At 36.6% G+C, this 59,068-nt stretch overlaps 3 protein-coding genes across 3 annotated transcripts; 1 reads left to right on the top strand and 2 right to left on the bottom strand.

Annotated features, from left to right (window-relative positions):
• The first annotated feature begins 7,308 nt into the window (after window positions 1-7,308).
• Window positions 7,309-20,601, top strand: LOC127498017 (cytochrome P450 26B1). Its single transcript, XM_051866858.1, has 7 exons — window positions 7,309-10,302; window positions 10,975-11,322; window positions 12,954-13,178; window positions 14,004-14,279; window positions 14,429-14,584; window positions 17,790-18,215; window positions 19,171-20,601. The coding sequence occupies exons 2-7, from the start codon at window positions 11,119-11,121 to the stop codon at window positions 19,546-19,548; spliced, it is 1,665 nt and encodes a 554-aa protein (XP_051722818.1). The 5' UTR covers window positions 7,309-10,302; window positions 10,975-11,118; the 3' UTR covers window positions 19,549-20,601.
• A 10,752-nt stretch (window positions 20,602-31,353) lies between these two features.
• On the bottom strand, window positions 31,354-46,771 carry slc22a15 (solute carrier family 22 member 15). Its single transcript, XM_051866859.1, has 12 exons — window positions 46,502-46,771; window positions 40,959-41,102; window positions 40,633-40,765; window positions 39,780-39,944; window positions 39,569-39,698; window positions 38,186-38,407; window positions 37,927-38,067; window positions 37,081-37,163; window positions 35,708-35,816; window positions 33,953-34,025; window positions 33,490-33,648; window positions 31,354-32,250 (listed from the first exon to the last, which is right to left on the bottom strand). The coding sequence occupies exons 1-12, from the start codon at window positions 46,583-46,585 to the stop codon at window positions 32,194-32,196; spliced, it is 1,500 nt and encodes a 499-aa protein (XP_051722819.1). The 5' UTR covers window positions 46,586-46,771; the 3' UTR covers window positions 31,354-32,193.
• A 2,354-nt stretch (window positions 46,772-49,125) lies between these two features.
• On the bottom strand, window positions 49,126-58,258 carry kif11 (kinesin family member 11). The gene is made up of 23 exons (XM_051868659.1): window positions 58,092-58,258; window positions 57,753-57,876; window positions 57,083-57,215; window positions 56,884-56,981; window positions 56,598-56,676; window positions 56,050-56,235; window positions 55,817-55,941; window positions 55,622-55,712; window positions 55,264-55,506; window positions 55,085-55,180; window positions 54,879-54,967; window positions 54,296-54,383; window positions 53,985-54,173; window positions 53,679-53,886; window positions 53,381-53,553; window positions 52,974-53,099; window positions 52,722-52,880; window positions 52,368-52,507; window positions 52,015-52,294; window positions 50,479-50,701; window positions 50,194-50,360; window positions 49,913-50,023; window positions 49,126-49,557 (listed from the first exon to the last, which is right to left on the bottom strand). The coding sequence occupies exons 2-23, from the start codon at window positions 57,821-57,823 to the stop codon at window positions 49,447-49,449; spliced, it is 3,186 nt and encodes a 1,061-aa protein (XP_051724619.1). The 5' UTR covers window positions 57,824-57,876; window positions 58,092-58,258; the 3' UTR covers window positions 49,126-49,446.
• Window positions 58,259-59,068: the final 810 nt, after the last annotated feature.

A 59,068-nucleotide genomic window follows, 5' to 3' on the forward strand; every position in this document is an offset into this window, starting at 1 on the left:
GCAACCTTTAAAAAAACCATTTGAGGGCCTTTTAAAGTCTTTGTCCTCTTCTTTCCTCTCCTCTATCCCTCTGTCTATCTATCCTTTTTGTACTGAGGTGCATTTGACCTCTTAATCACTGCCTGAGGTGAGCTCCACATGGCTAATGGATCTTTCCCTCTCGCTTACACACACACATATAGATTGTTGGTGTCTAAGAGTGTAAACAGGGTGCCTCTTCAAATTGCCATTGTAGAGTGTGAGAAGAGAGGGAGATCCTATCCTGAATCACAGAGGCCATGTCATTATGACCTCGGCAAAAGAGACGTGTCTTCCTGATTTTAAAACCTCTATGAACTGCTTTAAAATGGATGCAGATGTATTAAACATAGTGCTGTCAAGTCGATTAATCACGATTAATCGCATCCAAAATAAAAGTTTATAAGTTTTGTAAATTTGTATACACACACACACACTTTTATGTTAGATGTGATTAATCTTGATTAATCAATTTGACTGCACTATTATCAACCCTCTACAATGCGAGTAAATCAGACGCATATGCGATCAAATTTCACTAGAGGTGACTAAAAATGTCTTTCAATGGCAAGTAAATTGTACAATTTCAGTCACCTATAATTAGGTTAGAGGCAAAAAATAAGTTTAGCAGAAATATAATTTTATTGCCTACTGAGCTTTACATACAGTCCGCTTGGCTGAGAGCGCCCTCTGTCACATTCTTTCACACGCATGCTCAACGTGAGAGAAAGAGAGAGCACATGTAGGGCTCGTTGACAGAACTTTCGCTGTCCTGATTGAACCAGTCCTGCATCATCATTATCATTTGCATTTGTTTTAAGTCTTGCCAATTTAAACATTCAAGTGCAAGAAGACACAAAAGATAACTTGCATGCGCTTTCTGATAAGTTTTGTAAAAGCCTAATTTAATTTAGCAAACATAAACAGAAGCTCAACCAAACGTGAAAAACGCATGAGAACAAACCTCTTCCGAAATCTCAAACGTGCTGCGTAACCAATGAGGTTCATTCTCGTGTGTTACGCAGCGCATTTGAGCTTCCGGAAGAGGTTTGTTTTCGTGCATCATTCACGTTCGGTTGAGCTTCTGTTTATGTTCACTGATCGAGATTTATATGTGAGTAAAAGCCTAAAATAAATCTGTTATTCATAAAAAGTGATCGAGTTTCTTCAGAAAATTTAGACTAAACCGCTCAATCGATTCATACACTGTAAACTCAAATAAGTTGGCAAAACTCCAAAAAATTAAGGCAATCAGTTGCCTCAAAATTTTTAAGTTAAGAAATTCAAAGTTTAAGTAAGCAGAACTGGCAGATTTTTATTTTGTACTCATACATTTTAATTGTTCTTAACTTGAAATGTTTGAGTACACTAATTCATACATTTAACTTAAAATTATCATGTAACCTCAATGTGAACATTTTTATTAGTGTAAACATAGCTAGCTATAACAAGCTAATTCAGAAAAGGCTAACTTGCTAATTTGCTAACATGTTAACAATAGCATGGTATAGCACTTGCATTTAACTACTTGCTCTCAAACCAAGCCGCATGTACTTGTCACCATGATGTTAACTCTCCAAAAACCACCATTAACAAACTCTTCTAAATTAGCATAACAAAACATTAATCACTATAAAGTCTACCACTTAACATTAATCTTGCACAAAAAAACATTATATAATACTTAATTTTAGCATTTACTCTCCCTTTCGAGTGCCATAAGCAAAGCATTCTGGAAAATTTAAGTTTGTCCTATTCAAACCGATTAATTATTTTGAGTGTTAGGGTTTACAGTGTATGGATTAGTTTTCCGATCTCTTTATGAACTTTTTGAAGCGTCAAAGACCAAGTTGCAAAGGCAGTCTATGGAGGGACAGACATCTCAGATTTCATCAAAAAGAACTTCATTTGTGTTCCGAAGATTAACGAAAGTCTTACGGGTTTGGAATGACATGAGAGTGAGTAAGTGATGACAGAATTTTCATTTTTGGGTGAACTAACCCTTTAAGTGATCCATCACATCAAGTCAAGTCAAGTCACCTTTATTTATATAGCTCTTTTTACAATGTAGATTGTGTCAAAGCAGCTTTACATTGATAACTGGTACATTATTTGGCTGCACAGCAGTTCTTAAAAGAATAGTGTCAATGCAGGCAGATCAAAGCACTGTTGAATATCAAATGTCAAGTCAAATGTCAAGTGTCCCCAACTAAGCAAACCAAAGGCGACAGCGGCAAGGAACCCAAACTCCATCAGGTGGCAGACAAGTGGCAAATAGGCGTTTAAATGGAGAAAAAAACCTTGGGAGAAACCAGGCTTAGTCGGGGGGCCAGTTCTCCTCTGGCCAACAGTGCTTTGTTACGATTCAGGTAGCTATCATAAGTCTGACAGGATCGCAACATTCAAAGTATTTATTCCAGTTCCATCCAATTGAGGATCGTATTCATCACGGCGGTATGGACGGTTGTTGAGGAACTGTGTCGTGGCTGTCGTGTCGATGAGGCCCTCACAGTGGATGATCTAGTTGACTCAATCTCTGCTGATACTTCAGGGCTGCGTTGTGGTCATGTCAATGCGCAGGTCCTTGGTCTCACCTGGATACGGCTCGGATCCGGTTGACTACGGTGAACCTCGGGATAACCAGAAAGACTAATATTAGCGTAGATGCCATTCTTCTTCTAATGTAACGAGTACATCAGGCGTTATAGGAAGTGTTCCCGGTTCCGGCTGACCTAATTTATGCAGCCTAATAATCCTTTAACAGATTTGAAAATATAAATTGGTAATGTGTTATGTGTATGCCAGGTTAAAGAAATGCGTTTTTAGTCTAGATTTAAACTGACAGAGTGTGTCTGCTTCCCGAACAATGCTAGGAAGATTGTTCCAGAGTTTAGGTGCCAAATAGGAGAAGGATCTAATTCAAATATATTGCCTGTAAAATTGACCGATATCCCAAGCAACCAATGTCCTACATAACTGTGCTAGTTTTGATTCTCTGGAACTTTGCTTTCTCTTGTTTACATAATAAATTAATTTACTCAAATCCATATTTCATCTTCATTTATTTGATTCATTTGGTAACGAGCCTAATAAGCAGGATTATGTACACTCAGCTGGTCATTATCATAAAAGGAACAATTTCAGAGTATACAAGACATGATCACCAAGTCTAGGTTTATTTTACTATTTTGAATCATTTAACTTTCAACTATTCAATATTCTAGAAAACAAGATGAATCGCGGTATTGTGTTTTTGCCATGTCACTATAGCGGCGAGAGGAAGTGTAGGCCTCAGGGGTCAACTTGTGAGGTCACGGGACAACACCCAGAACAGAACCTGATACCCGCTCAGCGTTACACCCCTCTGACAGATAAGGAAGTCAGTCGGGTGGTCAGAAGTTGTTACACATCTAAAAACCTCCATCGTGGCCTCAGGGGCTCAGTGCACTTCCCTCATTTCACACTCGCACATGTACACATACAGTGTGATATATAAAATCTGGGATTTAAAATCTAATTTAAACCAGAAAAATATAAAAGTTTTAGAATTAAGAAACATTTAATACATGATAACATTAAATAAATACATTTCAGATTCTGCACTATTTCTTTCAGATGAAAATGATCATCAGGTTTTACACAAACTTATGAGTTAAAGGGATAGTTCGCCCAAAAATGAAAATTCTGTAATCATTTACTCACCCTCATGTTGTTCCAAACCTTTATGAATTTCTTTCTTCTTCTGAACACAAAAGAAGATACTTTGAAGAATATAGGTTACCAAACATTAGATGGACCACATTGACTTCCATAGTATGGGGGAAAAAATACTATGGAAGTCAATGTGGCCCGACAACTGTTTGGTTACTGACATTCTTCAAAATATCTTCTTTTGTGTTCAGCAGAAGAAAGAAATTCATACAGTTTTGGAACAACTTGAGAGTGAGTAAATGAAGATAGAATTTTCATTTTTGCGTGAACTATCCCTTTAATGTAGCTTGAGTGCTGCTGTCATTAAAGCAAAAGACGGATGAACCAAATACTAAATACTAACCTAATAATAATACAAGGACATTTGGAAATTCATGCTAATTTCTCAGTTCAGCTTTCACTTAAATTATGATGATTATTGATGTTGAATTACTGCTATTAAATTGATTATATAATTCATAAAAAAATTAAAATAAAATTATAGCAATACACTTTTTTAGACCTTTGAACCCCACAATATATCTAACCAAGTCCTCTTATTATACCTCCTCTTTCTCTCTCTCTCTCTCTCTCTCTCTCTCTCACACACACACACACACACAGTGATGACAGACAGCATCTGAGAGGAGGGAAAAACCCTTAAGAATCAAAGCAGGACATCCAGGAGACGAGTATGTATCTGTGTGTGTGAGAGAGACACAAAGGTGGTTGGGGACTACCTTGATGAAAGATAGCTGCAAGTCTTTTCCACCTCTCTTTCTTTTTTTCGGTGCTCTTTATCTTCCATTATTAGTCCTTTTTATAGTCCTTATAATTCTCTCACTGCATTTCTCTTCAGTTATCATACTCCTTTATTAGTGTCTGATGGATCCTGTGTGCACTGAGGGGTGTCTCTGTGTCCAACAGGAAGGGTTTTTTGTACCGTTGACAGATGAGGCTGTACCTCTGATCATCGGCCGAGACACTTTCTCTCCCCCTGACCCTTCCACTGAGTCCAGAAGCTGCAGCCTGGAGCTGATGATTGAGCAGCATTAGAGAGAGAGGGATAAGGTGACCACTTAAAACGCAGTTTTGTGTCTCTATGTTGGTGAGAATTTGTGTGTGCGCTTCTAGATTCCACAGAAACACTATATGGTTTTCCCCTAAGATTCCACATCAATGGAGTAGTACGTTTGAACAGTTTAGCTTGAACTCTATATGTGCTTTGTGTGTGTGGGTGTGTTTCTGACCTCGCTTTACTTTTGGGATCAATTTCTGAAAAATATCCCAAGAAACTAGCAAAACTGAGGGATGTCCTCCAAAGAGAAAATGGTAGGCATTAATTAAGTCTGTATTCAAAAAGGATTTAAAGATTTAAAATGGTAATGAAATGGATGTAGTGAAATATCTTTTCTTAAAGTAAAGCAGATTACTGGGGAGAAAAAAAGGTAACACTATTTTAGTGTCATTGTTACACGTTACATGTAGTTACTGTAGTAATAACTAAAAATTATGCATAATTACATGCAATTAACCTTAAACCAAACTTTCCTTACCCTAACCCTATTGTAAGTACATGTAGTTAATTATTATTGCTCAGTACTTAAATGTATAATTACACTGTAAAACACAGACACCATAAAATAAAGACAGCGGCTATTTGCACTAAGTGCAAATAGCAATAGATACTTTTTACACTAAGTGACAATAGCAGCATTTTCTTAGCGATATGTTATTTACACTAGGTGTAACATTTATATATATTCTATTTATACCATGTAAACAGTAAATAGTAATTAGATGCTATCTATACTTTATATTGGCAGATGCTATTTGCACCTCAGTATTTTTGTACATTAAAGGGATAGTTCACCCAAAAATGAAAATTCTGTCAGCATTTGCTCACCCTAAAGTTGTTCCAAACCTGTATAAATTTCTTTGTTCTGCTGGACACAAAGGAAGATATTTTGTAACCAGTTTGTAACCAGGCAACTTTGGGGCACCATTGACTTCCATAGTAGGAAAAAAAAAAAAAACTATGGAAGTCAATGGTGCCCCAGAACTACACCTTCCCCTAATACCAATAAATACTTTTAATATTATTAAACACTCGTTAGGGGTCTCAACTTTTCAGAATGCTGCAAGCGCACCACAGGTCATGTGACAAGAACCAACCGATCAGCTATGGCCTTTCCGTAACAAAACTGAAAGCTCAGCCGAACAGCTGATCATAGCTGTACAGGGTGGGTTTTATTTCTCATCTCCATCAATATATCTAGTAGTAAAGCTAATGCAAGGGCTAGAAATCAATTAATCCTTTGCTGATACTTCCTCGTCATCGTGGAGAGCGCAGTTCATGGTTGCATAGCAACGACAGATACCACAGGAGCGCAAGCACTTGTCAAAAGGAGGAGAAAGCGACGTGGCCGTGCTTTCCACGCGTTTTTAGGCGCAATATGTGAACGGCCCTCTTAGGCAGTTTATTTCCTCTTTTAGGACATTATTTTCATTTTTATTGAAAATAAATGCCTTTCTGATGTGATATATGATGGGAAAATGGAGAAAAGCGAGCTCAGCAAAAGGTGGATTCGAACCCGCGTCTATTGTGTTAAAATCCAGGTTTGCAAGCCCTCGCTACTGCTGCACCACTGAAGACATTGAATTCTGTGTATCTTTTTTAAAACTTGAGTGGCCCAACCAGACATTGGTGGGTGGAGCTAGCGTAAATAGCGTTTGCCAACAAAGGACGCTATTTGCACTTAGTGTAAATAGACACTCCGTAAAAGGCAGTGTAACCCAAAAAAAGTATGGCTGGGACTTGGTTGTCATTGGTTGTTGATTGGACAGGGGCAGATCTGAATGCGTGCTTGCTGTCAATGGTAAAAAAGAATGGGTTTTTAGAATACTAAGTGATTGAAGAAGCCTGTCGTTTCACTAGAAGACCCATATGACATTTAGATTAAAAATTACAAGGTCATTTGCATGGATGAATCATTCACAATAAGATCTACATTTCATTTCACCCAAAAATTAAAATTAAAAGTCATTAATTACTTACCCTCATGTCGCTCTAAACCTGTAAGATTTTCATTCATCTTAGGAACACAAAAAATGAAATCTGAAGAACTTTCTGTCCCTCCATAGACAGCTACATAACACTTCAAAAAGTGAAAAATAGATCGTAAAACTAATCCATATGAATTTAGCAATTTAGCGGTTTAGTCCAAATTTCTGTTTACTACAACTGGTGTGAGTTGATGAATGTTTATATGTGAATAAAAGCCTAAATTACATCTGTTCATCATATAAAGCGATCGAGTCTCTTCAGAAAATTTGGACTAAACTGCGCTGCATTTCCCAAAAGCATCGTAAGCCTAAGTTGATCGTGGAGACCATTGCCATCAGTAATCTCTACGATAAATTTAGGCTTACGATGCTTTTGGGAAATGCAGCCCTGCTCAATTCATATGGATTAGTTTTACAATCTCTTTATGAACTTTTTGAAGCGTCAAAGTGGTAGTTATGTAGCTGTCTATGTAGGGGCAGAATAGAAAGCTCTCAGATTTTATCAAAAAGATCTTCATTTGTGTTTCGAAGATGAACGAAAGTCTTACGGATTTGGAACGACATGAGGGTGAGTAAATAATGACAGAATTTTCATTACTGGGTGAACTAACCCTTTAAATAGATTTTCATTCATGCCAACTTTAAGTTTTCACTAGGGGATAGTCTGTAAAGTTAAATGTTCCTGGAAAAACTCTCCATCATAAACATGGGGGTTATGGGATGTTGCCAGGATGCCAGAATTGCTACACTGTTGCTAGGGTATTCTGAGTGGTTGCTACAGGAAAAAGAGCCCCTAAATCTGAAAGATATGTTGGGGTCTTTTCTTTAATGTAAATCTATGGGATTTTTTGTTGTTTTTAGTTTTACCATTTGCCAGGTGAAAATTGTCCTTAGAATCTTGAAATTGTCACTATTACACAAAAGTAACAGTCATAATTTGACATTTTATCCATGCACGATAGAAGTCAATGGGATGACTCAATATAAGATTTTAGCAAGGTAAATGGGTGTGTAAACGTCTGGAAAGCAGATGAACAGCATGTCTGAACAGAAAAAAGGGACATTTTCAGCACATCACCTAAATAGCACCAGTAAAATGATCCTCCAAATGTATGTCATTACACAGAGTTGATCAAAGATCAGCATTGTTATTAAAGGCATTGAAACACGTGTCTGTAGCTATAGGGGGGAAATCAACAAAATGATATTACTGCCTTAGTCAACATCAACAGTTTCATGTTTCACATTAATTATGCATGGAAAAATTCCATTCTAATTTATCTGGTGTTGTGATGTGGTTTTAATTACTTGTTTGATGATGTCATCTTTTGGGATCTGACAGGTGATAGGGAAGTGCTGGCTCAGAAACATTATGGAAATATTTACATATACTGTAGCAATTTAGTAAGGTTGATATGTATGAAAAATATATCAAATTATTAAACTGAACATAAAAATAAGATAAAAGTATGTATTAGAACTGAGTATAAGTACAATTGTGTTAAAACATTCTGTAAAATTAATATAAAAATGACAAAGGGTTCTTTTAGCCTTTGCTGGATGATTAATCTTTGACACATTTAGAGTGACAATGTTGTATTTTCACAACTTTTATTGTTTCTGCACTTATCTTAACATGCACAGAAATGGATATCTGGGTAATTTAAACAGTGATGCTTGCATCTTGACTGAACATTTAAATCCATTAAGGGAAACCTTACTGACATTTTATAATATAATGCCTCCGAAGCTGACATTTGTTTGTGTGTATGGCAGATATATGTGAGAGAAGACCTGGCCATGAGTGTGTGACTATGTGGCAAGCCTCTGCATGTCTTTAACTTGACTTTGAGCTTTAGTTGGTATTCTGAGTCTCTGTTGTTAAAATTAATAACGGGATTTGTTCAACCACCCGAGACAGGGAATGTCTTCTCCTTCTCCTGCCCTTTTTCACTTTGACCTTTAGTTTTTCATAGTTTAATTATCAGAAATTATTCAAGAAAGAAATATGAAAACTAGCCATCCTCAGCATCTTCTGACCTGTTTTAAACATGCAGCATTTTGAAAATAACAAAAGCAGCTCTGAGAGGGTATGTGAAATCACTGTGACCAGAGGGAAATAAATCTTTTTTTTTTTTTACACAGAATTACTAAACTTTTCTCTTTTTATTATTATTATTATTATTATTATTATTATGCTATAATATAATTAGGCAACAACTAATGGCTTACAGGAAATGCAGGCTAATAATAATGGTAAATGTTAAATGTAGACATTTGCATTCTTCATTTATTGTTTTTGTCTATCTTTTTTTTTTTTTTTTTTTGCCATTTTTGAAATGCAAACGATTATTATTTTCGACCAGTATACTAACTGGGTGGTTATTGTATTAATAGGACTTTAACCATAACATAGCACCTTTGCTTTTAGCTATGGATGTCTTCACTATTATTTTCTGCCGTTAATCCCCAAAGCATGAGGGAATGAATATAGGCCTACTGGCATAATGTTAAAACTCTAATAATATGCTAATAGAAATAATTTGTAAGAATTACTGTACACTGAACCGGAAAAATAAACCGCATCTTGAAAAAGTTTTTAAAATTTAAAAAATTTAAAAAGTTTAGGTCACATTGCGATAAATATGTATAAGCTCTCGACAGAAATCGCCTTTGCGTAAACAGGTGACTAGACGTCTGTATCGGACGGTACATCAACAAATGTCATTGTTTAACACATTTAGACATCACAAATATGTTAGAAAAAAAAATATTGGCTTTTGTTTAAAATGTTGTTAAGATAGTTACCTGTTCTCAGGGCGCCACAATACAATCTAAAATGTTGAGCAAGACGTACTGTAAGGCTACTGATATTCTTTTGGCGCTCTGAAAGTAACTGAATAATCCACAAACGGGTTAAATTATCTAATTTGTTAGGCTACTGTTAATGTAGGCCTATTTATTTATTTTTATTTATTTTTATTTTATTTTTTTTTTTGCGTTTCTTAATCATGTCTTTATCCGTTTTACGTTATAATCATATTATTTTTGATCATTTTTCCAATCTAAAATAATTCGAATTACATTTTTTTTTTTACACAAAATATTACTTTTTAAAATATTTTTTATATAAACAATATAAACTACAATGCTTGCCTAAAATGCCATGCATTTGCATGTTGACAAGTGGATCGAATGGAATCTCAATGAGGAAATAGGTAACCAATCAGTAAAACCCCTACAATCTCTCTCTCTCTCTCTCTCTCTCTCTCTCTCTCTCTCTTTCTTTCTTTCTTTCTATCTCAAACGTTTCCCATGCTTTCCCTGTGATCTATCCACGACCTCTTCAGCTATCAAAAAAAAAAAAAAACTGCTCACACGTCACTGGTGAAGGTGGATCATAACATGTGCCAATACCTATAAAGCTCGAGCGCGCGAGATGCACTGAAGACACATAGCTCACCCAAGAGAGACAGATTCTGGAAGTTTCACTCGATATCTTCGGTATGATTTTACACTAGTGCTGAGGTGAGTACACATTGTCTGTCGCTGTTTCATCTGTAAGCTCACCCTTAGCTTTGTGATTAAGATGATGTGTTTTAAATTACTAATTGCATGTTTTAGCCACAGATCTGACAGAGTTTTTTTGTGTTAAACGCTTAAAAATAAGGGTTCCTCAGTGATTAGGTTAGGTAATAACCATCTTCTTGTTAAGAGCCATTTCACTGATTCTTCGGAGATTAAACTCTGAATTTTTCACTATGTTCTTTAGATAAGAATATATGTTGAATAAAAGTTGTTTGAGATTGAATTTATGTACACTAGGACTGCATACTATTATATTATGCTATTTTAAAAGTGTATGAGTTTTACTTACTCGAAAGTGTTTTTAAGCAGAGAGATTTTCTTCATTAGGCACAAATTTGTGCTCGTTTTCGAACTTCCCACAACCTCAAGTTCAGATTTGCAGTCAGAGTAGGTGAGAGCAGGGCTGTCCCAGGGGTTGCACCCCAAGAAAAGGTGGATAAACTCGGATGAAAGACATGCCAGCGCATGCAACTTGTAAAACTGTTTGGAATAGTTGTCAGTTTCTTGTCCTCCTCTGGGAAGCTGGAGCGACTGAAAGCAGGGTAGATCTCCTCTCTTCATGAAGCCCATGTTAAATGTAGCCTAATGTAATCTCCTATTCTTATTCCATAGATATCCGAAGAGCGCGTAAAGGGATCTTCTTGCGTGTTTCACAACTTTTGGAGGCGCTCCATCACGTAGAACTCATCAACAGCACGCACAGGCGCACGTGCATTCTTTTCTTTTTTTTCTTTTTGGCTTTGATCATCGTTGGAGATGTTCGGGCACGATATCTGCCTCGTGTCCGCGTTGCTGGCTGCTGCCGGCGCCGTCTTACCGGTGCTGCTGTTGCTTGTGGTCTCGCGGCTGCTGTGGGAGTTCAGGTGGAGCATCACCCGGGATCGGACGTGTAAACTCCCACTTCCGCAGGGCTCCATGGGCTGGCCGCTGGTCGGAGAAACTTTCCACTGGCTTTTCCAGGTAAGTCTTGAATATCATGGCGAAATACAAATTTAGGCTACTCTGTTTCTTTCGATTCTGTTCGCTGTGTTTTATGATTTAGCGAATACAATTACTCTGTTCTCTAACTTCTCTTAATTAGAAAGTCACACTTATGGGCTATTATATTGTAATTTTATATGAACCTATTAAAATGTTTTCGAAGTAAAAAATATATAGACCTATATATATAATTAACAAGCAATATGTATTTAAAGGTAGAATGCTGTGCGAATTATTTCCTTTCAACAGGGTCGTCATTGTAAAAATTTCTGTCAGTAATTTTCTCTTGAGGCTCGTTTTTTTGAAAACCGCCAACAATGCGTATTACTTAAGCGTTACTTACATTACGTTTTATTGATGTAGCCTACTGACAGTACAGACAGCGACCGAGCACTTGTTGCTATGGTTACCTCCTCAAGCAAAGCCGATTTCTTAAACATTTAGCGCACTCTGGCTCAGTTGTAAACATTTGTGGTTACTGAAATGATCTTTAAAGATGCTTTTGAAACTTAAAAAACAACACATTGATTATGTTGGTATGTAAAAAATTATTAAACGGCAAAAAATGTCTAATTTATGGGCAAAGGGTCGACTTCCACGGCAGACCACCTCATTGGTTTAGGTTTTGTTTAAAAAGTTAGTTCTATTCTTTCATCATATATAGCTGTTTTATGTTGCATTTTATGTTATTTTGCTAATATATTTGCATTACATTTGTCAAGCAAAGTTTAATGCTTTCTCAAAGGAGGCATAACCTCTGCTGCTCCTCTGCTGGCTTAATGTAGGGCCTAATACACATCGGGAATTATTCCCTGGCATGTGTGAACTTGATGAGGGTGTAATTCAGTGTTGCCAAGTTCGCGGTTTTCCCGCGGAATCAGGCTACTTTTAAGTTGTTGCCGCGGGGTTAATTTGTTCGCGGTCTGATTTATATTCCCGTACGTACGATTTCGGCGCTAACATCCCCAGAACAGCCCCATAAGCACAAATTCAGTGGAGAATTTGGCCGCCCGACGGAGAAAATCGTATTGGGCTATTTTTGGGCAACTTTTGACTTTCCATTGGGTTGCTTTTGTTGCACAGACCTGGCAACCGTTCTTCATGTTGGAAAAAACAAACATTTTCACCTTGATTTCATGACGTGCACAGTGACAGAACCAATCACTTGATTTCAGAAGATGCAAAAAAAAAAAAAGTTTCCATGTGATCATGGAAAAACTTGAAATATCAGGGATTTTAAAAATTGGTAGCCTATACTTAGGCCTGGAATAGTCATAAAAATTTGTAAAATAGGCCTAGTAGCTTATGAAAATTTCTATATCAGTGTAAATTTGAATATAAATGTTTGTAATTACACTCAAAATCCTTGAAATATTAGGAATTTTAAAAATTGGACTACGTAGGCCTGGAATTGTCAACAATTTGTAAAATAATAAGGTAATTACTATATCAGTATAAATTTGAATATAAATGTTTGTAGTTACACTCAACTCTATAGAATCCTTATAGTCACAAACAACTGGAAAAGTCTAAGAAATTAATTGGTCAAAAGTATAGTGAGGACCCGGGGTGTTGCAACCCTCTAAAAGATTTTCATTATGTTTTAACAGGGATCCAGCTTTCACATCTCTAGACGAGAGAAACATGGAAATGTTTTTAAAACTCACCTTTTGGGCAAACCCCTCGTCCGAGTGACCGGTGCAGAAAACATCCGTAAGATTCTGCTGGGTGAACACACGCTGGTGTGCACACAGTGGCCCCAGAGCACACGCATCATCTTGGGGCCCAACACTCTAGTAAACTCAGTTGGTGACCTGCACAAGAGAAAAAGAAAAGTAAGTTGAATGTCAGAAATACATGCACCTTCTCAAGCCTCAATAAAAGGGCATCTAATCGAAAAGTATTATGTGCTTAAGTGGAACCCATTAGTTGCTTTATTTCTTATATAAATATCCCTGTAAAGATAAATTTACTCTTTATTTTTGAATCTATTTTCTTTGAGCTCACAAAAAAATAAAATAACATTTCATTTCTAACCGTTACTGTTGCAATGAATAGTTATGCATTTGATCAATAAGCGTTTTTATGGATTCCTGTGGGCCAAAACCCAGTTTTAGCTCTTCTGGTTCCATCGTCCCGAAGTCAATGGGTTTTTTTAATTGAATTTTGGTTTAAAACCTGAAATAAGGTCTGTGGTGAACACAAGCTCAAGATATTTTCATGTTTTATTCTAAGACATAAAACAAACCAGTTATACCCCTCTGTTGATTTTTTACATTTTACGCGTCTTGAAAAAGGCGGTTGCTAACAAGTTTCTAAATGGGACTGTCAAGGACAACATCATCACACTGAATAAGTAAAGTCATCTACACACTAGTCCGCTTTCACAGCCTCATTGTGTTTCTAATCACACTCTTGCAATCTATTGTAACTCACACTTGGCTTTAAAATTGATCAAATTTGCGTTCATTTGTGAAATTATCTTGATGGACAAAACGTGTAAGTATCAAAAACTTTTGTTGATCACAGAGCTTATTTTTTGTGATAATTCAAAAGCCTATGGAAAATCTTATTGGGTTTTTGTCGAGGAAACCAGTGTGATGCTAACTGCTAATTGGCCTACAAAAACACATCATCACTGCACTCTATTTGCTTCCTAGATCCTTGCAAAAGTGTTTAGCCGTGGGGCGCTGGAGGCCTATCTGACACGCCTTCAAGACGTCGTCAAGTCTGAAATTGCCAAGTGGTGCACCGAGGCGGGGTCTGTGGATGTTTATGTCGCAACCAAGTCACTCACCTTCCGCATCGCAGTGCAAGTTCTGCTCGGTCTGCGCCTGGATGAGCAGCAAATCGCTTATCTCTCTAAAACCTTTGAACAGCTCATGAACAACCTCTTTTCACTTCCTATTGACAACCCCATAAGCGGCCTGCGCAAGGTGAGAATGATCTTCCTTCCTCAGGCCAAAACTCAGTTTGTCTCACAGCTTGATCAAGAAAAACCTGAAATATGCAGGACACTAAATGAATGTCTTGGCTACTTTCAAAATCTTTTATGAATGACCATGGTCTGATTATTTTGTTGTAGGGAATCAGGGCCCGTGAGATTCTGCACTCTGCCATGGAGAAGATCATAGAGGAGAAACTGAAAAAGCAGCAAGCCAGCGACTACTGTGACGCTTTTGACTATATGCTGAGTAGTGCAAAGGAAAATGACTATGAACTTACAATGCAAGAACTCAAGGTAAAACCTAGAAGGCCAAATCCAAAAATATTGTGTGCTATCTTTGTATAACTATAAAATGCTGGGTTGTTTCAACCCATGTTTGGGTCAAATATGGACAAACCCAACCGCTGGTTTAAATTTTTTTATAATTAAATTTTTAAACCTCAAAAGTTGAGTTTGTTCATATTTGACAAACATATTAACTGTATGGAATGTGCAACTGTAGTGTAATTCAAATATTAAAAGTATATTTTAAAAAAAACTTATGTGTAGTAATATATAATATTAATGAAATAAAAGGCCACTTAAGTGTACTTAGAGTAAACATTTATTACATTTTTTAAATACACTTAAAGGTGCAATATGTAATATTTTTGCAGTAAAATATCTAAAAACCACTAGGCCAGTGTTATATATTTTGTTCACTTGAGTACTTACAATATCCCAAATGTTTGCAACTATTTGTAAATCGTGAGAAAATTGCAATTTTAACCAAGGCTCCCGGGATGTGTGAGGAGTCGCCTGTCAATTGCGTCATACCCGTGTTACCCTCAGTTTTCGGTTTTATTTTGTAGAAACCATGGAAACATCAAAGACGCTTTAATATTTACATGTTTTAATAGGCAAGGGAACTGTTTTGATATATTTATAGACAGAAAACGAATTGTTGTTATATAGCTCAACACGTTTAGTCTTATTGTTTAAATCTAATTTTCTTGATTTTTTTGCAAGTACCATGCTTTACCATGCCTCAGAGAAAAACACTATTTTGTCAAGTAGCTAACATAACATAATCAGATGCAGCTTTATTTTTAGTAACCGTAATACAGAATTTTCTCCATCATACAATACGTTTTAAAATGAATTGCATGCCATTTATCAACACAAGCCATCCAGCATTTAATTTGATATTCTAAAATCGAGCTAGCTTACTGCAGTGTGCAACAAGTGTCTCACAGCAGCCACTGAGCGAACGCTCAGAGTAATGTGTAACATCATTTTTTAACACACTCAAATGTATCTAATATGATAAACAGAGCTGTGTTACCTCATGCTCATGACCGGAAAAGCAGAAGCGGCGCCGGCGACTGTGGCATAATAAAAGTTCCGCTGCTCACGACGTGTGTTGCGCAATCGCTCCAGCGGCCTCGTTCAGCTCCCACAACACTCGGTCCTGCTCTGCTTCATACTACAGTAACGTTAATAATCGTATCCATGAACATGATTTCTTCCCGAGTCCTATCCCTATTCTTTTCCACCGGCCGTTGAGGTAAAGACCACATATCCCAAGATTCCGCGCTCAAACTTGGCCTCATCAAGCTACGCCTTGAATAGGCCTCTAGCGACCTCTAGCGGGCAGAAAACATTACATATTGCAACTTTAAAGGGTTAGATCACCCAAAAATGAAAATTATCCCATAATTTACTCACCCTCAAGCCATCCTATAGGTGTATATGACCACAATCAAAGTTATATTAAAAACTATCCTGGCTCTTCCAAGCTTTATAACGGGAGTGAATGGTACCTGAGATTTTGAAGCCCAAAAAGGCGCATCCATCCATCATGAAAGTAATCCATACGGCTCCAGTGGGTTAACAAAGGACTTCTAAAGCGAAGCGATGGGTTTTGTAAGAAAAATATCCATATTTAAAACTTTATGAACTATAATAACTGGCTGTCGGTAATGCCTATACACTAGTCGAGTTCCGGCGGAAGAGTGACAACTGACCCGACATATGACGTAGGATGTAGGAGTAGCGTAAGCTTAGGTGAGAGTAGATACCTCTTGCGTTTCAAACACATAGGGCTGGGCAACAAACTCCGCCTACATTTCTCTTTAAAAATTCTCATTTTAGACTTCTAATTCACAACCAGTGTTTTGTTTTGCTCTATCAAAGTCCCTTTAAGACAAGTCATTTCACTCGGCGGCCATCTTTGAAATGCCTCTTGGGCATGCAAGTGCAGCTCCTGTCTCTTTGAATGGGGAAATATCAGATTCTCCAAAGCTTTTTGGAGAATGAATGAAATCTGACGACAACTGTCTCATACATTTTGTTTCTAAACGTTCGAATCATGACAAAAAACGGTATTTTCCAGGCTGGATAAAGCTAATGCACAATCCTTAATGCACGTCTCTTGTGTCTCATTTCGGAGGCGCGCGTCTGATATAGGAACTGGAGCTTCTAATGGCTGCTGCAGTGGCGCGATGACTTTACCAATTGGCGATTAGCTCTCATTTGGAAGGCGGGACTTATTCCACCATATTGCGCGTTGCACTTTCTCCCATTCATAATAATACAAGTGACGCGTCTTGTGTTATTCTATAGTCTTTGGCTCTATCCTCTGCGCTTCCGTGTTTGTCAATACGTCCTGCGTTGGGTCAGAGGTACTCTTCTGCCGGAACTAGACTCGCGTACAGCCGTCACTGGAAGAAAGTGATTTATGAAGTTTTAAATATTTTTTTTACAAAAACCCATCGCTTCGCTTCAGAAGGCCTTTATTAACCCCCTAGAGCCTTATTTATTACGTTTATGATGGATGGGTGCTCTTTTTGGAACTTCAAAAACTTGGGCGTCATTTAATCCTATTACATAGCTGGGAAGAGCCAGGATATTTTTTAATATTACTCCGACTGTGTTCGGCTGAAAGAAGAAAGTCACATAGACCTAGGATGGCTTGAGGGTGAATAAATATACACATTATAGGATAATTTAAATTTTTGGGTGACCTATCCCTTTAAGCACACTTTTTAAAAGTGCACTTTGTTTTAACGTCAAATTAAAGGTTTTACTTGATACTTGATTATAATTTAAACTTTAGCGTGTTATTTCATATTACATTTAAACTTAAAACATTTTAAATGTACTAAATGCATCTTTATCATTACAAATGTGTAATAATAAATATATTTAAATACATACATGTTTCAATAGAAATGTCATAAGGATACATTTTTTTTACCAGTACGTTTGGCAGTACACTTTAATCATATTTCAAAGAAGTAATCAAAAGTAATTATGACATTACATATAAAGATAAACTTAAGTCCTACTTAAGTGGGTCAAAAAAGCACTTTTAAGTTCAGCTAATTCAGCTAAAGTTCTATTTTTAAAAGTATACTTCTTTTTTACAAAAGGGAATTTTAATAATTTAATTTTTTTTATATTTACACAATTTACTCACGGCTTATTTGCAAAATGACTAAATTAAAATGCATTTCAGGAAACAGCGGTAGAGTTAATATTTGCTGCCCACTCCACTACCGCAAGCGCATCAACATCCCTCATCCTGCAGCTTCTGCGTCATCCAGACGTGAGCGGGAGTGCCAGAGCAGAGTTAGAGAGCGAAGGCTTGATCAGCGACTCACACGGATGCTGCCGCTCTCGTTGCCATGGGAACATCATCATTGAGGAAGGCAATGCTGCTGAGAAGAGTTCCAGCGAGTGGAGATCGACGACGAATAAAAATATGTGTTTTGAAGCAGTGGACAAGGAAGAGGGGTGTCGCTCTTGGACCCATGTCCCTTACCTAAGCTTGGAGAAACTGAGTCAACTTTCTTACCTGGATTGTGTGGTCAAAGAGGTGCTTCGGTTTCTTCCACCAGTGTCTGGAGGATACAGGACAGTTCTGCAAACATTTGAACTGAATGTGAGTGTTTGTGTGTCTGTGTGTGTTTTATATATTTTACCAAAATAAGTACTGCTAATACCACTTTTATCAGTAACATTTTATATTGGAAACATTATTTAAAGTTACTACATTTATCAAATTTAACATTTTAAACATCATGGCCCTGTTTACACCTGGTATTAAGATGCGTTTTGGTCAGTCGGATCAGAAGTGATGCTAAGTGCAGGTGTAAACGGGGTAGTCGAGATAGAGATAGTCGAAAATACATTCAACCGAATTGCTTTCGTAGTGTAAACACTCATGTAGTCAAATGTGTTCGAACAGCCACAAAATACAGCTTACTCTCCACCTACTTACCTAATGCGTAAACATTATGAGAAGCTGCTAGCCAGATGGGATTTAAACTCAGCTGAAGACCCAAGTTTGGTTTGAACACAAAAAACTTACCATGCACAATGTTCTCTCACCATTCGTGATTTTGAACACTCACAGCATTCGGTGTGGTCTTGCTGCTCTCAGAGCAGAAATGAAAGCTGATGCTCTCCGTATGTTTTTCCACTGTCTACGGGCGCATTCATATGTAAATTGCGTGAGCTTATTTCATCCACTAGATCGAAAGATCTGAAAAAGCCCATACATTTACCCACCCATAGACCCTCCCCTCAAAGAAAGCAGAACAGAAGTGATCGAAAGTGGACAAAAGAGACGGGTGTAAACAGGAATGTCTCCCTTGTCTACATGTGATCCAATCGACCAAAATCTTAATACCAGGTGTAAACAGGGCCCATGATATACTGTGAATAACAACAACAGTTAGATGTTGCTGATGAAAAAAAGTATTTTTTTTTTCCTGCATCAAACACTAAAATGAACACTAAAAAGTTGAATAATAAACTGATTTTATTTTTATTTACTTATTTAGAAGGCAATGTGCTCTGTCTAACATAATCATTTCTATATTGTGCATCTGCAGGGTTATCAGATCCCGAAGGGCTGGAGCGTCATGTACAGCATTCGTGACACGCATGAGACTGCAGAAGCATATCAGAACCCGGAGCTCTTTGACCCGGATCGATTCTGTGCAGATAGAGACAATAGCAAAACCGACCGCTTCAGTTACGTGCCTTTCGGAGGCGGTGTGAGGAGATGCATCGGGCGGGAGCTTGCTTTGATTGTGCTGAAAACTCTTGCTGTGGAGTTGCTCGCCACGGCAGATTGCACTCTGGCGACGGAAACGTATCCAAGGATGCAAACAGTGCCAATCGTGCATCCGGTCAATGGATTGCATGTGTTTTTTAACTACAGAACCCACGGGATTGAGAGAAACCGGAGGGAGTCCACGCATATATAAGCAAAAAACATCAATTAGACACTGTACCACAAACGCACAAACATCAAACTGTCTTTGGGAATCATTTGCAGCCATTTGCAGTTTCCTTCGTGATGTTTATATAAAGCAAAACATCTGGAAATCTGACTGGGGTGAAAAGATGGACCTGACACAGTCATTAGATAATGCAAAGTCTTGAACTCTTGTTTGTTTGTGAACTTACCCCAGACAGCAACATAGTGTCGACCCAGATCCGGCCCACATCTGGTACATGTGGATTACACGCAGACCAGATGTGGGCCGGATCTGGGCCGACACTATGTTGCTGTCAGGGACGGAAAGGGTAAATATCCACTAGAATGCATGAAAAAGTTACTTAAGCTTATGTAAATTATTGAATAACCAAGCCATTTTCATGTGCATGAGGACATCAAGTACTACAGATCTTTGTAGGAGGAAAAAAAGAATAGAAATGCATTTAAATTCATTCATTCTTTCATCTCAGCATTGTATGTGATATATAAACAAAACCAGTTTTTTTAAGAAATGAAGTAGGAACACAAATAAGCTCTAATTATATATGTATTTTTCAAGTGAATAGGGATAGCTCATTAAATAAGAAATAATATTATGCCACTTTCTAATTTCTAGGCCACTGTACTATTAAAATGACTAGTTATCTATATAGTACATGCTGTCGCTGCTGCGACTTTGTATTTTAGTACTTACAGAAGTTACATATTGCTTTAAACTACTTAAATAGGCAAGTAATGCATAGTTATTTGTGTTTATCATGAATGTAAGCTGTGAAAAATGATCTTTGCGCTGTGAACTGGGGGATCAGTTTAAATACAGGGAAGGAGAAAACAAGCAGCACTTTTTCTCCAATTTAGGAGTATATGTGTATTGTCGTGTCAATACTTGTGTGTAATTTGTAGTTCCTGTGCTAATGTTTGTGTTGTTCAGTAGTGCTCATTAATTTTATATCTTTTATGATATCTATTTTGAAATGTGCATTTGGAGCTCTGCTATGTTTAAGATGTGTCTGTTCAATAAAGAGATTTGATGTGTTTATTTGGTCTTTGTTTAGCATGAGTATTGTGTTTGGGGTCAGTACGATGTTTTTAAATACAAAAAAAAAAAAAAAAAAAAAAAAAAAAGAACAAACATTTAAAATAAGATAATTTAAAAAATTCTCTTTTTTTTAAAGAAATTAATGGATGAACAAAACAGTAAAGTTATTTAAAATTGTAATAATATTTTAACAATATTACTGTGAACTAACTAGGTTACTGCAATTTCTGCAGTGAAGGTCTCATCATCTAAACTACCCTAGAACATAAAGGACAAGACTGTAGTGTTTACATGAAGCAGATCTTCCTCTGAGTCAACCAGCAGGAGACATGCAGCCTTTTCTTATCGATACAAAGCATTTAATAACAACTTACACACGTGTGTGGACATAAAACTGACAAAAGAATTTGTCATGGACTGACACACGCCCCTAAGACTAGCAGCCGAAGGGCACACAGGCATACCAGATGGAGAATATACAGTGTGCCTCAGATAGTGTCAGGGGTGGGAGAGTTATTAGAGAGTATGGGACATGACATGAGGTGGAGAAATGGGGAGTGGTGAGAGAAGGACAGGTAGAATGTAGAAAGGGTATACGTAGGGAGAAACAAAGAGGAAAAATATGCAAGATATATGAAGTGACTGTCATGGGATTCTAAAGGAATCCTAATGGAATTTCTTTCATCATTTGGAACCAGTACCATTGGAATCAAATAAGAATCCAAAAAGAATCTAATGAGACAGTACTGGATATTTCAATTTATTTTTCAGAATTTCAGTTAATCTACTTAAGTAGGATCGTATTTGATTCTTAGAGTCCTTTAGAACTGGTTCCAATTTATTATAAAAATGCCAAGATTTTTTACATTCATTCTATATAGAACATACTTTTTTAGTGGTCATGAAGTAATTACTTATTCAAGATAAATACCTACTCAAGAGAGTATGCAAATTTAGATGCAGCCATAGTCCAAAGGTTCGGCTCAGTCAACCTCTGCTGGTAAAGGCTGTAACTACACCATTCTGTCAGCAGAATTTTTTTAGACCATTGAAGACATTTTGCCATCTTCTATGGAAGTAAAATTTCACTTGTGCTAACCCAAGTATTAAAAACCTACATTTTTTTAATAGCATTTTATATTAGGGAAAGTAATTACAATTACTACATTATAAAATTTATAAAGTTATACATTATAAATTTTAAAAAATGTGATATAGTGTGAATAATAATAATAATAATAATAATAATATCTTGTGGTAACACCTTAGTCCAGCAGAGTAGAAAAACACTTTAGATTAGAGGCCAATTCTCACTATTAACTAGTTGCTTATTAGCATGCATATTACTAAGAAATTGGCTATTTATTAGTACTTATAAAGCACATATTGATGCCTTATTATATAAATCCTACCCAATTCCTACCCAATACCTAAACTTAAAGGGTTAGTTCACCCAAAAATGAAAATTCTGTCATTAATTACTCACCTTCATGTCATTCCAAACCCGTAAGACTTCTGTGTCAGCCTTCAATTCTGTTCACGTGAGCAGCACGACGCATGCGTATGATGCTGATGCAGGAGCCAGCCAATAATGAGTCGGCGTTCTGACATAGAACCTGGAAGTGCTGCACTGTGTTTACAATGTGAACAGCATTGAAGACTGAGAAGAAATTGCTGAATAAAGTTATTTTATTTGCACAAAAAGTATTCTTGTCGCTTCATAAAATTGAACCACTGTACTCACATGGACTATTTTAAGGATGTCTTTACTACCTTTCTGGGCCTTGAAAGTGTGTTGCTGTCTATGGGGGATCAGAAAGCTCTTGGATTTCATAAAAAAAATCTTAATTTGTGTTCTGAAGATTAACGAAGGTCTTATGGGTTTGGAACGACATGAAGGTGAGTAATTTATCACAGAATTTTCATTTTTGGGTGAACTAACCCTTTAACAACTACCTTACTAACCTATTAATAAGCAGTTATGAGGAGTTTATTGAGGCAAAAGTCATGGTTAATAGCTAGTTAATAGTTAGAATTGGCCTCTAATCTAAAGTGTTTTTCTACTCTGCTGAAGAAGTCAGTGTTAACAGACATCTTTCTTTCTTTTTTGTTTGATCTAACAATCAAATTCCTATTGAAATCCATGAGATATCCTATTTCTCTCTTTATTATTCCATCGTGCCCTTGAGGCAGGATCATGGTTCAGCTGAACTTCTGAACCGGATTACTTCTTGAGTATGTGTGTATACATAATGTCACACCTTCAATCATCAGACTGCCAGCGGGATAAACAACATGATTTGTAAGTGCCAAAATGACTTAAACAGTGAGATAGACTGATAAGGTTACAATCAGCCATCCTAACTAACTGACTCAGAATATGGACTGGTGAAGAGTTTAGATATCAAAATCCATATTCCTAAGTATCTTTAAGCTACATAAATCCATTCAGGCAAGAACATCAGCAGCTACAGGTAACATCTTAAGTGTTTGTAAGGGGATCTGTCATGGTGGAAGCTGTATACTATGTGATGTGTCATGACCTCTTTTGGCAGCATCAGTATGTGTTGGAATGCAAAAACAGCAGCTGGTGTCTACACTGTAATTACCCTACAGAAAATGCTTCCTGACCCAAGGATACACCTCACCTACATGTACTCACACCACCCCTCTGTAGTCAGAGTTCATAAAACAAGGGCAAAGGTGAGTGCACACACATTTTGTGTTTGTTTCTTGGATTGATCACGTAATATGTTTAATAAACTGCACTTGGGTTCTCATTGCATCTCACCTGAGACATCGTAAGAATGAGGATATCACCTAAATATGACTTCTACAACTTACTGCAAATTCAAATATGGCAGGGTACAGACCACGTTATTTCCCTTTGATCTTTGTAACATAATCCTCCTCACCTTAGGTGCACATGTTATTGCCTACTGTACTTCCTTAAGGGGAATATTCATTCATGAGGAAAATATGAGGGGAAATATCCAGCTGACTATGATGGGACTTGCTGTTGACCTAAGTTGACTGAATTTGAGTTATACAGAAATTCTCCTCAAAGCCTTCTGTGAATCACAGCAAACGGCAGTGCTGCATATTTTGAAGTCATTCATCAGAAACAGATACAGAAGTTGGGTGGGGTTACAGTGTTCAATAACAGGGTGACTGACATTCTTTAATAAAGAAGAATCAGCTCAATGATAATACTGCACCCACTGTCAGCACACATGCATAAGCTTTTTTGATGCTGCAAAAATGCTTGTGAATGAATGGGTTCAGCTCGACTGGGTGTCTACAGCTCTTTATGGAGGACTTGGAGGAGTTTCATGGGTAAATGCACTTTTCAGTGCTAAAATCAAATGGGATTACAGTACAGTGGAATCTCAATTCACAAATCTGTCATCAGACGCGATGGTCATTACTGACACTGTCACAACTGATTAGTAATAAAGAAACTTTTCAAATGTCATTCAGTTGTTCAGACTACCTTGGCCCACTACAGACATTTAGGGTGATTTGGACACTTTTTGCCTTTAAGATGACTTAAAGTGCACCAATCAACCTGAATTCACCCATACTTTAATTTCTTCATTTCCATTCAACATCTGCCAGTACCATTTCCATTCAAAGTTGGCAAAGTAGGCAAATCATGAAAGTTCATGCATGAACAGCATTAGCAACCAGTGGCGCTGCTAGCAATTTTGGGCCCTATGAAAGAATATGAGGTTGGGACCCCTACTGCACCCATTCCACACCAAACATACAAGTCAACCTAGCTATAATAATAATGACCTATTACTTTTGCTATTGCTTTTGACCACTAGGTATCAGTATTTAATCAGAGACCTCCCATGGCTGTAGCTAGCAGATGATTTATTATGCAAATGTAAATGTAATAGAAAAATACAGTACAGTAATCAAATATTCATATTTATACATTCGTAAACAAAACTGTCTAAAAATTCAAGAAGGTCCATATTTTAAAGCTTTTTCTAACTTGTACGCAGCCTTAAAATAACATAGTTCTTGTAATTGTTAACTATAGCATTTGTAATAATAAGGATATAATTACAGGTAAGACCATTTTTTCTTTCTTCCTTTTTATAGCATTTGTTATGAAAAATAGCAATACAGTTAGAAACTATAGCTACAACATGCCACAGTTGTAATATAAATCTTTAGTGAAAAATCTATTCCCTTAACAGATTATCTATTATAAATTCTACAACTGGTCAAAATTCCATGAATTTTGAATAAATGAATTTATTCATGAAATGAATAAATTCAATAGAACGTGATAAATTCTAGTAAATGTGGTCTTCATGAGTTTAAAAGCTTGCAGAATGATGTTTTCCCCTCTTTTCATCAGTCATTTTAGTGGCTGTTTTAGAACATGTTTGACTTTCTCCGTAGCGTTTTACTATCCTGAATAGAATTCAAATGGGTTGCACATTTGATCATCAGCGTCGCATAGGAACGGCTCGTGCACATCTTAACACTTTTGGAGCGCGCTGGTGAACGCGCCTACGGTGATTCGCACGCCACTCATGCAAAATTAAACAATTGGGCTTCAGTCACAGTCATATTGCGCAGACAGTTGATCCGTTCAGTTTGTAAAGTTTATAAAAGCTCCGAACGCGCAACGTATACAATTAATTAATAGTCTGATGATTCTACGTTTCGGTGTGGGCATTCAGAGTACCGGCAACATGTGAGAAGTGCCGGTGCGTACCGGCCCACTTCGAGAACTGACTGTTACTACCAATAAAACCGATCTCTGGGGGCCCCAAAAGTGCATGGGCCCTTAGAATCGTCCTAACTTCCCCCCCTTAGCGGCGCCCCTGTTAGCAACACCTTTTACTACCATGATGTGATGTATTTCTGAGTAAAATGGGATATTACAAGGGAACTGAGGTGATTAAAATAAAGAGGGCTTTTATTAAATTTAGCTGTCTAGACTTTCTTTCCATCTCTGAAAAGAAATGTCACATGAAAGCAAAAGGCACATCATGGGACATCTAAAAGGGCACATAACATGGGTTCCCAAACTTTTTTTTTTTGTTCTGAACCCCATGATTTAAATCAAGAGTGTCCAGGGCCTGCTGAGTTTAGCTCCAATCTGCTCCAGCACACTTTCCTGGAAGTTTCTAGTGACCCTGAAGACCTTGGAAGACCTTGATTAGCAGGTTCAGGTGTTTAATTAGGGTTGGTGATCAGTTAGGCAAGAAGGAGGCCCTCCAGGATGAGGGTTGTACACCTCTGATCTAGGCTGCGTCTGAAATTACTTTCATTTTTTACATACTTTCTTGAGTAGGTTATTACATCCATGTTTTGCCTACGCTTTTATGAATATTGTGAATTCACATACTAATCTTGTCATACTGTTTTTCACCACTGATGTAGCCATACACTTGCAAACTTCCCCAAGCACTTTCCCTCGGGGGAATTCCCTCGTTGCCTCACTGCCTTATCAGGCAATGACTTTGTAGACAGTGTTTGCACACAAAGGTACCTCAAGAAAATGATTTTGTACAGACTTCTGAGGCAGCATAATGGTTCAATGATCTACAGCAAAACAGAGAGAGCTTTGGTGATAACTAAACAACTAAAACATTGAGAAATTATTTTTATTACAATAATAATTTCTCGATAGAAATTACATCAGAAGTGGAAAACTATTGTCAAAAATGTACATTTACGCACAACCAACCTCAACTTTTAGAAGCCATCTTTAGTTTTTTAGCTCAACTGTCTCATAATGGAAAGTACAGGATTGTGGGATATCAAAGGCAGCGAAGGATACATCTATGCTGCCTTCAAAAATCCATCAGATAAAGGTATCTCACGAGACAAGAAGTGAAGCTAACATTGGATTCGGACATAGCTTGATGCCTTCCTGCCTTGAAATGCATCATCCGAAGGCAGCATTTTTAAGTTTTTGGACGCAGCCTTAATTTACCCACAAGTGATCAGGGGCTTATGGGGGTTCCATTTAAACCTATTGCAAGGGTTCCGCCAGTAGTGGGCACTCATGCAACGCAAGCAGTGACGTACATCTGAGTGAACAAGACAGAGTGAAGTTAGTGAGGGAAGGGCATAAGAAAGTGGACTTAAATGCAGCTGTAACAAAGTTTTGTAGATAAGGGAAGAAGGAGGTGGGAACCGGCGAACGTTAAACATAACTTTATTTCCGGAGCTCCCATGTGGGATGCCACACAGGTAAAAAAAAAAAATACTATAATAATTTATAGTAAATACTATAGTGTTTTTGAACCATACTATAGTGTAGCACTTGAATTAATTTGTTTTGGTAATTCTATAGTTGCTGTGGTAACATAACAACTATAATAATATAAACAAATTACTTTACCCAAAACTGTACTAAGTTTTCTACAACTATAGGGTATATTATACTACAATATACACTACAGTTTACTGTAGTAAAAACTAAAGTATACTACAGTATTTATTACAGTTTATCAGTTCACTATAGTTAATACTACAGTATGCTGTAGCATTCATTAACAAAGTGTTGTAAATACTATAATATATACTACAATTTACTATAGTATGGTTCAAAAACACTATAGTATTTACTATAAATTTTTATAGTATTTTTTCAGCTTTGTAACAAAAGTTGCTCAATTGTTAGTCAAAAGTAGCCCAAAAATAGCCCAATGCGATTTTCCACTGAATTCCCCACTGAATTTGTACTTCTGGGGGTGTTGTAGTGCTGAAATCGTACGTACGGGGATAGAAATTAACCTGCAGCAACAACTTAAAAGTAGCCCAATTCCACGGGAAAACAGCAGACACAAAGACACAAAACGTACATTTTTGTACGTTTAGAAAGGTGCTAAAACGTACAATATTGACGTAATTATGGCACTAAAACGTAAAAATACTTACGTTTTCACAGCAAAAAACGTAAAATATTTACGAATCTTATCATGTCTTGAAGATATATGTATAATTTCCCTTTTATCATTTTGTAGATAAATGTAAGATCCCTAAACCCCACCCCGAACCTAAACCTACCCATTTTATACAGAATGTTAAAAGAATAAAACATAATGGGCAGAAATGTGTAGGAAAATGACAATTTTAGTAAAAATATAACATTAAAACGATATTTTGAGCCACTAATCCTACCCCTACCCCTAAACCTACCCATAACCATTTCTTTAAACTACCTACTAATATAAATAAAAGAATGACAGACAAACAAGCGTAATCACAATAATTTATTTTTTGCGAAAATGTCAAAAGTGGTACCAAAAGTAGTTCAAATGATGATGAGTTCCAGTCACAGTCCTCTCTGGCGGTAATAGTTTTTTATAGGGTACAGAGCAGAATTTAACTTATTAATCCATGAAAATATGATGAATCCGGCTTCTCTCCGTGAAGGCGCGACACTCATTTCAAATGTCAATCCACTGAAACACGGCATGTCGCAATCTGTGACGAAGCAGGTGAGAACCAATGAGCGTTTGATATCAGTGCCGTAAACCATGTCGTAACGCTTCTCGAGGGTGGCGCTACTTTCAAATTTGAATCATAACGAGCGCGAGCTTTGACTGTGACGGTCGCTGTTGCCGAGATTAAAAATGAAGATCGATGGATAAAGGACTAAATTTGGATCTGTTCCTTACAAACATATGGATTCTAAAGATTGGGAGTACAGCGAACAAATAAAATTGATGTGATTTGTGAATTTATGTTGTGTTTTGGTGTATCTGTATTGTCAGTCACTGCATAGGAGAAAACGCCTTCTGTGTCGCACAGCAAACAAACTAAATATTACAAAATGGTTAAACAATTACAGAAAATGTATTCATAAAGGTTTTAAATTGTAGTTTTGTTTAACATTATGTAATCCTCCGAAACGAGCAGCACAAGTCACGAACAGAAATGTTATTTCATATTAAGTAGATGAGTAAACTGCTTTCAATAAATTCGACTAAAAACAACATTAAATCATTAAAGCCACGATTTTAATATTAATACATGGGAATTCATATACATTCACACTTTACGTTACATGATTTACGTTTTTATTGCTGTTAATACGTAAGTATTTTTACGTTTTAGTCCTCTAAATACGTCAATGTTGTACGTTTTTGTGTGTAAGAAAACGTAAGTAAATGTACGTGTGGTAGAACCACAATTTACGTAAAAATACACACGTTTTCTCATGAGATCACGTTGCTCAGTTACCACAGCTCTCGGCCCCGCCCTTCTTGCCACATTAGCCTAAATTGTTGAGATTTTTTACTTGAAGTACATAGAGATTTCTAATATTGTTGTAACTTAATTTATATTAACATAACTTTATACATAGTCCTATGTTATTTTGCCATGAAATACATAGCCTATTAACAATGGCCTTTTAGCAATCAAAAATTGCCTTTTATCATTATGCTGATTGTAAAATAGCATAGTAAAAGGCAATTTTTGATTACTTCTATTAAAAATAAAATTTAAAAAAAGTTTTTTTCAAATGGTTTATTTTCATTATTTTTTCTGAAGGCATTATTTTCACAGGTTCATTTGTTTCTTTATACAGACAGAACCAGTACTGTATGGCCTGCAGCAATGATCTTGCGAGTTCAGTCTCAGGTCATATTTTATGATTTTCCAGAAATCGGGCTTCCTCCTAAGGCTTCATACCTGTGTTGATGACTCACCTTTTGAACGCTCTCTTCCCACACCCAATTACAAACAGTCAATGATACTGACCTGATATTGAACCTGAGGTACTTTTCTGTAGCAGGTGTGTGACAGTTGTTGTGCTTTCTGAATGTGATTATGTGCTGAAAGAAAGAAAGTGACATCACTCCAGGCATAATGGCTTCCATTACATAAAAAGTACCATAGATGTTTATACTGTCCATGATGATTTGTGGGAACTGTCTTTCTGGAAACAATATTCTGGTTGCTCATAGGAATTCTTATACATGAATCTCATCCAATTAAATGTAAACTAAATCAGTTATTCTGTGTCCATTGACTGAATAAAAAAAAAAAAAAAAAATAGTAAAACAATAAAAGCATGTTGCTTTTATATGCAATTGAAGTCAGCATTTGCAATACATTTTACTACCATAATCTGATGTATTTCTGAGTGAAATGGGATACTCAAAGGGAGCTGATTTGGGAAGTGATTAAAATAAAGGCCTTTTATTAAAATTAGTTGTTATTGAATTTGGTGTAATTATTACTGATTAAACATGCACTAAGTATCAATAAAATATATATATATATATACATACATATACACAAACATATATGTGTGTGTTTGTGTGCGTGTATATATATATATATATATATATATATATATTTTATATATATGCTGACAAAGATGAAGACTACTGGGACTCTATACTCTGGAGTGATGAGACCAAGATAAATGTTTTTGGAACTGATGGCTTCAAAACTGTATGGCGTCGCAAAGGCGAGGAATACAAAGAAAAATGCATGGTGTCTACAGTGAAACATGGTGGTGGCAGTGTCCTTATGTGGGGCTGCATGAGTGCTGCTGGTGTCAGGGAGCTGCATTTCATTGATGGCATCATGAATTCACAGATGTACTGCTCTATACTGAAAGAGAAGGTGCTACCATCACTCTGTGCCCTTGGTCGTCATGTACTTTTCCAACAAGACAATGATCCTAAACACACATCTAAGGCCACTGTTGGATTTCTGAAGAAGAACAGGGTGAAAGTGATTCATTGGCTCCTGATCTGAACCCAATCGAACACCTATGGGGAATCCTGAAGAGGCAAGTTGAGCATCACTCTCCATCCAGCATCCAATCTCTAAAAGAGGTCATTCTTGAAGAATGGAAAAAGATAGATGTTGCAAAATGTCGCCAACTTGTTCATTCCATGCCTAGAAGCCTTGGTGCTGTCATTAAAATTCATGGAGGCCATACAAAGTACTAAATGTAGTAGTTTTTGTTGTGGGGTGTACTCATTTTTTGCATCACCCTAATTTGAGTAAAACTGAAAAGCGTGTAATCTAAGTTATATTATTAACCTTACTTTCATGTTATAAGTTGAACAGATGTTATATTAAACTTAGTCTTGCCAACATTTTGGAAATTGTTTTTGTGTTAATTGAGATATTGTTTAAAATGTTAGGGGGCGCACACTTATTTACGCTGAGCACTGTGTGTGTGTGTGTGTGTGTGTGTGTGTGTGTGTGTGTATATATATATATATATATATATATTATATAGCAAATTAATCTAAATATTAAGTGTATATCAACAAAGAGACATAATAATAACAAATTATTATTATTTATTATACAGTAAGTTAAACACAAGGTATAATGCACTCACGAGGCCACACCTTTGTACCTGCTGTTTATCTCCCTGTGCAGGGTGATATAATGCACATCAGGCCTTGGAGGAAGAATTAAAGAATGAAAACAGTTATTATAGTTAATGCCTGCTCTCTCTCAACCTGTTCTGTCAGCAACATGCAGCGCCACAGGCTGCGATTACAGCAAGGAAAGAGAGACGGAAACAAAAAAACAGGTTTGCGGTTGAAAGTTGTGTGCCGGCTTCTTTGAAATTCCCAGCTCCTGAATCCTGTGGTTTCCCTAAGCACCGTTCACCTGCGTCAACACTGACATCATCACCATGAGGACTGGAACAGGTCAAAGGTGACCTCAGTTCAAGGGAAGCGGCCTTCAACACGGTGCCATCTACTGGTGACAGACAGACATGTACGCTCATGCTCATACTCTAGGCATTTATTTAAAAGCTTTTTTTCCCTTAAATCTGAAGATTAAAACAGATGCATTTTCAGCAATGTACAGAAATATACACAAATATACATGTGTAAGACTTTTTTCTCCCTTTGGAGAAAAATAATTCATCTCTTAAAAGTATAGTTCACCCAAAAATTAAAATTCTATCATTATTCACCCTAAACAAACATGCTATTTTTTTCAGCGAGTATCCTTACTGAATTTCAAATCTTGTGGTCCAGATTTAAAAATGACCTCACCTGACAACACTTAAATCCCTAAAATTGTGTTCCAAAGATAAAATACCAACATACAAGTTTGGAATAAAAACAATTGCAGTAAATAATTAAAATATCATCATTTTAATTTTTGCTTGAAATATTTCTTTACAACAGCCTAAACTGATCTTTACCTCGAACAAAGATCCAGTATCATGATTTTGTAGTGTTTGCAACCATTATTGATTATATGTTGAATGCTAACATATACACGCTGTTGAATGTAATGTCACATCTCACATTAAAAAAAACAAAACAAAAAAAAACATAAAAAAATAGAGCAAGATATTTGTCTTACAAATGGCAGTAAACACATGAAATTAGCAGAACTGTCAGACATTATGATAAACGAGTTTACAAATGAATATCTGGTCCTTTTTACATTATTTTAAAATAGTCCTGATAGTTACAGTACATCAGCTGAATTGATCCTTTGAACAGATTTCTTCTAGAAGGCACCTTGAGTCTTTCGGTGAGTCTGTGTATGGCACAACATTTTGACAAGTCAGTTGTGCTTAGGAATTGATAAAATGTTTCTAAGGTCCTTGTCTCAGTCACTATCAGCTCCGTTGTGGTCAATTAAATGCTTTTCTTCCAAAAGATGGACCTATAAAAACACACACGACAATCCATTATAAAGAAAAGGTCTAATTGGGATTCTTATACAGTAATAATAAAAAAAATTAAAAAAAAAAAAACAGAATCACAGTATGTTGGTCATTAAAGTGGAAAACTGATATGGAAAAAAACAATGCCATCATTCGTATGTATCACTGTGTATCAAGTGCTGAAGAAATTCAGATATGGTAATGAGTGTTTTGCTTTCGACACACAGGGTAGACCAATCACAACAGACTGGGCCGTCTGACCAATCAGAGCAGAGTAGGCTCGCAGAAAGAAGGGGTTTAGAGAGATTGAATGAACAAACCGTTTTCAGACTTTTTGAAAAAAGAGGTGATGCATATTATGTTATGTGTACATTATGAGAAAATTAAAGTGTTTTTTGACCTTGGATGCATGTAAACCTATTGTAGGAGACCTTTGAAAAAAAGGTCAAAAAGGAAAACAACATTAGGAACATTGAAAAATAGCATAATAGGTGCACTTTAAAAGATTAGTTCACTTTAAAATGTGCAACGCCTCTTACACTGCGTCCTATGCCTTCCGTATTCAACTTATGAAACACTTTTTTCAACTTAAGAAAAAAAACATTTTTTTCTTAAGTTGAATATGGAAGGCGGTCTGGTGGATGCTAGTTTTTTTACTTTATAACTTGTTAAATATGGATATTTTTCTTACACAAACGCATCGCTTTGCTTCAGAAGGCCTTTATTAACCCCCCGGAGCCGTGTGGAATATGTTTATGATTAATGGATGTGGATGGAAGCCCTTTTAGAGCTTCATACTTGTTGGTCCTGTTCACTGCCATTATAAAGCTTGGATGCATCAGGATATTTATTAATATAACTGTGTTCATCAGAAAGAAGAGTCATATACACCTAGGATGTCTTGAGGGTGAATAAAGCTTGGTGTAATTTTCATTTCAGCCTTCTCTCTATTCCTTAGTAAAAGTTTGTCTCAGCAGCTTTGTGAATGGGTTTCAAGAGAAAACTCTTATCTAAGAACTTTTACTGCTATTTAGGAGAACTCTTAGTGGTAAGATAAAAATGTTTTGTGAATACGGCCCCCAGTCTTTTCACAATCAGATAGCTAACAGATCAGAGAAAACGAAACTACACAAAAATATTTGGCCGCAGAATGCGATCAGCCAACCAGAAATAAGTGTAAAATTATGTAATTAAACACTTTAATAGTCCTATGAAATTACAGTTCTGAACATGTTTACCTGCGGCTCTAAGATTCGCTGGTAGGTGGGGCTGGACAGTTCATCAAGAGTTTCAGCAGCAGGTTTATTGAGCGTCTCCGGTAGGAGGAGCCCCAGGCAGCCCGCAGAAATCCCACTCAAACAGAACACCATAAAAGGCATGGAGGCGTGCAATGATTTCTAAGCAAAAAACAATAAATCAGTACATAACCAATTAATAATAATAATATTATAATAATAATAATAATAATAATAATAATAATCTCAAATCAAAGCTGACCATAAAATATGTGAACATCACAAATTCATTATACATAAATTTTGTTATATGTATAATATTAACAAAATATGTTATTGCAATATTAATATATTAAATAATTATTAATTACACAAGAAAACATTGTTAAGGAAAAAATAAATCAAATTATTGTATTAGAAATAGAAAATTGGCATTTCTCAAGTCAGACAGCTTATAACTACTTACCATACTCGGCACAAATGGTGCCAGAATTCCCCCAACTCTACAGGACATGGAACACACACCCAACCCAGCATTCCTAACACGCACAAACACACATTAGAATTAAACCAGCACATACAGTGGGGTACTTGTGGATTGTACTGACCAGAGGTCACGTTAACAGAATATTTTTTGCTGTGACCAAAAAATCTGAAGGCCGTCCGTCATTTTGACAGATTACACTGAGAGTGAATCTACTGTAACTTGTAACTGTAATTCCCACCCCTGTCCAGTTTGTGGCGAGCGTGCTCCAGTATGGCAGCAGAGCGTGGGTTCAGCCTCCAGAACAAAATTAAAACTGCCACGAGAAGTCATCTGTTCGAGGCAAAGACGCAAAATCTAATGAAAATCCCCTGCATCAGTCTCCCTTGATTTGTTTGATTGCACACAGACGAGCACACAGTTCCATGCAGACCTGGGGCCTGTACCATGAAGCCAGATTAGCTGGCTAGCCAGGTAAGTTTCAGATTAGTTTGTGCCAATCCTGGGTTTTAGGTACGATGAAAGTGACTTGGCTTTTAGCGGTGTTCATCACCATAGTAATTACGCTCCACGGCTAACCTGCTCTGGGGCAGGCTATGTTCTGGTTCAGAGATCTCAAACCGAAACTGGGCCAATCGGATGTGAGCTAAATGAACTGACACATCCAACGCAATAAAGTCACGCCCAGTTTCTCGTCCTCCAAATTAAAGGTCACTATATAATAATAAAAAAAAAATTTAACAATGAAATTGTCTGGCTTTAATGATAATTACTTAGAATTATTTTATGATTTATATAATTATTATATGATATCTATTATTATTAATCCAATACACACAAACAATTTTAGTTTAGCAGTTATTATTAAGCATTTAGTTTCAATAAATATTAATATATACAGGTCATATGTAATATAAATAAGCTGTAAATAAACTTTAATATGACTACATGTGACCTTACATTTATGAGTCTCTATCGCTATAAATTATCAACTAAATAAACTAACTACACAAGTTTCACTTGCACTGATAGAGCAAGATAATTTCTTTTATTTGTCCTCTTTCATGGACAAGTATTTTCATTAGTGTAAATGAGTTTAAATTCTTCATTTTCTTCAATCTCTTAACCTTCAGCAAAAGAGTTTTAAATCACACTGGCTCTCTCGCGAGAAGTGAATCATAGTTTCTCTCTGTTGCAAGGCATGTGATTGGCTGTTCACCACTGATGTCACTCATTCATGTGCACGTGCTCCACAAACTCAGGATCAAAGCCTGAGTTGACAAAGAAAGTTGATGATAAGCATCATGGTACCAACAAAGCCAGATTGGAGTGGTTTGGTTTTGTCAACTCAAAACTAATCCTATAACCCTGAGTTTGTTCAACTATCATCACGGTACAGGCCCCAGGGGGAAGGTCTGAGTTCAGGCAGATACAGAGCGTCGATTAAGTTTAGTTCAGTTCTTATGTTTTGTTCATATTATAATCACAACTGAATTTTGTAATGGGCTGTATTGGCGGACAACGAGAAAATTCTAACGTGAACTCTGGTACTGACAAAAATTACATAATAGTCACACTAGATGGCACCGTTTGCTCAAGCATAGATTCATATTCTGTAAGGAGGACATACAATTTAATACATTTTAATACACATTTCTACTTAAAAAGGCAAGTGTGAAAAAGCTAAAACACAAAAGATGTGTTACGTTAGACATGCAGCATAAGTGTTGGCTGTACCTGATGACGGTTGGGTAGAGCTCTGACGTATAAACATACACAATATTAAATGCAGCACTGACCATCAGTTTTCCCACTAGAGCCAGTGATGTGGCACTTAATAAGGACCCTAAAAAAAGCAAGTAACAGGCTTGACATGGTGTATATTAAGGGAGAATAAACTCTGCAAAAAGAAACGTTCCTTTTTCAGGATACTGTAACTTAAAGATGCATCTGTGTGTGTGTGTGTGTATATATACATACATACACATATACTTATAATATTATTAATATTAATATTGTGATATATTATTAAAATTTAAAATAACTGTTTTCTATTTGAAAATATTTTAAAATGTAATTTATTCTTGTGTTGGCAAAGCTGAATTTTCAGCATCATTACTCTAGTCTTGAGTGTCACATGATCCTTCAGAAATCATTCTAATATGCTGATTTGCTGCTCAAGAAACATTTATTGTGTACAATTGTACAAAATATTTGTGTACAATATTTTTTTTTCCAGGATTCTTGATGAATAGAAAGTTTAAAAGAACAGCGTTTATTTGAAATATAATCTTTTGTAACATTATAAATGTCTTTACTGTCGCTTTTGATCGATTTAATGCATTCTTGCTGAATAAAAGTATTAATTTCTTTTCAAAAAAATAAAAATAAAAATTCTTACTGACCCCAAACTTTTGAACGGTAGTGTATAATGCTACAAAAGCTTTGTATTTCAGATAAATGCTGCTCTTTTAAAATTTCTATTAAAAAAAATTCATTCATTCTTTCAAAAAAAAAAAAAAAAAGTGCACAACTGTTGTCAACATTGATAATAATCATAAATGTTTCTTGAGCAGCAAATCAGTATATTAGAATGATTTCTGAAGGATCATGTGACACTGAAGACTGGAGTAATGATGCTGAAAATTCAGCTTTGCCATCACTAGATTAAATTACTTTGTAAAATATATTCACATAGAAAACAGTTATTTTAAATTGTAACAATATTACTGTTTTTATTGTACTTTTCATTAAATAAATGCAGCCTTGATGAGCAGTCGAAACTTCTTTTAAAAACATTAAAAATCTTACCAATCCCAAACTTTTGAACAGTAATATATATATATATATATATATATTTTATTTATTACACACACACACACATACATATATAGCCCTAAAAAGTATTTTAAAGCATACTAAAAAAAATAACTGCATAAATAATAAAATGGCACCTGCAAACTTAAAATTCTGATATTTTTCTTACTGTTACTGTTATTTTTCTTATCTATAATCATGAAAAATGTTTTGATGACAGATATACCCTGGCCTGCGGCAAAATGGGAATTTTGATTCTAGTGAAAACCTAATTTATTTGGAAAGATGATCACCTGATGCAGGTACAACCATTGTGAGAAGACAGGATATGCCTGCAAAAACGAGAAAATTGGCCAATGACTTCCTCCTGCCTGCCCTGAAAGAAAAACAAATATGCTCAGATAAAAATCTGAGGCCCTGATTACACTTGGCATAAAGATGCGCTATGGTCGATCGGATCACAAGTAGACAAGGGAGACACATTCCTGTTTACACCTGGTGTTTTAATCCGTCTCTTCTGTCCACTTTCAACTACTTCTGTACTTATTTCTTCGAGGGAAGGGTCTATAGGCGGGTAAACGTATGGGTTTTTTTTCCAGATCTTTCTATCTATTGGATGAAATAAGTTTGCGCAATATACTTATGAATGGGAGATGATGGAAAATGTAAAGAGAGCAAGCAGCTTTCTTTTCTGCTCTACTAGCCGCAAGACCACATTGAATGCTGTGAGTGCGTGTTAGAAATCAGGAATGGTAAGAGAACATTGTGCTTGGTATGTATTTCGTCTTCAAACCAAACTTGGGTTTTCAGCCAACAGTTTAAATCCTGTCTGGCTAGTGCGCTTCCTATAATGTTTAAGCATTAAGACAGTAGGTGGTCTTTTGTGGCTGTTCAAACGCATTTGACCACATGAACATCTACACTACGAAAGTAATCCGGTCGAATGCGTTTTTTGACTACCTCTAGAAGTGGTCGAAAGTGGACAAGCTCAAAACGTTTTAGACCCCAATTACACCTGTATTTAGCGTCGTCCACTTGTGATCCGACTGACCAAATTGCATCTTAATACCAGGTGGAAACAGAGCCTTAAAGAGTGTGATAATGCAGCATTCTGGATGTGATTGTGCGAGTGTATTTACCACTGTTTGTTAATGAAGTACATGCAGAGAGGGTAAGCAGGGAGTTCCACCAGGCCATACATGGCAACACTAAGGTAACGATTACCTTTATCTTCACTGGCATTGAGGGTCAACCCATAATACACAAGGCTACAGGCATACCTGCAATACATGCATACATACAGACTGAGTACATAAAAATGCACAAATTTTTGCCAATATGCTGCAAGAGAGAAATTAAGATATATATCAGCTCTTGGCAAATATTACAAATACTCACCACACATACATTAGCACCACAGTCCTCCAGCGCAGTATGGGATGTGTGACCAGCTGGAAAACCCCAGGGCTGGTTGCATTCGGAGCGCTGGTGCTGACGGCCCGGCGGAGCTTCACTATAATTCTGCCTTTCCCGTTTCTAACAGCGAAATCCTGCAGGATGTCCTCAGCCTGCTCTTTGTGACCCCGAGAATAAAGCCAGCGTGGGGATTCTGGCAAATTCCTGGCATAGTCAGGGAAAAACAATCGCAGAAATTAGGTAGACATTTGCATTTTACTTTTAAGAAAACATGTTTAAGAGATGTTATGACATTTTAGATTAGATTCCCATATGATCTGAACCTTTTCGGGGGTTTTTCAAGTGTTTTAAATATAATACAGGATTAATACTTTTTCTTGCGGTTGAGCTAGTTTTTTACTCTTTTGCCACATTTATTGACATGCAATATGAGTGAAAGCACAGGAAATGACGTATACAAATGTGACATTTATAATTAAAATGTTTTTATTAGGTTGTTAATTTAGGGTATTTTCATGGAAACAGGGTAGAACGAATCAGTTAAAAAAAAAATAGACAAATGAACAAACATATTTAAAAGACGATAATTTACATTACCATTCAAGTTTGGGGTTAGTAAGATATATATATATATATATATATATATATATATATATATTTTTTTTTTTTTTTTTTTTTTTTTTTTGAGAGAGAGAGAGAAATAAATACTTTAATTCAGTAATGATGCATTAAATTGATCAAAGTGACAGTAAAGACATACAAAGTAATGAAAAAATTATATTTCAAATAAATGCTGTTCCTTTAAACTTTCTATTCATTAAAAAAATCATGAAAATATTGTTACATATTTCCACAGAAATATTAAGCAGCATACTGTTTTCAACCTTTATAATAATAAGAAATATTAGACTGAACACCAAATCATGATATTAGACTGATTTCTGAAGGATCATGTGACACTGGAGTAATGGCTACTGAAAATTTAGCTTCACCTATCACAGAAATAAATGACATTTTAAGATATATTAAAATAGAAAACAGTTATTTTAAATTGTAATAATATTTCACAATATTACTGTTTTTACTCTACTTTTAAACAAATAAATTCTACCTTGGTGAGCATAAGCACTAAAAAAAATAAAATAAAAAAAAAAACCTTAGAGACCACAAACTTTTGAATGGTAGTGTGGTAGTGTGTGTGTGTGTGTATGTCTAGGGTTTAAAATTGATACCAAGAGCAGCTTTACACAGCACCCTTTCACTATAAACAAATCACTTGTTGCAGTATCATCCTGCTGGCTTTTAATGAAGTCAAAGTGCTGTAGTTTAACAGGAAGTAATGATCTGACTACTCTGCTCACTTACACACAGAGCAGGAAGAGCAAAAGTCCAGGACAGTTGGCCACAGTTGCTAGGTTCCGCCACGGCCGAACATAATAACCCAAGGCGCCGAACAGAGCGATGCCCACTGCAAAGGTCATATTAGTCAAGGTCCCTGGAACACAATCAAATTAGCTTTATAAGGGTAATGTGAAAGTAAACAACAAAAGTGATTAAATCATTAATTAATGTGCACCTGTCATAGCCCAGTAGGACTTTCCCACATATTCCTGAGTAAGAACAAAGCAGACCAACGCCATTCCTCCGTTCATCAGCCCCACCAGCAGCCGAGACACAGCAAACAACTCATAAGTGGGAGCTAATGCTGTGCCGTACCCAAACAAGACCTCAAAAAACAGACCTGAAAGAGAGAGCAGTTTTAAAAGAGGTCCCCATAATAACAACTGTTAACAACTGTTAAACTGTTGTTTTAGAAAATATTAGGTTTTGTGTTTGTTTTTGGCTTTCAGTCGGTTGTGTATCAGAATCAACACATAACTTCTTTGCAATGTAAAGCAGCTATTTACATTATTCTTAATGTAAGAGTGGGCACGGCCATTGTGACTTGATTGTGTCGAGGCTTCCAATCTCATCCGCTTCCATTTATTTAAGCTGTACAAAAACTATTCGCTATGCTGCTTGATATTGTTACTTGTTATCATATTATTTTAATTTACAGAATTACAATAATCATAAACACACTGGTTTGTAGCGCAAATTATTTGACCATTTACAACATCTTGTTATTCTTCCCGTTATTGACCTATAGAGGCATTAGAATCGGAAGTGCCCACACAATCACAGAAAATAGCTTTCCATCAATTAAAAACATTTCAGATTCCTAGATTACTTAAAATGATAAAAATGAACGCTTAAGGCTGACATTATCTTTAAGAAAAAGTTTAAACAGATTGAATATATTTAGTACTTATGGTTAAAGGTTAGAAAACCCATAACCGGATTGTTTGAGGCCTTGAAAGCACTGTAATAATGTGAAACTGTAAATTATAGTTTAGTAAAGAACAGAAACCAGTTAATCTCCATCCTACCAGTTAGAAAAACCGGCTTCCTTCCGATTTTATCAGAGAGTGGTCCAAACACGACATTTCCGATCAGCACACCCGCAAAGAACAGGGACCCAGCCAAGTTCACCTTGTAGGCTTGATGTTTAATTAGGTTCCACTGCAAGAGAAGACCAAAAGGAATATCAAACAGCTTGAACATGCATGCATCCATCTGCTGTCTTGTCCAAACACAAAGATTATAATATACACAGTTCTTCCAAATTTGATATAAAGTATAGATCTGTATTCGAAAGAATGAGCAAGCTTAAGCCGAGTTTGTTTGATGTACAACATTGATGACAGTCTCTTACCTCAGTCACGATTGAGCTGACATCCTCTGTGAATTTCACAGTTTGAGTTATATCACCATCCACACCACCAGTAGCAGGTTCTAAATGATATTCTGGCACAGCACCCACTAAAATTATAAGCATGGACTGACATGCCATGTAAATCTGTAAAAAAAAAAAAAAAAAAAAAAAAAAAAATGTCAGGTTACTCAACTTTCATTGTCATTGTCAACTTTCACAATCTGATCTCAGATCAGTGCAAATATAAAATTAAGGCAATAACTCATTTAGGTTACTTGACTTGTTGGGATTCAATGGATTAAAAGATAGATTGCATAAAAGTTTTGTCAAAAGCAAGTCTTTCGGAACATCTAGAAACTATTTTCTATAACTATTTTCTATGTTATTGACTATAAGCCAATAACAGAGGCTGTGGATATATCTGGGAAAAAATTAAGAGACCACTGCAAAAGTAGTAGTTTCTCTGGATTTACTATTCATTTGTACGTGTTTATAGAATAAAACTAAAGTGTTTATTTTACTCAAACTACTGACAACATTTCTTCCAAATGTTAAGTAAAAACATTGTAATTTAGATCATGTATTTGCAGAAAATGACAACTTGTCAACATAATAAAAAAGATGCCATGCTTTTAGATCTCGAATAATGCAAAGAAAACAAGTTTATATTCATTTTTGTGTGTACACAGATGGATCTGCCTGATTCCAGCCTTATTGAGGAACCGTAAGATCATCACCACTCATCCACCAAATTTCACAGTGGGTGCGAGACACTGTGGGTTGAAGACCTCTCCATGTCTCTGTCTAAACATTAAAGGACCAGGTGTTGGGCAAAGCTAAAAACTGGACTCATCAGAGAAGATCAGAATCAGGCAGATCTGTCTTTGTGAAGGACATGTGACTCAAGGTTATCCTGGAAGGAAACTTGCCTCCTTCTGCTCTGACAATGTTCCCCAACTCGAAGGATTGTTTTTTTCCATAGGGCAATGATCCATGCCACACAGCCAGGCCAATCAAGGTGTGGATGGAGGACCACCAAATCAAAACCCTGTCATTGCCATCACAATCTCCAGACCTGAACCCCACTGAAAACCTCTGGAATGTGATCAAGAGGAAGATGGAAGGTCCCAAGCCATCAAACAAAGCCCAGCTGCTTGAATTGTTGCACCAACAACAATGTGAAAGACTGTTAGAGAGCATGCCAAGATGCATGAAAGCTGTGATCGGAAATCAGGGTTATTCCACCAAATATTGATTTCTGATCTCTTCCCAATTTAAAGCATTAGCATCATGTTGTTTAAAATGAATATAAACTCATTTCCTTAACATTATTCCAAGTCTGAAAACATGGCATCTTTTTTGTTATTTTGACCAGTTGTCATATTTTTGCAAATACATGCTCTAAATGACAATATTTGTATTTGAAATTGGGAAGAAATGTTGTCAGTAGTTTATAGAGTAAAACAAAAATGTTAATTTTACTCAAACACATACATATGAATAGTAAATCCTGTAATCTTAATTTTTTCCAGGGCAATACATCACTTATATTCACAAATTTAGACAGGCTCTGGTGAGTTTATATAATATACATACATACAGTGGGTATGGAAAGTATTCAGACCCCCTTAAATTTTTCACTCTTTGTTATATTGCAGCCATTTGCTAAAATCATTTAAGTTCATTTTTTTTTTCCTCATTAATGTACACACAGCACCCCATATTGACAGAAAAACACAGAATTGTTGACATTTTTGCAGATTTATTAAAAAAGAAAAACTGAAATATCACATGGTCCTAAGTATTCAGACCCTTTGCTGTGACACTCATATATTTAACTCAGGTGCTGTCCATTTCTTCTGATCATCCTTAAGATGGTTCTACACCTTCATTTGAGTCCAGCTGTGTTTGATTATACTGATTGGACTTGATTAGGAAAGCCACACACCTGTCTATATAAGACCTTACAGCTCACAGTGCATGTCAGAGCAAATGAGAATCATGAGGTCAAAGGAACTGCCTGAAGAGCTCAGAGACAGAACTGTGGCAAGGCACAGATCTGGCCAAGGTTACAAAAAACTTTCTGCTGCACTTAAGGTTCCTAAGAGCACAGTGGCCTCCATAATCCTTAAATGGAAGACGTTTGGGACGACCAGAACCCTTCCTAGAGCTGGCCGTCCAGCCATACTGAGCTATCGGGGGAGAAGAGCCTTGGTGAGAGAGGTAAAGAAGAACCCAAAGATCACTGTGGCTGAGCTCCAGAGATGCAGTCGGGAGATGGGAGAAAGTTGTAGAAAGTCAACCATCACTGCAGCCCTCCACCAGTCGGGGCTTTATGGCAGAGTGGCCCAACGGAAGCCTCTCCTCAGTGCAAGACACATGAAAGCCCGCATGGAGGACTCCAAGATGGTGAGAAATAAGATTCTCTGGTCTGATGAGACCAAGATAGAACTTTTTGGCCTTAATTCTAAGCGGTATGTGTGGAGAAAACCAGGCACTGCTCATCACCTGTCCAATACAGTCCCAACAGTGAAGCACGGTGGTGGCAGCATCATGCTGTGGGGGTGTTTTTCAGCTGCAGGGACAATGCGGCCAAGTACATGGATATCCTGGACGAAAACCTTCTCCAGAGTGCTCAGGACCTCAGGCTGGGCAGAAGGTTTACCTTCCAACAAGACAATGACCCTAAGCACACAGCTAAAATAACGAAGGAATGGCTTCACAACAACTCCATGACTGTTCTTGAATGGCCCAGCCAGAGCCCTGACTTAAACCCAATTGAGCATCTCTGGAGAGACCTAAAAATGGCTGTCCACCAACGTTTACCATCCAACCTGACAGAACTGGAGAGGATCTGCAAGGAGGAATGGCAGAGGATCCCCAAATCCAGGTGTGAAAAACTTGTTGCATCTTTCCCAAAAAGACTCATGGCTGTATTAGATCAAAAGGGTGCTTCTACTAAATACTGAGCAAAGGGTCTGAATACTTAGGACCATGTGATATTTCAGTTTTTCTTTTTTAATAAATCTGCAAAAATGTCAACAATTCTGTGTTTTTCTATCAATATGGGGTGCTGTGTGTACATTAATGAGGAAAAAAAATGAACTTAAATGATTTTAGCAAATGGCTGCAATATAACAAAGAGTGAAAAATTTAAGGGGGTCTGAATACTTTCCGTACCCACTGATAATATATATTATATATAACATAAACAATTTTTAAACTGTAATTAATAATCTTTAAATACTTTAAATAATTGTGCTTATATGTACTATGTCCCAGGGCCGTAATCACCATAGACATTGAGGGGGACAAGTCCCCCCCCAATAATTAGAAATAGCCAAATCATCCCCCCCAATATTTGAAATTCTTGCACTGCTCTGCTGCACTTCATTACAGCACTCTGCATGTTGTTAGGATGACAAAAAGGTTTAAAAGTTTAATTTTTAGTCTGGTCTGCCTTAGCAGTCTAAGAACGCTCGTCAATGTCAAAATGATTGAGATGGCCAATCAAATTAAAAAGTAGGCAGGGTTTATGTTCTCTCTCGATCGTTTAACACCGCTGCAGAGGTTCTATTTTTCCGGTAAAATCACAAAACGAATGCACACAAACGTGTCCCTGCTCTTGATATACAACCATTGATGGACATCTTTGATTTTAAAAAGTAAACAACAAACTAAAAAAACTATGCGAGGGCGGATTAGAACACGCAACCTTTGATACTGTTAACAAAAATTCTACCACTAGGGAATTTAAATATTTGTTGCGGAATGATATATTTATTCACTAAACTGAAGAAGCTCGGAACTAAAAATAAATTGTATTGTGAAACTATCACATTAAAAATGAGTTCTCAATATACTATTGAAATTGATTTCTGGACATCGTAATGATGTTGTTGTTTTTTTTTTATCTCTACAATTGTTATTGTACATATCTGGTATAGCATTGTATTAGCAGCAGTTTTGTTCACCGTTTTGTTTCTTTATGCTTTATTTAAAAAAAAAAAGGTCCCCCCCTATGTTCAAGACGTGGTTACGGCCTTGCTATGTCCCAAACATGACATGTCAGCTTCATCACACAAATTGTTTGGGAGGGATTTTTTAATATATTTTCCCAAATATTAAATATGTTCTATTAAGAAACATCCTGTCGTCTTCATTGTAATGAATGCTAAATTTGTAAATGCCTATTTGAACTTTTTATTATTATTATTTGACAGAGCTGACTCATATTGAGTATATAGGGAATACATTTTGTAAGAAAATGAAAGAAGCAGGAGAGATACACTATCGGTCAAAAGTTTGGAAACATTACTATTTTTAATGTTTTTGAACGAAGTCTCTTATGTTCATTAAGGCTGCATTTATTTCATAATAAATACGGAAAAAACAATAATATTGTGAAATATTATTACAATTTAAAATGATGGTTTTCTATTTTAATATACTTTAAAATATAAGTTTACTTCTGTGATGCAAAGCTGAATTGTCAGCATCATTACTCCAGTCTTCAGTGTCACATGATCCTTCAGCAATCATTGTAGTATGCTGATTTATTATCAATGTTGGAAAGATTTGTGTTGCTTAATATTTGTTTTGGAACCTGTGATACTTTTTACAGGATTCATTGATGAATAAAAGGTTCAAAAGAACAGCATTTATTCAAAATATAAATTTCTTCTAACAATATAAATCTTTACTATCACTTTTTATCAATTTAATACATCCGTGCTGAATAAAAGTATTAATTTCTTTAAAAAAAAAAAATTACTGACCCCAAACTTTTGAACGGTAGTGTATATTGTTACAAAAGATTTCTATTTTAAATAAATGCTGATTTTTTTTTTTAATTTATTCATCATTGATAATAAATCAGCATATTACAATGATTTCTGAAGGATCATGTGACACTGAAGACTGGAGTAATGATGCTGACAATTCAGCTTTGCATCACAGAAATAAATTATATTTTGAAGTATATTAAAATAGAAAACCATAATTTTAAATTGTAATAATATTTCACAATATTATTATTTTTTTTTTCTGTATTTATTATGAAATAAATGCAGCCTTAATGAGCATAAGAGACTTCGTTCAAAAACATTAAAAATAGTAATGTTTCCAAACTTTTGACCGGTAGTGTATCTCTGAACATAAATCCAAAGTATTACTTTCCAAAGTATTCGGTTTTGTTGCCCAGTTTGTCCTAATACTCAAGAATTAGCGAAAGGCAACGAAGTAATGACATTCCTGAATGAGAAACTCTTCATCAGATTCCACAGGGTCATAAAATGAAAACCCAAAACTAAATGACATAATAAGCAAACATATCAATGAATGACTGACTGAAACTAGGTCAGATGCAAATACATCTCAGTGGCTGAAGATAAGAGAATGCAAATATAACAAGGCTTTAAAGGTTTGATCCCTCATATATAAGTTTTACATAATTACTGGCTTGTGTGACCCGAAATATAACATTTACCTACACAAACAGATGTTAGTCCAGTGTTTACGAATTTGCATGTATCATTAGTTACCTGTAGGAAAACCAGGATGGTGATCATCCGTTTCTGGTGTCTACCGAATTCTCCAACCACCTGGAAAGCCTCCTCTAAATCCATTCCAGGGTCAAATCAAACGACTGCATGCCATCTACTGTATATTTACATTTTCAATAATGGGTTTGATATCAACTGAGGTTGCAGATGCTCCGCTGTAATCTGACTTCCCTTGGCAGACGTGGAATGAAACCACGTGCTGCATTGAGTGGTTCTGATTGCACGAGACTGTGGCAAACAAACACGTGCTACACACAGCGGTTCTGATTGGACTAGTGGAAACTGAAATTGAAACGGGCGCTTTTAGGAACTTATCAAATAAACATTTTTATTTGTGCCAGCCGTGACGTCAAAACCCAGAAGACTAATTCGTGGCTCCCTTCGAGTTTGTTCCGATGTTTTTTTTTTTTTTTTAGTTTATTAGTAAAATAAGGCCTGTGGTAAACATAAATTGAAGATGCTTGGACGTTTTGTTCTACAACGTAAATTAACTCACACCCCAGACTGAGGGGTTATCCAGTTACTTATTAGAAACATACGTTTTTCTTTTATTTAATCATAACACCTTCTATATTCGGGTTTTCGATATGGATGTGTGTAATTTAAGTTCGTCAACTAACGAAGTTTACCACAGACCTTATTTTACTAAAATGAAGTTGAAAAATCCCATTATAAAAACTCATACCCTGCTGAAAAAAACAGCATATGCTGGTTAAGGTAGGTTTTGGAGATGGTATGCTGGTCATGGACCAGCATAGGACCAGCATAAACGAGCTCAAGCCAGCATACCAGCTTCAAAACCTACTTTACCAGCATATGCTGGTTTTTTCAACAGGGTAGGAAAATCTCGAGGGAACCAGTAGCGAATTAGTCTTGTGGGTTTTGGCATCATGGTTGCAGCACTCCATTATTAAAGATTACTCGGGTGTACATTTCAGTGTGCAAAGACCTTAAGCAGGTGTAAGGAAACAAAATGAAATGCTAATTTGTGCACTTGAATTAAGTGACAATAAGAATCATACCCGAAATTGTAACTGTAAAGAAAAAATCCTTTGAAATAACCAATAGCATGCCATATTTTTTGTTTTTCTACTTGACTTCTCAGATTAATATAGATATAACACTTTATTGTCAGACAAGTCTGACATTTTTCTTGTGTCACGGTATCTATGTTTACAACAGTCAACATACACTTGATCCCAATCCCAAAAATGTAACACATTATACATTATACTATGCTTAACAATCACAACACACAACACCTTCACTTCTTATACTCTTGATTTTTTTATTAAGTGTCTTATTCAACTCTAAGATAGCCTAATGCACAAAAGAGTGCTTTAGCTTCACTCTGTTGAATTTAGGAACCCTGTACCTCTGGTTTGATGGTAATAATATAAACGCATTATGCAATTAGGGTGAGAATATATAATTAGCCATTGGATTTCATCAAAAATATCTTAAATTGTGTTCCGAAGATGAACGAAGGTCTTACGGGTGTGGAACGACATGAGGGTGAGTAATTAATGACAGAAATTTCATTTTTGGGTGAACTAACCCTTTAACAATTTGTTGTAATAAGCTCAATCATATAACTTCTCAAGAAGCTGACCTACAATCCTTGAAAATGTTTTATTTGATCAAACTATTAGCATAACAAACTCTTATATCATATGAAGTTGCAGTATACTCATAATCACAGACAAAGAACAACAGAAGAATCTGTTTTCTTACTCCAAATGACCTAAGATGGCAAAGGAAATAGATTCTCTGCTTTATTCTTTTACAGAGAGTATCAACATGATCTTTCCAAGATAACATATCACTCCTAAATACTTTTGTTTTAACCTGTCTGATTTTTTCATTATGAATAACAGGCATTATATGAGCATCAGATGTAGACCCAAATACAATCTCCTGTTTTACTCATATTAACGACAAGATCATTGTTCTCGCACCACTTTACCCTGTTGTTGTAACCCAGGACTGTCGTCATTCAACACAGATATTAAAACAGTGTCATCAGTACTTTAAAATACACTCGTTTGTCATGTCAGTTCAAGTCAAACAATTCAATCATTGTTTTCATATCCCAAACTTTTAGTATTGTTAGTCTTGAAGGCTTCCTCCTGTAAACTTTTGTTTCCTTTAATTTAAATTTTAACTCTGTGTAAATACCCTAACATCCTTATTTTTAAATGCTACTTTCCTCATATGTATAACCTGTTTGATACCTTTAGTCACAAATGGTGTTATTTGGATAAACTTTAATCTCTTTTGTATGTATGACCAACTCCACACAAAAAGTCATTTAACTAGTTCTTTTGCCAAGTGAACCTTCCTCAAACACCCAATTTTCAAATCTCTGAACTATGCACACATATTTCTCGATATGGAAAGTTTCATTAAATAAGGTTAAAGCAATTTGTACATTTTAATTTCTTTATTAATCGTATTAATCCAAACCTCCTCCAGCAAACAATGTCTTCTTGTAATAAGAACCTTAAGTCCCTTAAATTGAGGAAAACCATCTACAGTGTTACAGTCAACAAACTAAATCTAATAAAAAAAATAAACTTTATACAAACATTTCAAAACAGAACCATACTTTAAAAATACTTTATTGGTTACATGGAGTGGATAATTTTCTTTTAGCTTTTAATTAAACATACAAATGTTTAACAAATAAACCACAAACAACAACAAAACTAGTGAAACTAACAAGAAGAAAAAAAAAAAAAAAAAAAAGAAAAAAAAAAAAATCACCCTGAAGTAATAACTTTTAATATTAAACTGTGACTGTGAGGAAACAGACATACGAAAGTACATAGACAAATCATGTTTAAAAATGACATACACAGAAGTTTAAAACGATGCGCTTTAAGACATCCAAAGAGAGAGTAAAAACTGGAGCATAATTTAGTTTAATTCTGACACCTGAGTGGTAGTTTAGAACGTGGTGGCGTACACAGGCTCTCGTTCTCCACCTTTGAACGGTTCAGTGATTTGTTGGTGTTTTCCTTCTTGCTTTTCTTCTAGTTAGACAAAAAGAACAAAATAGTCAAAATCTGCATCTACAACCAATAAGTTTAATCATTTGTCAAGACTAAAGGTGCGGTCACATTTACCACAGTTTGGCAAATATTCATGGCAAAATACAGTCATTTCAATAGAAATCCACATGATTCCATGAGGGTGAAACACAGATTTTGCAAGTTTTTCATGAATTTGCTGCGTTGATCAACAAAAATGAAATGGACTTCTGTGTGAACAGTACTTCATACAATGGCTGCACCATTGACAATGTACCTTTTTTTGCACGTGAAATTCTGCTAATGTGACTGCACCTTAAGCCTATGTATAACATTAAATGGGTCCAAAATGTCTCACCCTGAAGAAGGGAACCCTTCCGTTCTCATAACACATCAAGTTCTCATCAGAACATGACTGTTCAGTAACGTTTCCGTCACTAGAAACACTGACTTCATCCTCCAGAGAGTCCTAAAAACAGAATTGCGGTGTCGCCAGTCCAAACATTAGTATCATCTATAGCATCTTCAAATAAATCTTAATAGATTTTAAAAAGGAAACACTAATAGTGTCTCCACTGATCTGATTTCCTCCTGTAATATAGAAAGAATATGGATGGACTAAACTTGCGATTGTGATACCTGGTCGAGAGGTTTCTCCTCTTCTGCCTCAGTGACGGTCTCACACTGGCTCAGTGCACACTGAAGCTCTTCCTGTTGAGCTCTGAACTCCTCTTCCAGCTCCTCTCGACTCCTCGGCTTGTTCAGCACACGTGGGTACACATACTCCCTACGCTGAGGGGTTGCTCCTGCAAAGATACACATCACATTAATGCCCTGTACACATGGACAGATTATTTGCACTTGAGCAGTGACTATACTCAAAAAGCTATATTTTGAGTATTTCCCTCACAGCTTCTCTCATACCCGTTGGTAAATCTTGCCGTAGCTCTGAGCTGATGAAGTTGTGTACAGTGTCTAGTGTCTGAGTGTTGATGGAGGAGAGGGTCTCTGTGTGCTCCTGCAAGGTAGCATCATCTTTGCTAGTCTGCAATTCCACACGACCCAGGATTCCTTCCACTTCCTGCCGCATGTGACTCAAATGGGCTTCACAGTCCTGAACAGCTTTCTTCCCCTTTTCATCTACAGACTGCATGCACACATAAAATAAAAGGTAAAATAAAGCTTTAGCATGGGCAAATAGTCAGGTGTTTAATTTTCTCCATTCAACAGGTTCAGGACATAGACTGTAAAACAAGATGGACAGTGTTGCAGATTAGTCTGTGCAGTAGTGATCCTGAGGTGGAGCCACGGTATCAAGAATCTCGGCCAATCAAATCGCAAAAGCACAGCTGTCAACCATGACGTTACACCCCATTTTTATAGCATCAAATAACTAGGGGTATTCCGATTGATCGGCCGATAATCGCTTCTAATAATTGGATCAGCGATCTCTCAATGCCAATCTCATTAAAGGGTTAGTTGACCCTGAGCTTTATGAATCTTGTTTTGAATTAGTGATTCGGATCTCCTATCAAACGGCTAAACTGCTGAAATCACGTGACTTTGGCTCTCCGAACCACTGATTTGATTCGTAAAGCTCCGAAGCAGTGTTTTGAAATTGGCTTGACGACGCATAAAGACGCGTGCCTGCCGTGAGAAGTATGGCATGATATGCAGCAGCGCCATCTAAATCTCTGTCCGGCACAGGTAAAATTATAATGCTGAAAGTGAGGTACAATTCATGTTTCTTTATTAAATAACTTAAAGTAATTTGAAAACGGTCTGTTACACGTAATTTCACAAACAGCGTGAGTGAATCACCGCGCGCGCCCTTTCCCTCTCAAAATGCACAAATGGCTTCACATCACATCTGCACTATAACTATAAGCAAGCCGCACACTGAACAGTTGACAGAATTGTCACATGATCAAGGCAGTGCCGCATCACCACTAAAGTTTATAATTTGCATTTCTTTTTGAAATTTGCATTTTAATTTCCAGCTTCAAAAACCTGATCAGAGCACCCTTACAAACTAACCAAAACCAAACTTATTGGAAAAACCAACACTTGAACATGCATCAGCGTGATAAAAAGTACAAAAAAAAACAAAAAACAAACAAAAACCCCCAAAAATCAAGTCCTACATTTTTTTCCTTGTTTGAGAAGACTAGAACTAGAGAAGAAAAAGACGATCACAACTTCTGTTTCTTGCTGACTTTAACAGACTTCAAGGGTGATATTTGAGGCTTAGAAAGTACTGAAAATCAAAATGTGTAAATACAGCTCTGTAAAAAAGTTTTACAACACTAAGTGTGTCCCATTAGGTACCAAAAGTCCTACTACACACACTTGAGGTGTTCATGTCCATTTTAACACTTTAACCAGAAATACGTCATGCAAGTAAACAAATGGTCAAATGCAAAAGCCCGCAAATGGGCAATGAGACAGGACCAAACTAACCTTTAGCAAGTCTTGCACAGCTGTGTCTGTCTCCCTGATGAGTTTGAGCTGTTCCTGGGCTTTATTCTCGGTTGAGTTTCTGGCTTCATTACACCAACTGAGTCCTGACTCAGCCAGCGAGTCAAGCGACGTCTGTAGGAGTCCACAGTATCCGGCACACTCCTCCAGCGCCCTCTCTCCCTCTTCCGTCACTCCGTTCATCTCCGTTATCACTTCGTCCACAGAAGAACCCAGTCGAGCACGAACAGACACAGTGTGCTCCTCGGCCACAGTGCATTTACTACAATAAAAGATGATTTATTAGGGTTTTGTTACAGGAAACATGAAGGTATATGTTGTGAATGTTCGCTCACCTCTGTATGGAGCTCTCTAGGGTTTCTAGAGGAACAATCTGGGCAGATGCTGCTTGTGAAAGACCCTCAAAATCAGTCTGAGTGTCCACTGCCAAGAGATTCAATTGGTTCTGCAAACAATGAACCAGCTCGGCCACGCGCTGTACAAAAGGAACAATTTAAGCAGTTTTAGAATCCTCTAGTGATCAAAAGAGATTAGGCAAAAGTTCTGTCACAGAACTTTAAATGTTTAATTGGTTACATTCATACCCATAAAGCTTGTGAACATCTGAGCCAATCAATTTAACAAGTGTGATTGCTTGGATTAAAGACAATCCTCCTCTTCAAGGATCTGTCCAGGGGTTATAGACCTACCGCCTGATGGCTGTTTCCAGCTTGACTAATCTGTTGCTTGAGCTTGTCGTGTTCAGCACGCAGACTGCTGAAGCCCTGCACAGCGCACTCTTGCATACTGGCCAATGATTCCATGTAAGAGTCAAAAAATGACATCATCTCTGCTTTCAGACCCTGCATCTGTAAAACACATTTTAACATCACTTGTTACAAATCTCAAATAAGCAGTAAACAGGCACAACAGCAGGTCAATCCATTTTATCTCACACATACCTGCTCAGCCAGAGTGTGGTATCTGTGAAGGGTTTGCTTCAGACTGTCATTCATGGCCATGACAGACCTAATTCCTGGCACTGCCTGGGCAACCAGAATCTCCTCTAGATACTGTTTGTGTTCATCCTGGACACAAAAAGATATTGCCAATGAATGGGCAATATTAAAAATATAATGCCTAAAGAACAATGTGAATTTAAGCATCAAGTACACAGTACGAAAAGGATAATCATAAAGAATACAATTAATAGTGTAAAATTGTTAGTGGTTTTAAAAATGATGACAAAGGTAACGATCTAACCCAAATCTAACATTACTGAAAATGCCATTTGTGGTTTCAAGACTACACAGAAATCAAGAATTCAGCCTCGATATAAAAAAAAAAATAAATAAAAAGTGATTCTTACCAGTATTTCCAGCATGCTGTTCTGAGCCTCCTGAGAGAGTTTCTCCTGATGCAACACTCGTTCCTTGCACCGCTCTACTCCCTCTCCAACAGCTCCTTTAATACTGCTGTATGAATCACAGACAGCACCTAACGTCTCCTTAAACACTGTGCCGTTTGTATTCAGCAGCTCACCTACACACAGACATTTAAACAGACATTAATTTGATCAGTTTCCTGGAAGGACTTTTCCTTGAAGTGATTTTAAACACCCCAAAACAGGGATATTACACTGAGTGCGCATCCATGTGACATCTTACCCACAGAAGAGCGGTAATAGTCAATCATAGCAGCATGTTTGTGGCTCTGCTCCTGTAGCGAGGTCTGCATGCTGTTGTAGCAGTTCTCCATGCGTTGGGTGAAGCTCTGCTGGACCTCCCCATTATGAAGCTCCACCTCCTTCTTCCTCTGCAGCTTAGCGTGGAGACCGCTAACATCTTGCGTGCTGGCGTCAGCAGTGTTCAACAGCTGGATGAGAGAGACCGAGTTAGGATAGTGTTCACGTATGCATATATTATCAACGCATCACCAAATGACACTATCTGATTCCTTCTACCATCACAGACCTGGTCAGCAGTGCTGTAGAGTTGAACCTCATTACTCTGGAGTTGTGAAGCGATAAACTCCTCCTGAGTGAGGCGGTGCCTGGTCTCCGTTAGGTCCTTGTGAGCCTCCTCCAGTCTTTGGTTCTTGTCCTGCAGGTCCTCAGTGCACTGGTCCAGTTTTTGCTTACTGTCTGTGAACAAGTCCACAATCTGCCAACACAAGCACAAAATTCAGATACACCGTGACATCACTTTAACACTCAAAAGTGGAAATTGGGCAGGGCTTGTATACATAGAAAAGCAGTAGAAGAATGGATTTGAAAGACGCTCACCTTCTTGAGCTCCTCCTCCATAGCAGCGATCCGCTCGTTGTATTCAGTGATCTGCTCTTCCTGAGACATCAGTTTACTGTTCATATTCCTGCAAAAGAGCAAATAAAGGACGAAATATATTCTGTTTCTTAATTACCTGCTTCAACCAATAATATAAAAAAAGTCTTAAATTAAAGGAACAAACATTTTTAGATTTTCTAAAGAAAAGTGGACTGCATCATTCACAGTTCAGGGTGAATTATGTGCCAAAGTGTAACATTTTGTATAAACCACCTTATCCAAAGACTAATGATCATACACCACCATTCAAAAGTTTGGGGTTTGTATAATGATTCTGAAAAGTCTTACATTCACCAAGGCTGCATTTGTTTCATTAAAAAAAAAAAAAAAAAAAAAAAAAAAAGTAAAATTGAGATTTTATTACAATTTAATATAACATTAGTATTTTAATACATTATAAACAGTAATTTATTCCTGTGTTGGCAAAGCTGATTTTTTTAGCAGCCATTACTCAAGTCTTCAGTGTCATGATCCTTCAGAAATCATTCCAATATGCATATATGCATATATACACACAACTCACTCATAGTTATCAACGGAGAGGTACACTCCATGTTTGTCACGGGTGGCAGCCAGATCTCTTTTCAGTCGCTCAATCTCTTCTGTGTATTCCTGCAACATTTATTTTAGAAAGATGAATGTGTCAATGCTGATGCTGTGTGAACATGAAGAAATTGGGAATATAGTATAACTAATACTATATAAATAAACATGAGTAAAGAATCTTGCCTTTATCAGAGTTCTCTTGGTGAGTTTTTGGTTGACCTCTGGCTTATTCATGATACTCTTGGCCCTGTTAGCATAGTCCAGAGTGCTCAGAGTTTCCTACAATTACATTATAAATCAACATTCCTAATAAAGAAAAACAACAAAAGGAACAGTACAAAGCCAAACAGCACAAGTCATACCTCCAGATTGATGGAAGCAGGAGACACGGTGGCGATAATGGAGGTTTTGGTGCGTCCTCCAAGCGAGTCCTGTAGTATGCGGGTAAGTTTGGACTCCCTGTAAGGCACATGAGGCCCTCTCTCCACCAGAGCCTTGATTACACGACCCAGAGTCAGCAGAGACTGGTTAATGTTGCCAGCTTCACGTGCACGCTTATCCACAGCACCAGACCGCCCGATGTTCTCACTACCCGCTAGATCCACCTGAACAGAGTGACAGATGAGTTGTCGGTTTAAAAATACTTTAACACTGGTGAACTCCCACTATTGAGCCACAGCTGTAGATTAAAATCCCATGGACTGAAGAAAGTAGACTCACCAAGTTCAGTTTTCCAATCTTAACCAGTTCCTCTCCGTCCAGTGTGATCTCTTTCATGTGAATAGTCACGGAGAACACAGAGTGGGATCGACTGGTGGAATAAGTCAAAGGAGAACATTATACACAATGAATAACTTAGCACTGTCATACATTTTCTTAACCTCTTAAATTAGGATGCAAGGATCCAGTTATTACCTGGAGTAAGCGTTCATGAGGGTAGAGGCAGTCTTCCTCTTGGCTGCTCCTCTCTCCAGGATCTGATACACCTCGTTCTTATTGTGCACAGTGATCTCCTCCAGACCTTTAATGGTCACACCCCTCTGAAAAAAACAATTTCAGATTTTAGTGAACATTTTTAAAGGATATATAGATATCTTAGGGAGATATAATGTATTATATCTTTCTGAGGAAACCAATTAGAAGCATACTTTATTTCTGGGATCATCAAACAGTTGTAATCTCTCTGTGACATCAGGAGCAGGGCTGAGCAAGTCAAACAGTTCCTCATTATAGATTTCCAGCAGAGATACCTTCACTGAGAATTCTGTGCCGTTATTGGACAGTTTCTCAAAGATCTGATGAAGAGTTCTAGGAATAATTCCAGCCAGAGGGTCCTGTAAGAGAAAGGGTGAAAGTAGTATAAGGAAGAGAGGAAGAGGGGAGAGAAACAAACAAACAAACAAACAAAAAAAAAACCCTGATCAATCCCTGAGCAGATCAGATCTTGGAAATATTGGTACTGATATCATGGCCCAACAGCAAAACATCAAAGAAAGCATTATTCATTTCCTATGCAAAGAGATATCATCTATATTTAAGCCTTAAAGGTACAGTAGCAAAAAGCAGTTTATTCAGAGGGAGTCAGAATAAGGCTAGAAACTAGAAAAAGTTGCATGAAACTAAATTAAAATAGTTGCTGGTGCAAGAAACGATTATTAACTGCTGCAGAACTGCCAAAATGTAACTCAAATGTTACCTCTTCCCAAGTAAACTCCTCATTGGGCGATCGGTCACCCTCCATTGTGAAGGTTTTCCCTGTTCCAGTTTGTCCATATCTTTCAGCAAACAGAAATAAAACAATATAAATACATAAGATTTTGTGTTTGTTTTTTAATGCCATGCCACCTACTTTGGCTTTTTTCATGGCAAAATTCATAATTGAGCAATTCATTTAAAAACATTTGATGAAAAACATAAAATTTATAAACATAACAGGTAAAACCATCAAAGTTGAATGATACGATATTTAAAGAGATACTCACGCAAATATAGTACAGTTATAGCCCATAATAACTTCATCTAATATGGGGCAAACCACACTTCTATAAACATCAATTTGTTTGGCAGAAGGACCAAAAACCTAAACCAATTGAAATGAGACATTTCATGAGCATTACTGCACAAGAAAAGATTTAAATATCTGTAATGTGGATGTGGGTGGAATACAAGCCAAAAACTCACCATGTCAAAAGTGTATGTTTTTCTTGCGGCTTTGTCCGTGGCACCTCCAGTACGAACCGTCACCTCTTTTCGGTTCTGGTCACAATCAACAACGGTATGAGAGGCAGATTTACGCTCCACTGTGTTGAAGGGCCTGTGAATTACACAGCAGACATGAGAACGGTGTAGACTGAGTTGTTCATTTTGATCTCATAAACATATATAATTTTATTTAGATATTAAAATTCTAAAACATTATTCAAAAAGAACAGAAAACCAAATGAAGAAAAGCCAGTTAAAATCATGGAACTAAATAAGTATCCTCTATTAGCCTTTTCAGGAAAAATTTCAGCAATTATGAAACAAGTAAAACATAAATGATCAAACCATTCTTTTGGCCAACATTGTAATCAATAAATTGTATGAACTGATAATTTAAAGTGTGATAGCTGTACATTTGTAGAGAATACTGTTGGTATCAGAGAGAAGAGGAATAAAAATCAATATCACTGTTCACCTAACAGTTAGGTTAGGCTCAAATAGCATATTTATATAATATAAAGAAAGAAGGTTTTGTATTAGGAGTGCAAAAACCAACATACAAAACCACTGCCAGAGGAAAACACATGAGTGAGGCATGCTTACAATAGCATATATTAAACATAGACAAATACACATATAAAACATGTACCTGCATCGTACAACCACTTGTATATTTCTGCCTTTCTCATCTTTTTTGGCTGCTGGTATCTGTGATGCCATGTTAAAGGAGCGTCTTCTGGGCTCCAGGTCTGAAAATGCCCTTTAAATGTAACCTTTAAACAAAAGCAGGATTCAACTAGCAAAAATAAGTCACACTGAAATGTCGCTTATATATATGGTACATATGCGCCATTTTAAAATATAAATACACAAATATATATACACATCAGATCCATTATTTTGACATTACCTAACCTAAATGGCGCCTAAACAATATAAATTACAAACACAACAAGCTAATGAAAACAAAATTAGAAAATGCACGTACCGTTTAACTTGATATACTTTAAAAGGAGATAAAGTAAGATGGTAAAGCCGTTTAAAATCCCTCCAGTGACGCAGATTGTTTGAATACACTTTATTTGCTGTACGCTCTAACTTCGAGTCTCAAGCTCTGCAGTTAGCTGACTTTGAAAATTGCGCATCTGCAGCTTTAAGCCTATCAAAGGAGAGGGTTTTCTCACCATCCTTCTGATTGGTCTAAAGGAAGCGAGTAGGAGCAGATGCATCACGGGAAAGTGCAGCGTTTTTGAATAGTACTGGATGATGAGCAATATATATATATATATATATATATATATATATATATATATATATATATATATATAGCTGATGTAATTAGGTGTAATTAGGCGTAAATACGACTAAGACAAAGACGTAAATAAGACTAATCAGATAAAGAATAAACATTCAATTAATACTCATTTTCACTGATACAGTTTACGGCATTTTAAACTACACTAATTTTTATATCATGTCTATTATGATTGCTTCTTTATTTGGTGTTTTATGACAGTACAGAAGACAGGAACTATGGTGTCTTTCCTCTTACGTCAATTTTTTATATGATCTAAAATCTTTTTCTTTTCCCACTCCAGCGCAGATCTGATAATAAATATTACAACAAAACAGGAACTGTGATCCAGATTCAAATATACGCCTCAAACGTTTCTCTTTCTGAAATTACTGTAGTTCCTGATATAACCTGTAGATGGTAGTAAGATACCATTATGACTGTGCTCTTATGTAGAGATGTAAGCATGGTAGGCCTACCACTTTTGGACTACAGAGGAAACATATTTAGATGAAATATATTTAACACTTTTTTAGCTGTTGTCTTACATGGTTCATCGTCGTTCTGTCATTTATATCTATTTATCAATTGCATGAACATTTTATTATTCAAAACTTATTTTTAGTCACATAATTCACAATTGATTTCTTTTGTTATGTCGTTAATGTTTA

The sequence above is a fragment of the Ctenopharyngodon idella genome, chromosome 17, assembly GCF_019924925.1.
Source record: "Ctenopharyngodon idella isolate HZGC_01 chromosome 17, HZGC01, whole genome shotgun sequence".
NCBI lineage: Eukaryota > Metazoa > Chordata > Actinopteri > Cypriniformes > Xenocyprididae > Ctenopharyngodon > Ctenopharyngodon idella.

What these genes read in the sequence shown, in the direction of transcription:
- LOC127498017 (XM_051866858.1), top strand. Translation starts at nt 11,119, where the DNA reads ATGTTCGGGCACGATATCTGCCTCGTGTCCGCGTTGCTGGCTGCTGCC. An exon ending in CTTTCCACTGGCTTTTCCAG is followed by an intron (nt 11,323 to 12,953) that starts GTAAGTCTTGAA and finishes ATGTTTTAACAG; the next exon opens with GGATCCAGCTTTCACATCTC. An exon ending in TGCACAAGAGAAAAAGAAAA is followed by an intron (nt 13,179 to 14,003) that starts GTAAGTTGAATG and finishes TTTGCTTCCTAG; the next exon opens with ATCCTTGCAAAAGTGTTTAG.
- slc22a15 (XM_051866859.1), bottom strand. Translation starts at nt 46,585, where the DNA reads ATGGATTTAGAGGAGGCTTTCCAGGTGGTTGGAGAATTCGGTAGACAC. An exon ending in GTGGTGCTAATGTATGTGTG is followed by an intron (nt 38,068 to 38,185) that starts GTGAGTATTTGT and finishes CATGTATTGCAG; the next exon opens with GTATGCCTGTAGCCTTGTGT. An exon ending in CTCTACCCAACCGTCATCAG is followed by an intron (nt 34,026 to 35,707) that starts GTACAGCCAACA and finishes TGTGCGTGTTAG; the next exon opens with GAATGCTGGGTTGGGTGTGT.
- kif11 (XM_051868659.1), bottom strand. Translation starts at nt 57,823, where the DNA reads ATGGCATCACAGATACCAGCAGCCAAAAAAGATGAGAAAGGCAGAAAT. An exon ending in CTGCTTCCATCAATCTGGAG is followed by an intron (nt 55,181 to 55,263) that starts GTATGACTTGTG and finishes ATGTAATTGTAG; the next exon opens with GAAACTCTGAGCACTCTGGA. An exon ending in TGGAGGAGGAGCTCAAGAAG is followed by an intron (nt 54,174 to 54,295) that starts GTGAGCGTCTTT and finishes TTGTGTTGGCAG; the next exon opens with ATTGTGGACTTGTTCACAGA.